We start from the raw sequence: 72089 nt of genomic DNA, 5'->3' as shown, positions 1-72089 counted from the left end.
CTGAAGATGCCCAAATAATGGGTGAAACATGTACCTGATAAGTCTACATATATTCATGTAGATTCAAACCACATTAAACGTGGAAAGTATTGAATAGGTGGTTTTATTAAATTATCCTTGGGATTTTATGCCTAACGTCTTCTTCAATATGGAACAATAATGAGAGTTGTTACTTGTAACTCCAGACAAAACCAATAACTTGCACAATCAACTCATGCTACTCACATATCACCCTGCAAGAAAACATAACTCAACCATGACCACCTGTTTGCAGCGAGCTTACCTTTATATGAAGTTCTAGTGTCTTTGGGGTGTGTCCAGAATAGGAGCGTTCTAGTTTTGCCTTCCAGAAAATCCACGGAGACATCAGATGAAAAGCTTAATAGAAGCAGAGGCCATCGCATACCTTCAGGCTGGCCAGGAGCTCCCCAGCCTGACTCATTCCTTCCAGGAAATGCTGAAGGAGGCTACAACAGGGCTGATAATCACATGCCTATGTAACAATATATATCACTGCTAAATTTCTTTATAAATATAAAATCTTAGACTGTCAGCTGCCTCAGATAAGTTTCCTGGACGTGGAATCTGGGATAGTTGAACATTGCATGTAATCAAAATTGATAGAGTGTAAACGAGATTCATCCTTCTTTGTAGACTAGCCTCTTTTGTGAGCTTAATGTCAATTTTTAGGCTTTTCTTTTAAGTACCTTTAACTCTGCAGCCGCACATCTCTTGCGGCATCATTTCAGTGAAGGCTTCAGAGGTATACTAACGTGATATGCTATACAAGTCTCGAACACTGTACAAACGTGACATGCTAGTCTTAGTCACTAACTCCTTACAGCATGTAACATTCTAATTCCATGCTCTGTTTCTACCACACTGGTGCATCTGACTGAGGTCGTTATAGCATAAAACTTTGAAACTACTCAATCAGACCACATTATTGATATGCTTTGATGTTCTTAATAGACATTGATTAAAATGGAGAACAGCGACTTCACAATGTCAGCATGCTTGTATGGAGTAGACATGAAAGAGAAACATGGGTCCAAAACTTTTGGATGCAGCCTTTGTTAGTGGTGGATAGAATAAGTATCAATCAGTTGCTCCAGTTACCTTTCTTACTTGATTATTTATGAGTCAAAATGGCAGTTGCCAACTGACTTGGAACTTCTTGCATCCTATTAGCTGTCTGCTATGCTATCAGATTTAATCACTAGCAAGTGAAAGTTTCACTCACAGTTTTAAAGTTGAAATAATAGTTATAAATTTGTCTGATTTTTACAGGTAGGTGGAAAGAAATGTTTTGACTTGCTGCCTCACTAAGGATGTTTGTACTACAAGTTTGTCTTTTTGACATGATTGTACTGTAGTTCCTTAATTTATTTTACTTGTGAAAACTGCCAAACCATCTTCTTATGGTTCTCACTTTAAACAGCTTCTGCAGTAATGTAGATTCAACACTCATTAGTAGGGACTGGATTTTTTGAAAATGTGCATATTCAAATGCATGTTTTGTGGATTTACTAGATTTATTTCATATTATAAACATAACAGCATATTTCAGCATATACATTTCAACTTAAGTATAATTTAAAACATCTCAAACAAAATTAGTTTCACTTGCATGTTGGATATACCTTGTAAGCAACTTTCTGAGTAACAGATAACGGGATAATAGTATTTTATATAAGCACGCTGCCTGGCTATTTCGAGAAAGGGATTGGGTGGGACATTCCTGTCACCATCTGGGCAGTATCCCTTGTAAGCAACTTTCTGAGAAATAGATAACAAGATAACACTATTTTATTCAACCATGCTACCTGGCTATTTGAAGAAGAGGGTGGGGTAGGATATTCCTTTCACTATCTCGGCAGCCAGTAGCCGGGGGTTAATTTTGTGAGAAGTTTCATCAGTTAATATGTTGCTTTATTCTTAGCCTGCATACCTTTACTCAAAATGCCTAAAGAGAAGAGCAGTAGAAAGTATTTATTAAAACAGTGGGTGTTAGGTAAAAGTGATTATTCAGCTGATAATGTTGTCATGTATTGTCAAGTATGCTCAAAGGAAGTGAAATGTGAAAATAAATTTCAACTTGAAACAACATGCAAGAACGACTGCACATGTTACGACAAAGGAGGGAAAGAACAACAACATAGTACAACTACTTCTTACGCTTGTAAAACCGAAGCCTTCAGTGAATAAAATTGGCTTATTCTTAAGTGCATATTTTAATTGTTTTTAATGCATAAAGATTCGGTCCCTACTCATTCGATTTTCAGTGTAGTTCATAGTTAAGTCATTATTGACATGCTAGAAACTAAATTAAAGTGAGTTAAATCCACCTTTTCAATACAAATTAAATAGTGTTTATTAAATAAACATTTAATGGGACTAGTTTAGACCTATTTAAAGGTCATCTTCAGTCATATCACGTGGAGGACAACGTATTTGAAACACAGTTGTTTTAAAGATGGTCTTAAAACATAAAAGTTTGACACCATGAAAATTTTTTTTTTAGAATTTCCTTAAAACACTTTTGTTCACTTAGCTGTGGGAATATATGTGAAGAAGAAGTCTTTTAGTATTCTTTGTAGTGTTCAAGAACGTAGATACAAGTCAAAATTCACAATCTTGATGAGGTATGGAATTGGGCATATCTGCATTAATGTTGTAGTAGAGAAGAAGTCTTTTGATATTCTTCGTATCACTGCGAAGTGCAGATACACTTTAAATCATTTATAATCTTGATGAGATATTATTGCAGTGGAAAGGAGATTATATAGAATTTTTTCAACTCATATTTTAATTAGGACATTACTTTGCATATATGCTCAATTCTACATCTCATCATAATTATAAATGATTTAAAGTGTAAAAGTGTATCTACACTTTGCAGTGATACGAAGAATATCAGAAGACTTTTTCTTCTCTACTACAACAACATTAATGCATATATGCCCAATTCCATACCTCATCAAAATTGTGAATTTTGACTTGTAACTACGTTCCTGAATACTACGAAGAATACTAAAAGACTTCTTCACATATATTCTCACAGCTAAGTGAACAAAAGTGTTTTAAGAAAATTCTAAAAACATTTTTTTCATAGTGTCAAACTTTTATGTTTTAAAACCATCTTTACAACAACTGTGTTTCAAATACATTGTCATACACACAATATGGCTGAAAGTGACCTATAAATAGGTAGAAACTAGTCCCATTAAATGTTTATTTAATAAACACTATTTAATTTTTATTGAAAAAGTGATTTAACTCACTTACTTTAATTTGGTTTAATCAAAGTTCAATATGGACCCATAAAATGAAGTTCATTTCTCTAGATGCTAGAAACTGCTGTGTTAATCCTGTAATGTTCACCTTTTGGAGTATACTGAATACTAGTGCTATATTATGAAGGGTTTTACTGAGATACAGTCACCACATAATGTCGAATTAAATTGCAACAGGAAGATCTAAGAGGCACGGGGCAGTATTGTTGGAATTTTCATCTATAGAAAGAATAATTTTGTAAGACACCAAATATTTTGAACATACCATAGTTATTGCCTTGTTCCTGTAACTATTTTAAAGAATTTATATGCATGTTTAAAAAATATTTATTACTCCTTTTAAAGAAAACTTCTGAAAAATGAGTTTACGTGTCTTGTATATTAGGTGAGAGTTTAGTATCCAGAATATGTGGTAGTGAATATATTTATCTCCTGCTTTATGTAAATATCAAAAGGTATAGATTTTATGGGAATATTATGTTTGGTGGTATTGATAAATGGTAGCATATTGTGTGCTTATGATGTTGAGAAGGAAAAAGAAAAGGTACCCAGGGACTTTGCACAAAGTATCGACCTTACTCCAGCAGTTGCTTTCTATAATAATAATAATAATAATAATAATAATAATAATAATAATAATAATAATAATAATAATAATAATAATAATAATAATAATAATCATCCCCATTTAGGATGGTTGGGATTCTAATCATACACTGAATTTCCCTCAGTTGAGCTATGTCATCAGTCTATACTAATGAGTTCTAGTGATATTTTGCATGGCTAGGTCTCAGCAGGTTCCAGTTGAATTAACTGTTATAAAATATAAAGCTGAAAACATTGTATAATTCCAAAATTAAGTTGCTATTTTGTTATTCGTTAAAACTGTAATGAATAAGGATTGCTTTAGGTTCATCACAGATTAACTAATCTTTCATAACTATCAGCAGATTGTAGTTGACATGTACGATGTAATATAAATGTTTTGAAGTTTACAAATTTGTCTCACTAATTACTGTTGGGATTCAGCAGGTAAATTGCCTGTTTTAAAAAAGGACTATTCCCTGTCTCATTGAATATGACAATATTGAAAGCATGTATTTTACGTGCACAGCAAATTACAGCTATTGTTTTCATAGATAAAATCCAAAATGGTTTCAACCATCAGAAAAAGTAACTTTTTTTCAAAATGATGTATTCTGGATACTAAATTATGTGTCTTCTTTGTGTTTTCAGTAACTAATTTATTTGAACTGTACTGTATATACATGGAATGCATTTGATGAAGTGAATAAGGTCATGTTTAAAAATTACCCAAGTACTCATGTTATCCCATCAGAGTCACATTACCTAGATCTCATCTTGTTACCGGTATGAAACATGACATAAAATTGTCCAACCATTTGAATTATTATTAGACCTTAAAGCTCCATGTAGCACATCAAATCAAACTTGAAATATATATATATTTTTAGTGATGTTATAATTGTTTAAATTAATAATTGAAGTTCTTATGTTTCTCCTGAATTGTAAAGAGCACAAACATTAATCACAGTAGCTCTCAAACAGTGATATGACTTGTATCATTCAAAATGTTTGATAGATTTGGAGTTAGTAGTGTATTTTCATCAAGAAGCTGTACACATTTTACTTGAATAAATAAGCAATATTGTTCAAATCTGTACCTGAACCAGGCATTTATATTTCATTCTCCTAATACCTGAAATATTCCTAACTGACAGACAGGAAGTAATAGCAGCAGCATCATTCATATAAAGGACTTGGAACATCTTGCTTAATACCAAAGTATGCCCCATTGGAATGGTAACAACATGCGATGGCAGGTAAGTATGTAGCTGCGCAAACTCCCCTCCTTCGAAGCAATTCACTACACAAAGTTTATTCACTGACTCGAGATGTATTCCAGCAACGAGTATGTGCGCTAGCCATGTGAGCTACTGCGACGCCCACTTCCCAGCTTATATTGGCCACAGACCATCATCTCCACATCCTCGTCCAACCCAGCATCGTACCCAGTGCAACAATGCGTACAGACTTTTACAGGGTCAAATAAACAAATCAGTCTTTGGAAGCTATTAAGTATGTGCAACCTTACCATATCCCAGGCAACTGGTTGTTAAGAAGAATTCTTATGTGTGATTCGAACCTCCTACCTCCACTATCATAAATCTCCCCGCCCGCTTGCCATGTGAGCTACGGTGCCTACTTCCCAGCGTATACAGTACCGTGCTCCCGGTCTGTGCATCCAACTCTTGTTTTAAAGTACGTGTTCTGCGTATCTGTACTCGTTTTACGAGTTCATTCGAGGTACCCATAATGAATTAATTGTGGCGCTCACGATTCCTGCTGTCTTCTAGCCCATACACGCACATATCGTTATATTACCCCGGTTTAGGGAGAGGGACTGATGTCTTTCAGAATTGTAGTAAATGTGAAGGGATGCATAAAACTAGATCGCAAGGGGCTGATGGACCACCCGGTATAAGGGAAAGGGTGATAAACATAAAAGTGGATAATTACAATCCAGTCAGCTTGACATGTGTTGTTTGTAAGCTCTGGAGAAATATTCTTTTTCTTTCAAGCAGCAGAGTGTTCTGTCATGGACTTCAACAAAGGTGGCATTGCTACTGGTATCCTGAACCTTCCACACATCTGGCAATGGGTGCAACATGCTGTAGGAGACTATACTGAAGGATTGCAGAGGTATGGTGGTTCTACAATAAATGGTTTTGTATACATGCTTATGTTGCCAACCCTTTTTCTCCACCTCTCATGTATCGGGGATTTTCAATCTACGGTACCACTACTGGTATGTAAAATATAGGTGGGTGGCACACCGGAAAATTCATAGAAGATAATTATGTTAAAATGTGGTCTGATTTCAAAAGCACACCAAATCTGTAACTAACTTATGCTGAAAATATTTCTGACAATATTACTGTATGTCTGCATAATAATAATAATAATTTCGTGTGGCTATTTCTAGCCGAGTGCAGCCCTTGTAAGGCAGACCCTCCGATGAGGGTGGGCGGCATCTGCCATTTGTAGGTAACTGCGTGTTATTGTGGTGGAGGATAGTGTTATGTGTGGTGTGTGAGTTGCAGGGATGTTGGGGACAGCACAAACACCCAACCCCCGAGCCATTGGAATTAACCAATGAAGGTTAAAATCCCCGACCCGGCCGGGAATCGAACCCAGAACCCTCTGAACCGAAGGCCAGTACGCTGACCATTCGGCCAACGAGTCGGACATGTTTGCATAAATAAACTGATATGAACTAATGGGAGCTAAATATTATCTGATTCAGTAACGTATATTATTGAATCTAATGTACCTTTTCTCCTCACTCTGTCCTCTTTTCTTGAATACTATATATGAGATTCAATTTTTGAGGACAGATTTTTGGATCCAAAGATAGCAATAGCTGAAAAAGCAGTAAAGATTCTTGTGCCTTTTACAACTTATTTGTATGAATGTGAGTTTGTATTCCTTGTGTAATTGAAGAATAAATGTAGCAATTACAATAGGATGAAAAATAATATCCACCTAATCAATACAGATTTTATTGATGTGACTATACAAACATCACTCTTTGTGGGACAAGCTTCGACCTTAAATCTAGGACATCTTTAGCAACGTTATCTAAAATAGGCAAATATATTCAAATATTGCATCCTTACAAGGACCAACCATTTAAACGAGAAAATAATTTCCAACGAAGCTGCTATTATCCATGACCATATACAAGTCTTGGTCCCTTCTGGGAACTTCATTTTTTTATAAAAGAGCCAATGGAAGGTAGAGATTTCTACACGTGAAGGTAGATAATTCCCCTAGTCCACTGTTACAGTATTGTCCTGCAAAGGTGGCTTTGCAATGGTGCCTCAACAGTGCATTATCTGCCAGTGTCTTGGAAAGGTACAGCAATCTAACTAATAGTATGGCTATTTCTAGCCAGGTGCTGCCCTTGTAAAGCAGACCCTCCGACAAGGGTGGGTGGCATTCTGCCTTGTATAGGAAGCTGCGTGTTATTGTGGTGGAGGATAGTGTTTTGTGTGTGGTGTGGAGTACAAGTTGTAGGGGTGTTGGGGACAACACAAACACCCCACCCTTCAACCAAGGGAATTAACTATTTTAAGGTTAAAATCTCTGATCCGACCAGGAATCAAACCCAGGGCCCTCTGAATCGAAGAGCACTATGCTAGCCATTTAGCCAAGGAGCCCTGACCATATACAAGTCTTGGTCCCTTCTGGGAACTTCATTTTTTTTATAAAAGAGCCATTGGAAGGTAGAGATTTCTACACTGATGAACTGGGGTGAAATACTGGTAATTTCATGACTGGAACTTGAATACTAGAAGTCTGAGGGAAAAGGTTTAAGTAGTGTTATCCAGAGTCAACGTTGAAGTCATTAATGGTTCAAATCAAGGTGTTTTGCTTAGTGGAAGCAGAAAGGCTTTCATTAAGAATGTACTGTATAAAGAGGTGCTACAAAAAAAAATATTTAATTACTACAGTTAAAAATATGCTACCAGCAGCTCTCAGAACCTAAATAAGAATCTTTTCTTCAAATTACAAAAAAAAAAAAAAGGTGTTAGTGCTGCTCTATTTTTTTTTTTTTTTTTTACAAAACCATTTGGGAAGAGGTATAATAATATAATCATTTTGTGAGTGAGTGAGTGAATGTGATTTCAAAAGCACACCAAATGTGTAACTAACTTACGCTGAAAATATTTCTGACAATATTACTGTATGTCTGCATAAATAAACTGATATGAACTAATGGGAGCTAAATATTATCTGACTCAGTAATGTATATTATTGAATCTAATGTACAGATAAATATATTTTCATCACCTTTTCTCCTCACTCTGTCCTCTTTTCTTGAATATTATATATGAGATTCAATTTTTGAGGCAAGATTTTTGGATCCAAAGATAGCAATAGCTGAAAAAGCAGTAAAGATTCTTGTGCCTTTTACAACTTATTTGTATGAATGTGAGTTTGTATTCCTTGTGTAATTGAAGAATAAATGTAGCAATTACAATAGGATGAAAAATAATATCCACCTAATCAATACATAACATGGAAATTTCATTTCGGACTGATAATAATAATATTATAGTATTGCACAATGCAACTTCGGTTAATAGGTCGAACCTGTATACTAAATCGGGAGTATACAGATTTAAATGCAATGACTGTGATAGTACATATCTAGGCCAAACAGGACGCAGTTTTAAAATTAGATACACAGAACACGTCAATGCAATAAAATATAACAGATTTTCAGCGGTAGGCCAGCATGTACATGATTTAAAACATAAATTCACTTCTATAGAACAAGACATTGAAATTTTGGAGAGCTTAGGGAAAGGTAATTTGCTGGATGTTACAGAAGGCTGTTATATGCATTTAGATCAGTATTTTAATTCAAATTTTAATTTAAATGAAATTTCTGAAAAACCAAATATTCTTTTTGATTTTCTTATTGAGTTTTTTAAAAATATACATATATCGGACAATAAGACGGTTTTTCATATTATGCGCAGTAGCTTTACATACTGCCTTCCACGATCACGCCCTCCGGAGCTCCAACAGGTTGCCGCCCCTCAGTTGCTCCTCCCTCCTACCCCTAGTTCCTCTCTTTGACCCAAAACCAACCTTGGACACTGGACTGCTAACACAACAAGGTTCACTTAGCTACATGGTGCTTTGCAAGGACAGCGGTCTCACGAGGTGAGTCACATGTTATAAGACGTAAAGTTTCACACTTTTTCAGTTAAAGTGAAGGTTAATATATTCATATTATTTCAGGTCTGCATTGAACTGAGAATGAAATAATTGGTAACTTCATAAAGCACCGGCTTCTGAGTCCGCCTCTTTTCACGATCACCACATTTCAACATTTTGAAGATTCCATAGAATAATTTTAATATGGTTTTAAAAGATTTTGAAATGTCAAACAGTGCCAATGTCATTTAAGAAGATTGTTTAACCTTATTCTGCGACATTATGTTCACTACATGACAATAGCCTGAGGACTTTATTGAACGGTTTTAATATGGTTCTACAAAAACATTAAAAAAAAAAAAAATGTCAAATAAAGTGAATGTTTTTAAGAAGATCGTGATTTTATTATTAGTTTTGTTTAATTTTAATGATTATTTAAACCAAGTTGCATCAGATTTTAGCAATCCAAAGTTTAATAATTGCAAGTCTTGGACAATATGGACTCGGAAATAGTATAGTTACAATATGGTTTTTAAATCTTTATCATAGTTTTTATAATGTGTGTGACGTAGATAAACTTATATATGTTTGCCAATGTTTCCAGTGTATATCAGCTGATGAAGACGCAATATAAAGCGTCGAAACTAGTCCTGATAAAATAAATATACATGTTGTAATTTCATTTTAACAACATTTTTGGTATTGAATAAGGTGGATTCAAATTTTAATAAATTGTAATCTTGGTTCAATACGGACAAATAATGAAATTTATATACTTAACACAGGGAGACAGTTTCTTACAATATTGTAACTTATTTATTACTCTATACAGAATAACATCATCTGCAAAAAGCCTTATCTCTGATTCCACTTCTTTACTCATATAATATATACATATATAAATAAGAAAGCAAAGGCCCAATAATCCTGCCTTGAGGAATTCCCCTCTTAATTACCGGTATTACTGGGCCAGATAAAGCTTTGCCTACTCTAATTCTGAGATCTATTTTCTAGAAATATAGCCACCCATTGTCACTCTTTTATCTAGTTTAATTGCACTAATTTTTGCCCATGATCTATCCTATAACATGACTTAGACTTAGGGCGCCCATGCCCACGGGCAAGGGGGGGGGGGGGCAGCCCCCCTCTAGCTCTCAGGAAAAGGAAAATTGTAATGTAGTCAGGTGTTTTTCTTTCAAGAAGATTATTTAAAAGTCTGTATTATGTAGAAGTGGTAATACCACCCCCCCACCAACAGGCAGGGGATACCATGGGTGTTATTCTACCGCGGAATACAAGTCGCTATTCATCTTCCAAATATTAAAAGGACTACGAACCCCCAGGTCTAGGCCCTCCCCTGCAAACTGTCATATGGGCGCCCATGACTTAAGACAGGTCAGTCGCGATACACTCCATTTGACCTCCTGAATCCAACATACCTGCTATATCTTGCTGGAATCCTACACTTTGAGCTTCAGTGGAATAACCTTTCCTATACACAAACTGCCTTCTATTGATCCAGTTATTAATTTTGCAAACATGTCTAATATAATCAGAAAGAATGCTTTCCCAAAGCTTACATGCAAAGCATGTCAAACTGACTGGTGTGTAATTTTCAGCTTTATGTCTATCAACCTTTCCTTTGTATACAGGGGCTACTATAGCAACTCCCCCTTCATTTGGTATACAGTAGCAAAGAATAATCAAATAAGTACTTCAGGTATGGTACTATATCCCAACCCATTGTCTTTAGTACATCTCCTGAAATCTTATCCCACCTCTGCTTTGTCCAGCACAAATCTCACATGGAGTGACCAGCATTTGGACCATAGAACCCAGTGGTTAGAGGCCGGTGTGCTGCCGCCTGAGCCACGCAGGCTGTTGTTGCTGACATCTTAGCAGGAAATAATGATAATAACAAGACTTGTCTGTCACACTGAGCAAGTGGGTGCACAGTTTGATTTTATGTAGCTATCAGCTTGCATTCGGGAGATAGTGGTTTCGAACCCCACTGTTGGCAGCCCTGAAGATGGTTTTCCGTATTTCCCGATTTTCATACCAGGAAAATGCTGGGCTGTACCTTAATTAAGACCATGGTCGCCAAAGACCTATCTGCGTTGGTGCGATGTAAAAGCAAATTGCAACTTGACGGACGTTATACATTTTGATCCATTCATGCTAGATCCTAGGAATTAACTGTACAAATGGAAGGAATATTTTGAAAAATGTCCTGAATGTAATAAGGAAATCTGTATGTTGATGTCCTGAACTGTATAAAGATGTACACCAGGTCATGTGAGGCGAATGGAGGATGATCGGTTACCTAGGAAGGTAATGGACTCAATCATGGAGGTTAAGATAAATAGTGGAAAACCAAGGTGACAATGGTTAGTCTTGGCTATTAAGAGTGATTTAATAATAAGAGGCGTGGAACTAAACAATGCCACAGAGCTTGTTGTGAATAGATGGTTGTAGAGATCCTCAGTTAGTACACAGAGGCTTGCAGACTAAATGCTGAAAGAGCAGTCCATAATAGAGTATGTATATATATATGTATGTATGTATGTATGTATGTATGAGGGTAATCCCAAAAATAAGGTCTCCTATTGTTTAAAAAAATACAGAGACCTTATTTCTATAATGGTTTACATCATTTTACAGCTTGAACATTTAGCTATTTTTCTACATAATCACCATTGCAGTTGATGCATTTTTGTATGCCCATGTCATACTAGCTCGCTGCCATGCTGTTCAGGGAGTTGTGAACCTCATCTTTCATCTCGTCATCGGTGCTGAATCGTTTTCCAGCCAAATGTTCTTTCAACTTGGGGAACAAGTGACAGTCACTGGGCACCAAGTCGGAACTATAGGATGGGTGGGTGGTAATGTTCCGCTGAAACTGTTGTAGGAGAGCAACAGTTTGCCGGGCAACGTGCGAGCGAGTGTTGTCATGGAGAATGTTTACGCCCTTGCTCAACATTCCTCTTCTCCAGTTCTGAATTGCCTGTCTAGTGTTTTTTTCAGGGTCTCACAGTCCGACTCATTGGCTGAATGGTCAGCGTACTGGCCTTCGGTTCAGAGGGTCCCGGGTTTGATTCCCGGCCGGGTCGGGGATTTTAACCTTAATTGGTTAATTCCAATGGCACGGGGGCTGGATGTATGTGTTGTATTCATCCTCATACGACTCGCAGGTTGTCTACCGGCGTCAAATAGAAAGATCTGCACCTGGCGAGCCGAACCCGTCCTGGGATATCCCGGCACTAAAAGCCATATGACATTTCATTTCAGGGTCTCACAGTACCTGTCAGCATTAATTGTGGTCCCAGCGGGCATAAAGTCAACCAACAATACCCCTTTTCGATCCCAAAATACAATTGTCATGGCTTTACCGGTAGACTGTGTTTCCTTGAATTTCAGCGGCTTTGGCGAAGAGGGATGCCGCCACTGACGTGATTGTTGCTTGGTCTCAGGTGTAAAGTGGAACGCCCAGGTTTCGTCACCCATGACAATTGAGTCCAAAAAGTTGTTCTATTTGGCTGCAAAGCGTTGAAGAAATGCGCAGGAAAAATGAAATCGTTGCCGCATACAGTCTTCATTCAGCATGCGTGGCACCCATCTTGCGCACACCTTCCAGTATGTCAACTTTTCTGTTAAAATTATGTGAGCGGCGCTTCGGGAAACCTCAGGAACCAAAGTGCAGAGATCATCCAGGGTGATCCGCCGATCTTCATGCATGATTTGCTCAACCTTCAAGACTATCTTGACCGAAATTGATGGTCTCCCGCTCCTTTGTTCGTCGAGAATTTCAGTCAGACCGGCTGCAAACTCTCTACACCACTTACGAACATTGTTGACATCCATGCATGCTTAACATACACTTCCGTCAATTGGCGATAGATTTCAATCGGTTCAGTAACTTTTGCATTCAAAAAACGAACACTGTAACTGCATGCACTTTGCAATAACATCCAACGGGAGCTCCATTCTCAACGGCTGCCAAGTCAAGACTGAGTGACTCAGCGTGGCATGCACATGTTTACATGTTTATATGCGAGCGTGGGAAACACTCTTCACAATATTGTAACAAACAGCCACACGAACAGAGTTCTGTATTTATAAAAATATAGGAGAACTTATTTTTGGGATTACCCTCGTATGTATAACAACAATCAGCTTTACAGTATCTTGCTTCCAATAACCACACTGGCCTGTTATTGAAAGTAATAGAAAGGAAGGCAACTTGGAAGCAGAGAGGAGTTTGAAAAAAAAAAAAGAGTCTTACTAAAGTCAGAGGAGGAGGCATACAACAGGGAGTTTTGATGAAAGAAAAATTCAAGTATTTTAAAAGCAACAACAGTCTTTAATTGGAATCTACAAATACGGTACCTATTCTTTATTTGATTGATATTTATCAATTATTGAATTCTTTACACAAATCTACAGTTCATCACAGAGCATACTGTGCATCAGAAAATGTCAGAAGGGATCTTTCATTGTAAAATTCTTCTTTTGACATTCAACTACACACGATATAGTTCTAAAGATGAAATAAAACCTCCATACTTTATTTTGTACATCTAGAAAATTCAGAGAGTAAAGGTCAAACAGCATATGGCTGATCATCATCTGGGAATTCATGATACTTGATATAGCTAGGTTTATGTGTGAAGTCTTTCTTATCTTCTTGCCAGCCTCGTTCAGGGGCATCTTCATAATCAAAACGGCTTTCAGCTTCCCCAAACATCTTGTCAACAGCAGCAATCTGGTCTCTGCAAATGAAGATTCAGTAAATAAAGAAAAATATAGAGAAGATAGTAAACAATATCAGAAGTCACATTTGCAAGATATAACTGAACACTGAAATTGTACACCTCAATTGCACAAAAACTGGCCTGCAAAGAAATATTTAATTTTAAACATTCTCAAAATGCGAGGATCCAGTGGCTGAAGAAATGATACTCTGCACCTGCACAAACAGATACAATCAGGAAATGGCAATTACAATTTTATGGTCACTTATATACAGAATAGATAATAACAGGCTCACAAAGAAAATTTTAAACTTAGCCTTATCAATGAAAAATCACAATAATTGGCTACAAGAAATCAGTGAAGACCTAATGAAATTGGCACTAATGAAGAAACCATTCAAGATAGAACAAAATTCAGAAATTCACAAACACAAATTTCCTGTAAAGCCCACCTAACTAAATACAGGATGGATTGAAAAATGTAGAAAGGAACACAGTGAGAGGATGAAGAGATTTTGGGGGGGGGAAGTGCTAATAAGTTTAAACATGCTCCTTAGTTGGGCATGTCGTGACACAGGCTTTGCCACGACGAGAAATGATGAATAATCAGATTGACTTCCTCCGAGCGGTAATGAGGGGTTGTTCAATGGGCCTGGGAGATTTGCTACGTGTGAAGAGACGAAGTCCTCTGTTTCCCAAAACCTTCCTTTAATAATAGACTCATGAGTATGTATAATTATATACAGTATTTACAATCTCCTTCCTAACTTCAAATGACGCTGACATAGAAGACTTGGCGTGGTCGAAGTATTGAAGTGAATACTCTAAGTCCACACTTGGACCTTATTATTATTATTATCGGAGACCTGACTGACAGGGCTTCCGCCCGCACTCCTAGTCGACTTGTTCCAAAAAAGCCTCGATCAGGGTGTGTACCCCTGTTTTATACCTTCACTAACTTTCGCCTCCCTTCGAGAAGGCCATCGAAGTTTCCATCCTATGGAGAATGTCCTCAGACACACGAAAACGGAATTGCCTCTTCCGTTCACTCGCTACCCACCTTTTCTGAAGATATACTACGCACCTTTAGCAGGGTGCAGCTTATGATTCACCTACTTCGACCAAGCCTTACTTCTAATTACACAACTTGTGGCTCACAGCTTTTGGTGTGCCTTCAACTCTTAAATCTTGTATGATTCTTAATTTACTTATATCAGCATTATAATTATGATTCCTTGGCCTTGTTGCCATTACATAGTCATTACTATTAACTTATAATTTCCCTTATAATATTAACGTATACCTCAGCGACACCATTCCTCCTACGTCCCGGTCATGGGTTCGATCCTCGGAAGAATGAGTCCTGAGCTCCAATCTGGGGCTGACACGACACCTCCCCCCTTTGGGGAAAAAATGAATGCAATACCTCTGCATTCATTTTTTTTTTTTAAATCTTACTCTTACATCCTGTTAGAGTCTCCATGCTCTTGTTCGTGGGTGCGCTGTGCCAAGTTATCTCTGATACTTGCTCTACCTGTAGTAGGGCGTTCGTGTAACTCTAATCCCGACAGCGATCCTGAGTGGCTGAGGGCCCTTTCAGCCAGTCGAGGATGCTGAAAATGGACAGTAATGTCCTCATCAGAGACCTTAGCTCTGTGGTCATTAGCGATCACATTCTGAAAAATACATAAGTTGGGACAGCGCTCTCTACTATCTTCTATGTATTTACTTAAAGGTCTACACCTTCTACAGCAACCACAACAGTAACAACAACAGCAACAGACTATTATAAGTACTGCAAACAAAATAATACCAGTTACAATTTGATATACACTTGTATACTGTTGGGTCATTTGCATTTTAAATTCCTTTTCTTTCTGCATTACCAGTGCTTCTACATCTTCAGTCTTATGACTGGCTAACCTTAGGTCGCTTATATGATTCAGTAAGCTTCCTACTGTAACCCTATTTAATTCTGGTACATCTTCTAATTTGATATCACTGTCTAATTGTTCACAACAATCATATATTAGCATTACTTCTGGCACTAAGTCCTTCTTTGTTGTCGTATTCACTGAACCTGCACTCTGAATTTTACTTGTGGGACTGTAAACTGTACACAAGTCTGTGAATTGTATTATTCCCACACCATTTAAACTTATATCACTGGTAATATCCTGACAAACACTGGTGACCTTAGTTTCATGAGGCGATACAAAAATATACATGTTATCATCAATAGGTATCCATAAGAGTTCATAAATCGACATCACACTTTTCTTGCAGTCTTCTGGAATAAAGCTAACACCAGTTAACAACTTGACAATGCAACTACCCTTTGACATTACATTATTAATAGGAAAAATTGCCTTGCATAATCTCTGTCCATTGTCAGTCCACTTGCATTGTTTCACTTGTTCATCACTTAATTCTACATATGTCTGTCTTTCTTGATCAACTAATACATACTGTTTTTCATTAGATATATACACAAAATGGTTTGGATTACTCTTCATGGGAGAGGGGAAAGGTATACAATGGTACAAATTGTACTTTATTTTGTTAGTAAGAGGGGTGCGTAAAATATACACCAAGGTATCTCGAGTTATATATACACTCACTGATGATATTTTTAGAATCAAGTACCCATAAGTGACTTGCAAATCATATGGCAGATCATAACCCTTAGGGAAATCTCTTTGGGCCTTCTTATATGCCCTTACTAGATCATCGGGGCTTAACACTTGGACACTCACCGTGCCTGTCTGAGAACTTACAATACTATCTAATAAGATCTGATAATGCTCGTGCAATTGCATCAGAAATCCTTGCAATTCAATTAAGTGTTTATTTAATGATATTTGCATTTCTGATTGTCTAAAAGCCTCATTTATACCCGTTGTTTCATTCTGAATGTAACTCTTAAGTTGCTCAAAGTTTTCACTTAGCTTGAGTTCATTTGCTGTGATGTCATACAGGGTATTATTGACAGATTGCAAAGTTGACTTTACAACTAACATTTGACTTTTTGCTACTTGTATCATGGACAATTGTTCCTGTTCTAGTTCCTTAATTTTGCCCTCGTAATACATTGCATCACTGTCATCGAGCGTACCAAATAACGTCTTTGCGATGGTACCGATTGCATTAATTAACCCGCGCTTACTTCGTTTCCCGTTGCCTTCCGGTGTTTCGATCCTAGTAATTTTCCTAATTAAGTCCTTAATCCCTTGAATCCTTTGAAATTGTTGCTCTACTAACATTATCTCATGTTCGCACTTAATATGTACTTCCTTTTCTATTTGAATACAGAGGGTTTTAGTCTTCTGTAAATTTCTACGGGCTATCACAAATAGATCTGCCAAACGTGTAAGGTTAATATAAGTAACCAGTTTCCATTCTACAGTGTATAATTGTACCTCTCCTTGATAATCAAAATAGATTCCGGGTGTATTCTCGTACCGTTTCATCTTGAAATCCAATTGACTGGTGGTTATGGACACCCCTAGCAACATAACTGCGACGACCAGCATTCTCCAGGTCGTGCGGTTTGTCATCCCTTTCATTCTGCCTGGTTCGTTCACCTCCCTGCAAGGTAAACACGACTTTCACTTTCTTGTCACTCTCCCTTACACACTATACTGTTAGGTGTTGTGGAACCTACCCTCAACTGTTTATCTGTACCTGAATACACACTTAATGTGACTGACTGTCTTACTGTAACGTTTGTCTTCTCATAATTATACTCTGTACTAGTCTACTAGTATACTCGCGAGCAATTTAAATAAATCTACGAATTCTCTTTCGTAACTGATATCTTCACTCTTGGGCAGCTCTAACAAAATTTTAGAGCCATCATTAGCCCCTTTCAAAAATTCTCTCCTTGTTTGACGTACCTGCGTCACTTCTCCTTATCCTTACGGATAGATGAAAGACATCATTAGCAATTAAGAATTTGAATAGCGTCTGTTAAAGACTGCAGAGGATTTACCTCCAGGAATGGTTACAGAAGTTAAAGTTAAATGCAGGTATGAATCTACCGAAGTGATCTTTATGGGATTGTACTCCGTACCCTTGGAGTCACATCTCACGGGATGGTTCTCAATGTGGTGAGAAATTCCCTTCAGTGGATTCTGTTCCCACGAGAATCACACTGTTGTGGAAATTCACCGGCCTAATGGTAATATTTCCCAGGCAGGACCCGCCTCACTGGGTTCCATGCCTCACTCAGGGCGCCCGTATTCGTGCATAAAGGACTAAATACAAGGCCATTCCCTAAGTGGAACCTTTAGTCGCCTCCTACGACAGACAGGTTCGAATCGTGGTGTTATTCTGGCTGTGTAACTGTATGGGAAGAAGAGTACCAAGTGTAGAGTGTTGTTTGCGTAAATCCCCGACACCACACGGGTTATCCTCATGATAACGACCTTCAATTAGATATCATATGGATTACGTAAAACATTTATCTGTGAAATTTTTCTGTACCATGAATGAATTTCGTTTCAGTGGAACTAAGCTTCGCTTCACGCCCTTTCTGATTTTAATAATTACAAGCAGATCTCATTTATTTTACATACGACGCTACCTAATTTACTCATTTAATTTCTAGTGATAGTAAGTGAAGGCTTTTCAGAACGTGTATATAGCAAGTGTAGATAATTTTAATCCTCATTATGAACTCGAATTCTCTCCATATTCAGTTTGAACCCTGCGGTTCATTTTTGACGAGTTGATATCTGGACATACAGTCTCGTCACCTGTAGTCTTTCTGACGGGTACTTAGGACGTACTCACCATGGTACTCCCGTACCAAAATTCCTAGGTTCCTCTCTTACATAGGTTAAAATTTCTAGTACTTTCCTGATTTCGACGCGACCTGACAGAGTATTTCAACTAACTCTATCAGCGGTACACGATAATCCACAATGCCGTTGGAGTGAGGGAAGTGTAACTCACTGCGACCTAAATAGGAACCATTACCTTACATTCTTCTCTAATTAATGTACATTTTTAATCTATTCTGGTGCACGATAATTTGTCTACCACGCTTGTTTACCTGTAACGTGCAATTCACTCCCGATACCTTAGTAATCTTATAAGGACCTTGATACGGTGGAGAAAGTTTCTTTGAACGTCCCCTTCGTAGGGCATCGTTACGTAACAACACGAGATCTCCTACTTTGAATGAAACTTCATTCTTAGCCTTATCATAGTATTCCTTATCTCGTTCTTTGGTTTTAATTAACGTCTTTCTAGCTATTTCATGGCTCTCTTGCAGTTGTCTGGTTAACTGCTCCAAGACATTCTGGCATTCATTATAATTTGGCTCTGGTTTCCTTTGAAGAACACCAGGGATATTTGCCTTTCGCCCAAATATTAACTCAAATGGTGTATAACCTGTGCTAGTGTGCTTGGTCGTATTATACACAAACATTGCCATAGGAAGATAACTATCCCAGTCATCTTGTGAACTGCATACATAATGTCTTAAATATTCTGAGAGCACCCTATGAGAGCGTTCCAAACTACCGTTAGATTGCGGTCGAAATGCCGCTGTATGGACCTTCTTGATTCGCAATATTCTACATAACTTCTTAAAAACATCTGACATAAAATTTGCACCTTGATCTGTCAGTATAATATTTGGTATACCGAATATACTAATTACTCTATTAATCAGAGTTCGTGCTATGGTTTCTGCACTTTGGTCCGGCATAGCACTCGCAATTAAATACTTAGACAGCTGGTCTTGACAGGTGAGTATGTACCTGTTTCCTGCTTCCGTTACATTTAAAGGTCCTACCACATCTAGTGCTATTTTCTCAAAGACTGCTTTCGGAGTATCTGTGATCTCCATTTTTGCTCTTACTTCAGGCCCGGTAATCTTATTCTTTTGACATGATGGGCATGAGCGTATATACCTTTCTACATCCTTTTGCATCCCTTCCCATTGATAATGGTCTTTTATCCGGGCATACGTTCTGGATATGCCCTGATGGCCTGATACTAATGACTCATGACATTCCTTAATAATCTCTAATTTATCTTGTTCTGTTAGCTCCGGGCTAGTGTTCCTAGCCTCTTCGGTTACATCCTCACTATCACTACTACCTTCTTCGCTTCCACTCTCAGGCTCTGTCACCTCTGCCGTGGCGTCCTCGGATTCAGAGCTGAGTCTCCGTGGTTGCACATTTTTATCTGAGCTAACAGGTGCTCCTAAGGGGTCATTAGCTTCACGCTCTTCATTACTAGTCTCTTGGTTATTATCACTAGATTTAACTACTCGCACTTTCTGATCAGGCTCTTCGTTTCTAATTGGAATTCTACTTAAGGCATCTGCGTTGCAGTTACGCTTGCCTTCCTTGTACACTATCTCAAAGTCGTACTCTGCTAATTTCAATCGGAATTTAATTAATCTAGAAGATGGGTCTTGGACATTAAATACCCATTTCAAAGGCTTATGATCTGTTACTACCGTAAAATGCCTGCCGAACAAATACGGCCTAAAATACTTCACACTCCAAACAATTGCTAGTAATTCTTTCTCTGTCACAGAATAATTTCTTTCGGCCTTATTTAAAGTCCTGCTAGCGTAAGCTATCGGCAAATCCTTACCTATCTGTCCTTGTGACAGCACTGCTCCTAAGGCCTCATTACTAGCGTCTGTGGTCAATATGAAAGGTTTCTCAAAGTCTGGGTACTGCAATATCGGTTTCTCTGTTAACTTTTTCTTTAAGATCTGAAATGCCTGCTCTTGCTTATCCGTCCATTCGTACGGTACTTCCTTCTTAAGCAGCTCGTACAGTGGTTTCGCTATCTTACTATAGTTCGGAATAAACCTACGATAATAGCCTGACAAGCCTAGAAATCCTTTCAGCTGTTTCGTAGTGGTAGGCTGAGGATATTCTCTTACTGCTTGAACCTTTCGATCATCAGGTTGAACACCGCCCTTAGTAATTACATGTCCTAAGAAAGCTACCTCCGTTCTTAGAAATTCGCATTTATCTGGACCTAGTTTGAGATTTACCTCTCTCAATCTCTGAAAAACATCACGTAATCTCTGATTGTGGTCCTCTACAGAGTTAGCATACACAATCAAATCATCCATATACGCCAAACATTTAATGCCTTCTAAGCCTGCTAGTGCTGTTTTCATCAAACGCGTAAAAGTTGCTGGCGCGTCTCGAAGTCCCATAGCTAATCTCTTGTATTCATAGTGCCTTCCTAAGGCAGAAAATGCTGTCTTTTCTCTGTCCTCAGGCTTCAGCAATACCTGATGGTATCCACTGGCCAGATCCATAGTGGAAAAATACTTCGCTTTTCCTAGGGCATCTAATATTTCAGAAATTAATGGAATAGGATACGTAGTTCCTATGGTGACGTCGTTCAAAAGTCTGTAGTCCACTACGACCCTCCACTTCTGCTTACCAGAAGCATCTAATTTCTTTGGGACTAAAAGGATGGGACTAGACCATGGGGAAGTCGAAGGAGTAATAATATCATCCTGTAACATCTGATTTATCTGACGACCTATCTCTTCTTTCTGAGCCTCGGGTAACCTATATTGCCTCACATGAATTGGAGGTTGATCTACGCGTGTGGGGATAGCATGTTGAAGTATATTCGTATGCGTTAATTTATCCCCTTCTAGGTGAAAAATATCCTGATAAGCCGTGCAGATAGCGTAAATTTTCTCCCTGTCTTGGGGAGCTAAGTGATTTACTCTAAGCAGCTCCCGTATTCGCTGTGTTCGAGATTTACCTTCCTGATTATGATTATTATTATCATTCCTCTGCGCGATCGGCCTCTTGGCCTGACCATCGCCCTTTACAGCTATGGTTTCTTCAACCTTGTGTACCTCCGCTGTATTTTCGCTTTCTACATCCAGTAACTTAACTACTGGGCTTTTTAATCGCCACTCCCTGTCAGTAGTGTTCAACATACTAACGAGTGCGACATAATCCTTGGCTTTCGTTAAACACTCAGCTAGGTATACACCTGGCTTTACTTCCTGCCGCTCTATCAAGCCTTCGGCTGACGGTTTGTCTACTTCTATGGCTACGATTTTCTCCACTCTTGGTTCGAGCACCACCCACATATCCTCTTTCGCCCCTAGTGGGTATCTTTTTCCTGCTATCACAGCATAGCCTTCCTTATAATTTAAGACGCTGTCTCTTAACACGTCCTTTCCAATTATACCGTCTTGTTTCAAATTAAAGTCGTTGTCCACTACATGGAAGTCTGGACATCTACCACCAACGGGAATTCGAACTTTTCCTTTGGTTTGCTTCGAACCTTTCGTTATGCCTCTTAACTTCAGAATTTCCTTGCGGTTAACCCAAGCACCGTAAGGAACACTACCTTCCTTAATAAGAGAGACATCACTTCCTGTGTCGATTAAAAATCTTAAGGCATCCTTACGCCCGGTTACCGTTATTAATACGGTACCCTCTTCATGCTGTCCGACCTTACTGGGACTGATGGTCTTATGGGAGATCTCAAGCGTCCCTGACTTGTCTCCCTTATCTAGTTTAAAGCCTCTCTCTCGGTTTTAAACCAGCATTCTTTAGCTGAATGCGACCATCGCCTACAAACTCTACATCGCGTCTTTTCGCGTGTTCTATCACGGGAAGTATTATTATTATTACCGTTACAACTCTGAACATTCCTAGTCTGTCTTCTAGGCAAGAACTCTGTTCTACCTTTGGGCTCGCTATCGCATCTGGTGCGACACTGCCACTGTAGGTGGCCAACCTTGCCGCAAGCGTAACAACGCCTGAATTCCGGCTTCGAATTTCTACGTGGGCACTCTGCCTTTTTGTGCCCTCTTTCATTACACTTAAAGCATTTCGGTCCCACCTTATTCGCGCTCTGTTGGTAACCAGAGGTGCGCACTATGTTCACCTCGTTACCGGTCTTACCGGTCTCTCTATTTCTGTTTTGGTTAGCTAATTTCTTTCTACACTGCCGTGCCCAATGGCCTGGCTTTCCGCAATAATTACATTTTATCTCTCCTGCGGCGTTTCTTCGAGGAGTAAGGGATTCCTTTGTCTTAGAACTCTGATTCTTCTGCTTACAATCTCTAGCTATATGTCCCTCCTTATTACAATTAAAGCATATTAGCAGCACCTTGTTATAATGGGGAGATTTACTAGGTTTTTGCGCCCCTTGCGTGGCCTTGCCTTGCCACCGACCCTTCGTGTAGCTTACCGGCTGGGTGTGCGCGCCTTCTTTTCTAGAAGCCGTACTATTCCTGAGGAGTGCCTCTCTCTCCTTCTGGGAATTAATCATGGCTTCTTCTTGTCTAGCAATAGCTACAGCCGCCTCAAAAGTTTGAGGGCTACGATCCTGTAGCTTACCCTGTATTCGCGCTGTATGAATCCCCTGAGTGAAAGCCGCTATCGCGATTTTCACTAGCATTCTGCGCTGCCCTGTACGATATTCTATTGGTTCATTCTCCAGGATAGCGTTTCGAAACATCAACGCCATTTCTTCAATTCTATGGGCCCACTCGGCCACGGTTTCTTTCGGTCCCTGGCCTTTTTGGAACAATTGACACAAATACAAGTCAAAAGTGCCCTGTTTTCCATAATATTCCCAAAGAGCTTCCTTAGCTCTTTCCCAGTTGATTATGTCACATCTAGATAATAACTTTTCGCGAGCAGAACCCGTAATCTTTGTCAAAATATATTTAAAGAATAACGGTTGGTCCCTATCCTTGATCATACTCTGTGCGGCATCCACATTAGCAATAAACTCACGTAATTGCTCTGGTTTAGCACCACTAAATTCATGACCTATTAACCGATATCCCTCAGTAACTGACACGTATAAATGTCCATCCTGTGCATCCCCAGCACTATCATAGTCAGAAACATTATCTGGCACATCATTGGGTACATTGGAATCTGCCATATTTACAACACTTGTGGGTACTTACCACTGCCCGAATATCTGCTGTCTTCTCTCGGTGTCTCGGCGTTGAGCTCCTCCAGGTGCCTCCTGCTGCTCTCCTGTCCTGATGTCCGCTTCCTTCTGCGTAGGCTGGAACGGTAGGCCTCTCGTCTGCTGCTCTGGACCGGATCTGCGAATCTTCTTTCTTGAGCTAGCCTCTTCTGCGTGGCTCTTAAAAAATCTGTCTCTTCACTGAGGCGGAATCGAACCCAGTACCCCACAGCTGCACACCAGTTTTGTTTTTCCTGTCGTGACACAGGCTTTGCCACGACGAGAAATGATGAATAATCAGATTGACTTCCTCCGAGCGGTAATGAGGGGTTGTTCAATGGGCCTGGGAGATTTGCTACGTGTGAAGAGACGAAGTCCTCTGTTTCCCAAAACCTTCCTTTAATAATAGACTCATGAGTATGTATAATTATATACAGTATTTACAATCTCCTTCCTAACTTCAAATGACGCTGACATAGAAGACTTGGCGTGGTCGAAGTATTGAAGTGAATACTCTAAGTCCACACTTGGACCTTATTATTATTATTATTATCGGAGACCTGACTGACAGGGCTTCCGCCCGCACTCCTAGTCGACTTGTTCCAAAAAAGCCTCGATCAGGGTGTGTACCCCTGTTTTATACCTTCACTAACTTTCGCCTCCCTTCGAGAAGGCCATCGAAGTTTCCATCCTATGGAGAATGTCCTCAGACACACGAAAACGGAATTGCCTCTTCCGTTCACTCGCTACCCACCTTTTCTGAAGATATACTACGCACCTTTAGCAGGGTGCAGCTTATGATTCACCTACTTCGACCAAGCCTTACTTCTAATTACACAACTTGTGGCTCACAGCTTTTGGTGTGCCTTCAACTCTTAAATCTTGTATGATTCTTAATTTACTTATATCAGCATTATAATTATGATTCCTTGGCCTTGTTGCCATTACATAGTCATTACTATTAACTTATAATTTCCCTTATAATATTAACGTATACCTCAGCGACACCATTCCTCCTACGTCCCGGTCATGGGTTCGATCCTCGGAAGAATGAGTCCTGAACTCCAATCTGGGGCTGACACGACAGGCATAACAAATCAAAAAGAAAAAAGTAACAAGTTAAGATATACCAGGTGTTCAAAAGAGGATATTTTTGTCTTTTGAATTACAGCTCAGGCAATATTTGAAATTTCCACAGTAATCATGATGTGTTTTAGCACAAAGGAGGTACGCTAGAAAGAAATTGCGACCCCCTTGGATTCCTCTAACCAAAACTCACGAGATTTTTATCTCCAAGTGAAACTCGCACATTTATGACAAATTGAAATACTTATCAGTGAGGAAATCATTGCCATTTCTCAACAGGAACTGTATTGAGAAATGGAGAGTATCAATAAATATAAAAGGTTAAAGCCTCATACGTTAACTTTTATTTCTTGAATTCTACCAGGCCGATTTTAGTAAGTTCATGTTTATTTAATCTGAAAGTTCTGACGAAGATGATTAAAATAATAAATGTGATCTGCTCTGTGGCAGAACTTCACTAAACATGTAAAACAAAAAAATCTTAAAGTGACAGATCTCTCACAAAAAAAACCCACCAAATAACTGGGAATAAATGGAAAAACTTCAAACTCCTTAACCATGAAAGATATTGAATAGGGGGCCTTCTTTTACTCAACTGTCTGACCCAGAAAACTAGGGACATTTTGAGTCAAAACATAAATCCCGAAAACTTTACTGCATATTAAAAAAAAGTATCTTTAACCAATAATGGCCGATTTTAAAGTAAAATACTAGAAGTGCCCTCCTTCCTTTTGCCAGTTGTCAGCAGAACTGAGCATTACGAAGGCCATACCAAGTGACTTAACACAAGATAGGATAACATACCATCATGTGATTGTACAAACATGAGGCATTAAGGGCTTTATCCGGTCAGTATGGATTGAGTTGTGCTGAGAAGAGGATACGAATTGCATACATTTAATTTACAGAGCTATGAAAGAATAAAATGCTAAAAGGTCATGAAAATCATGTAAATTGCTTTAAATTGGAATTCTGGATTAGGAAAATCTACAGACACTTTGCACGTTTTCAATTAAGTAATTTGCCAAAAACCCTTTTTCCAGAGCTTATAGTACTTTTTCATGCAATGGTATTTATTGCTTATCTTTTATAAAAAAAAAACTAAAATACATGCAGCACTTGGTGTGCACAAGTTTGGATTTGGATTATCCACTCTGATCATCTTTTTCAGTTTCTCTTTCCAGTTGTCACCCGAGGTGGGTTATAAATCAAGGACCTGCATCATTGCTTGTCTCTGCACCACTCATTTCCTGCATCCAATATTTCTTCTATCTTTTCTCTTCTCTGTACCCTTTTAAGGGCCAATGATCTTCGATGTTAGGCCCCTTTAAACAACAAGCATCATCATCATCATCATCATCTACCCTTTTCCAATGTATTCATCCACCTCTTTCAAGGCCTTCCTCATGGTCTCTTTTCTATTGGTTTGTCTGTAAATTCTTTAGAACTCTGTTTTCTCTCATTCACATCAGGTGTTCGTATGATTTCAACTAGGTTGTTTCTATCCTGTCCTTTAGTTTTGAAACTCCATTCCTCTTTCTAATTTCTTCACTTCTGCTTCTATCATTTCTTGTCTTCTCTTCTTTTTCGTGGATTTTTTGATGATACAGACCACTATCTGATCTGTAGTGAACTAATATCTCTAGGCCTAGGGTAGAGAAAGTGATATCTGTCTGCAAACGAATAAGGGTAGAAAATCTCCAGGACGAGGAAATTAAACAGAAGTACATGGATATGATTAGTGAGAAGTTTCGAACAGTAGACAGTAAGCAGGTTCAGGATATAGAAAGTGAATGGGTGGCATACAGGGATGCTGTAGTAGAAACAGCAAGGCGAACATCCTGGTGGAATGATGAAGTGAGAGCAGCCTGTAAACGTAAAAAGAAGGCCTATCAGAAATGGCTCCAAACAGGGCCGAGGCAGACAGGGATTTGCATGTAGATGAAAGAAACAGAGCGAAACAAATGGTTGTTGAATCCAAAAGAAGTCATGGGAAGATTTTGGTAATAACCTGGAAAGGCTAGCTCAAGCAGCAGTGAAACCTTTCTGGACAGTAATAAAGAATCTTAGGAAGGGAGGGAAAAAGGAAATGTACAGCGTTTTGAGTAATTCAGGTGAACTCATAATAGATAGGTGGAGGGAATATTTTGAACATCTTCTCAATGTAAAAGGAAATCATCCTGGTGGTGTTGCAAACAGCCAAGCTCAAGGGGAGGAGGAAAATGATGTTGGTGAAATTATGCTTGAGGAAGTGGGAAAAGATGGTAAAAAAAAACTCCATTGTCATAAGGCAGCAGGAATAGATGAAATTAGACCTGAAATGGTGGGAAGGCAGGGATGAAATGGCTTCATAGAGTAGTAAAATGAGCATGGAGTGCTGGTAAGGTACCTTCAGATTGGACAAAAGCAGTAACTGCACCTATCTATAAGCAAGGGAACAGGAAGGATTGCAACAACTATCGAGGTATCTCATTGATTACTATACCAGGCAAAGTATTCACTGGCATCTTGGAAGGGAGGGTGCGATCTGTCGTTGAGAGGAAGTTGGATGAAAACCAGTGTGGTTTTAGACCACAGAGAGGCTGTCAGGATCAGATTTTCAGTATGCGCCAGGTAAGTGAAAAATGCTACGAGAGGAATAGGCAGTTGTATTTATGTTTCGTAGATCTAGAGAAAGCATATGACAGGGTACCGAGGGAAAAGATGTTCACTATACTGGGGGACTATGGAATTAAAGGTAGATTATTAAAATCAATCAAAGACATTTATTTTGACAATTGGGCTTCGGTGAGAATTGATGGTAGAATGAGTTCTTGGTTCAGGGTACTTACAGGGGTTAGACAAGGCTGTAAGCTTTCACCTTTGCTGTTCGTAGTTTACATGGATCATCTGCTGAAAGGTATAAAATGGCAGGTAGGGATTCAGTTAGGTGGAAATGTAGTAAGCAGTTTGGCATATGCTGATGACTTGGTCTTAATGGCAGACTGTGCCGAAAGCCTGCAGTCTAATATCTTGGAACTTGAAAATAGGTGCAATGAGTATGGTATGAAAATTAGCCTCTCGAAGACTAAATTGATGCCAGTAGGTAAGAAATTCAACAGAACTGAATGTCAGATTGGTGATACAAAGCTAGAACAGGTTGATAATTTCAAGTATTTACGTTGTGTGTTCTCCCAGGATGGTAATATAGTAAGTGGGATTGAATCAAGGTGTAGTAAAGCTAATGCAGTGAGCTCACAGTTGCGATCAGCAGTATTCTGTAAGAAGGAAGTCAGCTCCCAGACAAAACTATCTTTACATCGGTCTGTTTTCAGACCAACTTTGCTTTACGGGAGCGAAAGCTGGGTGGACTCAGGATATCTTATTAATAAGTTAGAAGTAACAGACATGAAAGTAGCAAGAATGATTGCTGGTACAAACAGGTGGGAACAATGGCAGGGGGGTACTTGGAATGAGGAGATAAAGGCTAATTTAGGAATGAACTCGATGGATGAAGCTGTACGCATAAACTGGCTTCGGTGGTGGGGTCATGTGAGGCGAATGGAGGAGGATAGGTTACCTAGGAGAATAATGGACTCTGCTATGGAGGGTAAGAGAAGTAGAGGGAGACCAAGACGATGATGGTTAGACTCAGTTTCTAACGATTTAAAGATAAGAGGTATAGAACTAAATGAGGCCACAACACTAGTTGCAAATCGAGGATTGTGGCGACGTTTAGTAAATTCTCAGAGGCTTGCAGACTGAACGCTGAAAGGCATAACAGTCTATAATGATAATGTATGTATGTATGTCTAAAACACCTTTAACATGTTCACTGCGTATTAGCAGAGCGTGACATACCCCCCAACCTGAGCAAAATATTTGTGTGGGACTCTTTAAGAGTTGTAATTATCGAAGTTTTGTACGTTGGTGGATTTATCCCACTCACACGCCTGGTGCGTGACTCGCACAGTGGTTGAAATCGAGAAGTAATACTGGTCACCAGACGGATCACGCGCCACGCGCATTGGTAGATTACTGTGCATTATTTACCGCGGAGAGCAAACAAATGCATAAAGTATATTACAGACATAAATATATTCATATTTACACTTCTCTATTACAGAATTTGACAAACAAAAATGAAATATTTTGGCTAATTGGGTAGGTCTCGTGATGTTGAAGGAACCACATTGTTGGCCATCAGAAAAAAATATAAATAAAATGATAACATAAGCATCACGACGCAGTCAAAAATGATTACTGCACGTTCTTTCAAGTTACATATAAACGTGATGAGGAATAAATGACAATTAGAAGTTCTTTCGTGTTATACACATATATGATGCAAGAATAAATGACAATTACAAGTTCAGTTCTTTTACTGAACATATTGCAGTAGTGGAATTTATTTATTTCAAAAGCGGAACCACTCGTAATTCTCCTGAAGAATTGATAAACAGAAAATGCAGTGTCTTAGCTCGCATTGAAGTGGTCTTGCTGCTCAAAGATCCCACGAATGAATGATAACATATGACGACAACTCTGGAGGGGAAATACGCGGGAAACGGAATACGCATGTGCAAATACGTCTATGGATGAATCTGCTAGTAGACTGGACTTACACGATGTGCAGGATGACAATTAGAGCCTTTCTTACCATGCGGGAAACCTGTGATTTACATTTCCTAGCAACCGTCCCATGACGCGGTAGGCGCGTGCTCCGCACCTGCTTATAAAGTAGCGTCATGCGCTCAGTACGTGATCCGCATTGAACGTGTTAAGGAATTTCATCTCAGCCATCTGAACTCTATTGTAATTTCTTTCTTTCTTTCTTTTTTTTTTTTTTTGCTGTCCACGTAACTGCTGCATATATCTGTACATTACAGGTTGAGAACAGAACTTCTGTGGACTTGGAACATCTTGGTTCCACAGTATATCCGTCACACTCTGGTAAAAGCCTTTTGGTCTTGTACTCTCTTTCCAATCATCCTTCCTTCCTTTGGCATCACTATTGTATACTCTTCTCTATGCTGATCTTTCTATAGCATATAATTCCATACATTAACTTGGTATCCCTTTCAGACCGTGTACGCACAACTGTGCGGGTTCGTATTTTATTTACATCTGAGCTTATTTGACGTTTTCTTGGCGCTAGACCGGACTGCAGTGATTGTGTGGGACACGCAGCATGTACTTCAGTGGTTTTTATTTAGCGCTTGGCCACCAGGAGGCAGGAAGAAGAGTTTTAAAATGCAGTTCATTGACAAGGTGGCAGGAAGCAGTAGAGCCTAAAGTAAATATTTATTTATTGCATTAATATTACTGTAGTAGCTTCACTGAATATCAGAATGTAATCTATGAAGTGTGTCAATTGTTTAGCAAACGTAAAATTGTGAACTTATTAACATCGTACATAATATCATGAGGTTTTGAATGTTGATGTGCGGGCTAGGTTTTCCTACAGGCAATGCATGCAGGAGTGCTGGGTGCTGCCACAAAAAGCACTGTGAAAGTAGAATTTGTTTTCTACGTGAGAAATGTAATGTATAAGAATTTAATTGTTTTGAATCGTTCCACACTGTAAAGTACAACATATGATCATGTACATATGTATATTCACATGCAATGAGGTAATTTTTCTTTTTTGTAAGTAGTGAATGAAGTCCTGACATGCACAATTGTGTGGGTGCTTTTTCTCAGCTGTTAATTTTCATTTTGTAGAATAAACTAAAAATACATGTATTTAAGAGCATTTTAGTCAGTTTTTGACAAATAAACAAAAATTCACACCGCCAGTTTTCTTTCAGATCTGAAAGGGGTATGGCCTTTGTCCTCTTTCCACATTAAACCACTTTGTTCCACCTATCTTGGTGTTTACACTACCCTCTACTTTTTTTTTTTGCAAAGAATTTATCATTTGCACTCCCACTCTGTCCTACTTGTTTTCTTCTCAGTGTATCCCAAAGCAACTGCCTTGGTACACTGTCACAGGCCTTCTCGATGTCCATAAATTTTCTGATTTTTTTTTTTACAACTGGCTTTACGTCGCACCAACACAGATAGGTCTTATTGCGATAATTGGATAGGAAAGGACTACGAATGGGAAGTGACCATGGCCTTAATTATGGTACAGCCCCAGCATTTTCCTGGTGTGAAAATGGGAAACCATGGAAAACCATCTTCAGGGCTGCTGATCTTTCCAGAACTCCCATCTTTTCTCCACCATGTGCCTTACTGCGAAGTCTTCCTTACAATATCCTCTCAGATATCTTCAGAACATGTGAAATAAGGATAGTTCCTCTGTAGTTATTACATTCCTTATCACCCTTCTTCAATAACAGGGTTATTAGACCCTTATCCCAATCTTCCGGGACTTCTTTCTTCTTCCATATACCTCTAAATAATCTACACAACCACTATACTCCTACTGGGCCCACTACCTTTACCATACCTGTAAGCTACCTGACCTACTGCTGGTAGATTTCACTTTTTGTACAGCTTCTTCTATTTCTAGCATGGCTATGTCTTTTGCAAGGTGTCTGTGAAACTTTCCCAGCATTTCTTTTTCTCTTCCTGCACAACCTTTAGATAAACTTTCTTGGCTTTTGATTTCTTTTTCTATTCTCTGCAATTCTACTTCCTTCAAGCCATTTTCTTCTCAAATGGCTTCCCTTTCCCCGTCATTCCCCAGGGTACCTCCTTTCCCTTCTTTTTACCCGACATTCTTCCATGGATATCTTATGCACACTCCGTATTTTTTATAACTAGCACAGGAGGTATTTTTAGACCTAGTTGCTCATTTCCCACTGATCTACATTTAGGGCTGTTGCTCAGATGGCAGCTTCCCTATCAGCAGTTTACCTAGTCTTTTCTTAAATTACTTCAAAGAAGTTTGAAATTTATCGAACATCTCCCATGGTAAATTGTTCCACTCCCTGTGTATCCCCAGTGCCCCCCCCCCATTTGTCCTCTTGAATTTCAACTTTATCTTTGTACTACCAGTTTCCTGCAATGTACCACGTGGTTCATTAATATTGCCACAGATGTACTGGCAATGTTTTAAGTTAATAAAATAATACACATGAACATCAACAAACACTTGAAAATACATCACAAGCAGAAACTAAATTACATTTGTTTTTCTGCAGTTTGGCAACCATTTGAACTTACTGGGAATTCAACAATCACTGTAAACAATAATTTGTTTCTTTTTGAGGTTGAGGTTGGCATACACAGTGAGGAATTGTTGGTTGATTTTTTTTCTTATCTTTGACACCAATGTGACAGTAATTTTTTTCTTTTTGCTTTACGTCGCACCGACACAGATATGTCTTATGGCGACGATGGGATAGTAAAGGCCTAGGAATGGGAAGGAAGCGGCCGTGGCCTTAATTAAGGTACAACCCCAGCATTTCCCTGGTGTGAAAATGGGAAACCATGGAAAACCATCTTCAGGGCTGCCGACAGTGGGGTTCGAATGTGGCAGTAAATTTGGAAGTCATTTGCATAAAGGTGATATCTATTATTTTATTGCTGAGGAGATGCCATTAATGCAGAAGAGGCCGAAGGAAAGAACCCTGTGGGGTTCCCACCTTCCCGAGTCACCACTATGAAGCAGTATCCTGTGCTATAACACACTGCATACAATCTGTAAGATACGCGGCGAAAAACTGCCTCAGTAGTGAAAAGGAATTTTTCCTTTTTGCATTTGGTTTATGTCACACCGACACAGCTGGGTCTTATGGTGATGATGGGATAGGAACGGGCTAGGAGTAGGAAGGAACTGTCCGTGGCCTTAATTAGGGTACAGCACATTTGAGTGGTGTGAAAATGGGAAAGTATGGAAAACCATCTTCAGGTCTGTCAACAGTCGGGTTCAAGCCCACTGTCTCCCGAATGCAAACTCACAACTGCGCAACCCTAACTGCATGACCACTTGCTCAGTATTAAAGTAGCTATTTTTTTTTTTTTTTTTTTTTTAGTAATGTCTGGATATACAGTATGTCATGTCAAAAGCACTGCTGAAGTCAAGCAGTGTGAGTATTGTCATTTATCTTTTATCCACTGCTTGTCTGATGTCCTCACTAAGGACTCTGTAAGGCAGTTGCTGTGCTATGGTCCTTCTTGAAGCCAGACAGCAGTGGGTCCACATGAGAGTATGTGTGTAGATATTCCAGTATGTGAGAGCATGTACCAACTGTTCTAGTACTTTAAAAAGAGTAGGGAGAATGGAAATAAGATGATAATTGGAAATGAGTTTTGAACCAGTGTTCCTAGGAAGTGGAATTATATTAACATACTTCCAAAATTTAATGGTAGAGGAAACAAACCTAATGATTAGCAAGTTTTGATGACTAAGCATTAAGTAGATCAAGCTGGCTTAATGAATGGGTGGACACAACATCAGACAAAATGAGAAAATTTCTCGGTTTACGCTTGTGGATGGGACTTGTCCAACTGCCATCCTTTGCATGTAACTGGAGTGGACTGTTTTCTATACGAGCGTCGGAGACATTAACTACTTTATAAGTGCAACACCACATGGGGGCGTGTGTATGTGTACAATTCATAATGACCAATACGACCCCATTCGGGGTCGCACTATTTGACCAATTTTAGATAATAAATTAACCTAATATATCATAAATATATCCTCATTTTGGTGATCAACTGAGTGGTTAAGCCCGTGAATGTTTTGGTACTAAGGAGTAACTCGGTCCTATTAGTTCACAGCACTAGACGGCAGTCCCAGGAATTTTGGTCCGACACTCAACGTGTTGATAATAGAGTACAAGACTTAAACTTCATTAGTGCTGATGGTACAAAAGACACAGCAGGGGCGATTTTGTGAGACAAATGATGGATCATTATCTACATGTGGTCTGTAAAGGGGATTAGACTGGGCTCTCTCTTCCATGAAATACACATTTAAATCATCTAGTGCAATGTTAGGTACCTGGAGTTGCTCCCATGTTTTACCTATGCCTATGGCTCGGAGATGCCTTCAGGCACGAAGCATATTTAGATTACTGATGTGTGAACATATTTAGATATAATGTATGATTTGTTTAATTTTATTCCTAACTATTCTATAATTTTCACAGTCAGCTGGAATCTTCTTTGTAGTGAGTTTTTACGACCCGATGTTCTTCCTGACGTCAACCTCATCAGAGGAATTAATGAAATAAAATGGAGAGGGTGAAACCCGGTATGGCATTTGGCCTACTCCTGTCGAATAGCACTAAAGGGTCTGCTCAAGGCTTAATGCCCCCATCTGACAGATGAATCATCATCAGCAGTGTCATATATCCTCGCTCCACATGAATACTGCAGAGAGGTTTGGAACTGCATCCAGGCTTTTGGACGCAATCTAGTAATTGAAGATTGTATACCACCACCTTTCCTACCCTGCAGGCCAACATTCCGAATCCTGGACGCACTTAAGTGAATGCAATGGCAGATTGATGCATGTATCCATGTCAACGAAGGGCATTTTGAACACTTCATGTAAGAAAGAGTTTCATGTGGCATGCTGGTACGTTCTGTTCCTGTGTGTTTCCAATGGTTAATGTACTATGTAGAAAATGACTTCTAACATGGAAATAAAGCATCTCCTGTCCCATGTCCATATAACATATTTTCTTCAACGTGTGAGGAATGTGTCCTGAAAATTTAGCCATACCTTTTAACATAGCAATATTTACAAAGTTGTGATTCCTTTTTACCTAACTTTTTATTTATCTAGAGAAATTATTTTATTTGGTTTAATTTTTTATTGTTATAACGGACTCTTTATTGAAAAAGAATGACAGTGGTAACAATGAAAGTAAACTTTGCGAACTTAACAATGAAATATAAGCCGCTCAAAAGTTCCTATTTTAAAATCCTGAGTAATCTCGTGATATTTTTATGGGTTCTTCTTTTCTTTTTGCTAGTTGCTTTACGCCGCACCGACACAGATAGGTCTTATGGCGACGATGAGAGAGGGAAGGGCTAGGAGTGGGAAGGAAGCGGCCATGGCCTTAATTAAGGTACAGCCCCAGCATTTGCCTGGTGTGAAAATGGGAAACCACGGAACACCATTTTCAGGGCTGCCGACAGTGGGGTTCGAACCTACTATCTCCTGAATACTGGCTACTGGCCGCACTTAAGCGACTGCAGCTATCGAGCTCGGTGGTTCTTCTTTTAACTCACATATAAAATAAATAACACAGCACTAAACAGATGGCAAGTAAGATAACACGACACTCAATACTGTACAAAAAATGCAATGTTCATATGTTCGTGGCTGTGTGAAATGCCCTAAAACAAGGATCAACACACAATGCTACATCGCACTCCTTACACATGTATCTGGATTCCCATCGTACCTTCTTCCCTCTAGCATTGCGCACACAGAACTATCAGACTCACTAAACTCAATGTCAAACTCTTCTTCACTCTCCATTTTCACCTAACAGACAAAGTACACTTAGATAGCAATAATACGGAAAAGCCGCAAAAACAAGCTGTCTGAGTCACCGATACACACTACGGTTGAGTCAGAGACATCTTTTGGCAAAAATAGGAGCCTGAAGTAATAATTTTATAAATATGTGGCGGAAATACTGAAAACCAACAAGAAACGAGTATATTCGGGCCTTTAAATTAGGTACCAATCAGTGAGTGACATTCCCGAGTATACTCAGGTTTTTATTTTATATAAATATTTAAATCCTGTATATACTTGGGCTTTTATGCTAAGAGGTTAAACCATGTGTATCAAATATTTCAAGAACAGTATAATAAAAGCTCTTGAATGTAATGATGAAATTTGGTGCTAATATCAAAATCATACCAATAGGGAATGAGCATAGCGATACCAAGATAGGTTCAATACATAGCTTCTACACTAACTGATCAAAAGGATCCGGACACAGCTCTGTACATGTAAACTAGATAGCCTAGATGCCACTATGACTTCCACTACAGCTATAAAAGACGAATGACGGCTTGATGTTGTTCGGGGCTGACTGGGCTTGTACACTTATAAATGGAAAATGAAAATATATCAAAATATTAGTCCTAAAATCTTGATTAGAGTCACCTGAGAAGAAGCCTGCAGATCCCTGCAGAATGGGTGGAGCAAGGGAGTTTAATCACTTTGAACGTGGAATGGTTATTGTCTGCCCTACCAGTAAGCAATCAATCAGGGCCATTTCTGCCATTCTCAAGTTGCCCAAGTTGATTGTCGGGAATGTGATTGTGAATGAAGTGGAAACAGGAAGACACGAACACAACAAAACCACTGCTGGGAATGCTTCAACAGCACTCAAGAAGTGGTACAGGAATATCCAATGATATTGTGTGATATCACCACCTATGAATTCTACAGTGCCACTAGTCATGCAGTTAGCACCATGGCTGTGCACTGGGATATACATGAGGAGTGGAGTTCAAAGTTCAAGTGTCCGCCCATAGACTGCAAATTTCACCTGCGAAGGCTATATTCATGGAACACTTACAGAATAGTTCCAAGTAGGTGTCTGAGTACTTTCGATCATATAAATACATACAATAAACTGAAAGTATTATTTAGTCTTTGAGAGAAACATACTCTTGAATTGATCAGTCAACAATTACAAGAAGAAAAATCAACAGTCTTCAATGATACTTTACCTGTATTGTCCAACCACAACTTTCTTCCCAGTAATTGGATCAGTTATGTCCCCAAGTGGATACACAACTTGTAATACTTTGTGGGTAATGAGTGTGGTTAGCTTTTCTGGAAGTTCTTGAATTAGTACAATATCTCCAGACTTGCATTTTTTCTCTGGATCGTGAGCATAGAAGAAGTCATCTTTCTTGAAATACTAAAATGAAAATGCACCAGATAATACATAAATATTACAACACATTATAAGCACAATTTGCAAAATGAGGAAATTAGTACAGACAGTTCGGTTCTGACTCCATGCGAGACCGAGAGAACAATCTTTCCTCAAGTCAACAGCACTTAGGGTTATATTAGAAACCAGATTTTAAAGGGAAAGACTGAGCTATGGTGCTGGTGAAGAATTTTACATATACCATGGACAGCCAAGAAGATAAACAAATGGGTAATCAGAAGATCAATCCAGATATATCTCTTGAGGCATTTATTACAAGGTTACAGCCATCATACGATGGGCATATTACGAGAGAGTTTGATTCTTTGGAAAAAATTATTATGCTTGGAAACGTGGAAGGAACTCTCAAGACAAGGGCAGCAGGCACTGCAATGGACAGACTTCATCACAGTTACAATGAATATGTCAAAGAACTGAAAAGGATTCATGAGAAAGAGAAAAATCGGGAGACACTCCATCCATGCAGTCGCCAGAATTGTCTTGATGGCACCTAATATATATGTACCTAGTCTAGCCAAAAATACTGTCACATTATTTTTTTGAATAATTGGAATATGGTTTGAGATTTCTGATAGAGGATGGCTGCTCAGTTGTACTTTCTCTTAACCACCACCACCAGAAACACACATTACACACCATTTTCACCAACTAGTCTTCAAAATGTCAATAATGTTTTACAGGCCAAAATTCTGGCACCTCGCCGTCTCTAAAAACATAAAAATGTACACTGCCCTCAAAAAAAGCAGTAACACTTGATATTTTTGTAGAAAGCTCCGTTAAATTCTACAATGAATATGATTTCCATACTTTTTCCAATATGTATCGACTGGCTCATGCCTATGAACATTACTGAAGGAGAATCAACAGTGAATAACAACAGAAGGCTTTTTGATACAATATTGTAACTCATTCAAACAATGTTGAGTGCCCCTACACATTTCTTATTAACCCTCGAGCGCTCGCGTTCTTTTTCATCACACGAGCACTCCATTAAGTATGTTAATGTTTTCATCGAAGTTAAGTAAATTCAGAGCCTATATTCTATGTTTTATCGTTTATCAATTAATTCTTGAAATATTTTTCATAATACTAGTCTTTATTTTACCTCCCTAATTACATTACAATATAATATTGTTATCCCAACCTGATAGCTATGTACAAATTTGTGAAGTTTACAATATTGTCAATCATATTTACATCAATAATTTTGTGAAAAGGAGACAGTTCACTTGTTACACCCCGAGCTTCACCCTTTGGTCCTGCAAATATTCTGACAATATTTTTTTCTTTAGTCTTAGAGGATCCACTAGAACATTGTTTCTTCCATACACAAACTTTGTCTCTTCCTATGAATCAAGCACTTTTGACTAACACAACTTCACCAGAACTTTCATCACTTGTCCCCAAGTCATAATCCTGTTCACTTTCTGAGTTATGCTCACTGAAAATTACTTCCTCATTTTCAATTTCAGAATTGCCTTCCTCATTTTCATAGTCATCTGCTTAGTCGAAATCAGGATCATCATTCAATAACCAGTTCAGCTGTGGACTTGACAGATATCTTGCAGCCCTAAATAAACTAAACGATTATTGGAGACTCACGTAGAAATCAACTAACAGTCCACAGAAAACTAATGCAAGACAATTCTAGTGAATACAGAAGTAATCTGTAAATAAAAATATACTTACATGATGACGCGCGTGGCGCACTGAGTGCACCAGTTGTGACACGGTGAACTTAAAACGCAGTTTAATTCGCTTCTGTTGGAGAAATATTTATTTGACTTTACACAGATAGCTAAAACTGTACTGTAGGAATACCTAACAACACAGGTCAGCAGATTGTTGGTGCGACAGTGGACATCTGTTTATTTAAACGTGGCGCACTCAGTGCACCAGCGCGAGTGCTCGAGGGTTAATGTTGTGCCTTTTATGAAAACCATTATTTCAGCATTAGGCCCTATAGTCACTCTTGTACCCTTTGATGCTAATTGACCAGTATCTGAGCATTACCTGAAGGGTTTTTGAATCTTGTGGACTCTGCAACAGCAGTAGCATCGATGAATGCTATGTAACAGACATTTTGAATATCCCTCTAAAAAACATTCATCGGACTGTGAAATGTTTTCAGAATCATCATACCTACCACAGAAAGCCTGGTTCAGGCTATTCTAGGCGCACTTCTGCCTTGCAAGACCATGTTTTGAGGCTATAAGTGTTCAGGAACTTTTTTTTTTCCAATTGGCTTTACATCACACCGACACAGATAGTTCTTATGGCAACGATGGGATAGGAAAGGGCTAGGAGTGGGAAGGAAGTGGCCATAGCCTTAATTATTGAGGAACCAACACCTCACAGTAGATGGCGGCCCCGGTCTAGAAAGCCAAGAATAACGGCCGAGAGGAGTCGTCGTGCTGACCACACGACACCTCGTAATCTGCAGGCCTTCGGGCTGAGCAGCGGTCGCTTGGTAGGCCAAGGCCCTTCAAGGGCTGTAGTGCCCTGGGGTTTTAACATCTCACAGTGGTTCAGGTTCGGAGTAGTATAATGCAGGTCCACAACGTAGCTGTGAGTTAGAACAAAATCAGGAGTCTCCATGAGGCAAACTGAGCCTCTAGAAAACCAATCAGAGGACCAGTAATTCTACTACTACTACTACTACTACTACTACTACTACTACTACTACTACTACAACACTGGGGAGACAGGCTTCCATTTCATGCAGGTCCATGAATATTGGACTGAGGATCAGTGGTACACGTACTCTTCAGTGACGAGTCCAGGTTCTACCTGAGATCACCTGATATAAGAGTTAGGATGTGGAGAAGGGCACGAGAATGCTTTGCTCTCTGTACCTTTGATGAGATCACTTCAGATAACCACACCAATTTTGTACTTTTTGAGAACAGCTTCCCCACGGCATACAGGTACATTAGGAGATTGTCATCAATCAATTAAAGACATTTGCATTCACTTTCGATGAAAACTTTGTGCTTTGCATGATAATGCCAGAGACCCATGCTGCTCAGTGTATCATAGAGTTTCTTCGGGAGGTCAACATTCCCACTCTGGACTGGCCAGCTAGGAGTCCAGATCTCAACCCTATTGAGCATGTGTGGCACATGACTGGTCGTTGCCTTTGGCTCTGACTTTTCAACAGGCTGACTGAACTCAAGGTGGGGGTACAAGAAGAATGGGAAAAGTACCACAAGAAGAAATCTGGGGCTTGATCAAGAAGATGATAGAAGACTTGCAGTGGTAACTGCAGCCAGTAGTAGTTGATACGTCCTATTATTTGCTTGTCATTAGCTACATGTAACAAAATCTATGTCAGTGTCAACCACTGTCCAACATAGAATGTAGCACCATCACCCTACGGAATGCTATAGGCCTAACAGTTGTTTCATCTCAGTCCAATGGTTTCGTCACTGACCGGACCTAATCCAGACCAATGGCTGTCACTAGCCAGCATGATAAATTAATTCAGCTTTTTGCCACTGTTCAACAGAGAATGTGCTGCTAATGCTCTATGTAATGCTAGAGGTCTAACAGCCACTTCGCAGTTATGCCCCCAGACCCCTTTTGCTTGATCACAGTCCAATGGTTTTGTCACTAACTGGACCTAACCAATCCAGACCAATCATTTTGCCACTAGCCGGACCTAACCAATCCAGACCAATGGCTTTGTCATTAGTAAGCATGATCAATTCAGCTTTTCACCACTGTCCAACATAGAATGCACCGCTATCGCCCTATGGAATGCTAGAGGTGTTACAGCGGCCTTGCGGCCCTACCCTGGGGCTTATGCCCCCAGACCGCCACTCACCCCTTCCCTTTCTACCACTAGTTTGTAAGTTCAAAAATTGTGCCGCTGCATCTAACAATGTACCACTAACTTAGTTCTTAAGTTCACAAGCTGGTAGCCTTGTGCACTGCACGATCGCGTTGACCGCGAAAAGTCCACAAGAAAGGAACAAAGGACCGTGAAATTGTGCCTAGATGCCTGCGCTGAAAAATGGCTACAGATACTAAACTTATGCCTATTGTGATCTCTCTACCTTTAAAAGCTCCACTAAAGCTTATTCGCCTACTAATGTAACTCCACGCATCTCCCACTGACAGCTTGGAACATACTGCTTAGGAGAGCTTGTCTCCTCACACCCAAATCTTCCCAACCCAAAGTATGCAACATTTTCATAACACTACTCTTTTGTTGGAAGTCACACATGAAAAATTGTGCTGCTTTTCTTTGGATTTTTTTTTCAGTTCTTGAATCAAGGAATCCTGGTGAGGGTTCCATACACTGGAACCATATTCTAATTGTGGTCTTACCAGTGACTTACATGCCTCTCTCCTTAACATCCTTATTACAACCCCTAAATACCATCAAAAACCATGTGATGAGGTCTGTAAACTTTATTTAGAATTCCATTTATGTGATCACCCCAAAAGATATTTCCTTAGATTTTTTTTTCCTAGTTGCTTCACGTCGCAACGAGACTGATAGGTCTTATGGCGACGATGGGACAGGAACCAGCTAGGAGTGGGAAGGAAGTGGCCATGCTATCGAGCTCGGTTTTCCTTAGATTAACACCAAAGTACTTTCAGTGATCCTTATGAGGTAATTTCACCCCATCAACACAGTCATTAAAACCGAGCGGACTTTTCCTCTTTGTGAAACCTACAACCTGACTTTTCACTCCATTTACCATTGTCTGTTGTCCATTTCACAACATTGTTGAGGTCCTTTTGCAGTTACGCACACTCCTGTAACTTATCATTCAAAAGAAGCATTATCTCTGATTCCAATTATTTACCCACATTATTTATCCATATATAAGAAAACATGAAGGTACAATAATACTGCCCTCAGGAACTCCCCCTCTCAAGCATTACAGGATCAGATTCACCTAATCTCGATTTCTCCGAGTTCTTTTTTTAATACATATTTAGCCACCCATTCCGTAATTCTTTTGTCTAGCCCAACTGTCTTCAATTTTGTCAGTAGTCTCCCATGACCTATTCTATCAAAAACCTTGGATAGGTCAACAGTGACTCCCTGAATGTAAAATAATGTACCGTATCTGCTATGTAATTCAACACAATTTTGCCTTGCAAAGAAAAATTTAATTCATAAAATGGCATGTAATGCCAGCAAAAACGGCAAGGTCGGCAACCTATAGTGCTATTAAAACAATGTGCGTGTTCTGACAGCTCTCAGCATGGTAGTTACTATGGCAACCAGTAAACACCTCCTGTTCCAGCCAATCCCAGCTCGACATTCACTCTCCCTTTTCCTACCCCCGCTGTCTTAAAGCTTCGTGAGGCGGTCGGTCCGAGTTCCACGTTGCCAATATAGTATACCGTAGCACATGTGGCTGGGCTATATAACAATGTCTACTTTGAGTGATATCATTGTCTGTACAGTGTGTCTTTGAAATCAGCCAAATATTATAGTGCTATTGTGTTCGTGTTAATAAGTGTATCGTTATCGAGGCCGGCATTCTAATGTAGTGTATATTTTAGTACTGTATAGTATAGTGTAATTTTAACGCTGTCTCATTTACTGAACTCAAAATGTTGCAACCCGTTCAGAGCGCCGCTAAACGACGAGGGCGACCTAGAATTCATTCACCTAGAAAAAAGGCAAGGGTAATGGGGGAGCATGGCTTCGCTATTTGTGGTCAAGCTCGCGATATGGTATGTGCCTTACGGGAATACTGTGAGGCTGAAAGGGAAAATGGAGGCCCACTGATAGACGTTAACAAAGTTGTAGAAAGAACAGCAGCAGCTTTAAATTTCTCAAGTTACAGTAATTAGAATAGGGAAAGACAAAGAAAAGAAAGAAAAGTAGCCTTGGGAAAAAGGTGAAGGGGACTGAGAGGGAGTGGATGTATCTGGACCATCACATGACGGGTTATCAATACCGGGCAAAACCCGACTGATTAAAGCCTATGAGAAAGGGGAATGAGGAGATTGTCTTATGATATTTGAGCTGATAAAATTACTGCTGAGCCACCTTGGAATAATAGCAACTATATTTAACGTTTTTCTAACTCTCTTTCATGATCGCTGTTAATGGATATTATTTTCCACAGAGCCTAATAATAATAATAATGTTATTTGCTTTACGTCCCCCTAACTACTATTTTAAGGTCTTTGGAGACGCTGAGGTGCCGGAATTTAGTCCCGCAGGAGTTCTTTTACGTGCCAGTAAATCTACCGACACGAGGCTGATGTATTTGAGCACCTTCAAATACCACCGGACTGAGCCAGCATCGAACCTGCCAAGTTGGGGTCAGAAGGCCAGCGCCTCAACCGTCTGAGCCACTCAGCCTGGCTCCGCAGAGCCTAGCGCAGAACGAGAGATGTGAACTGTGATGTAGTAACTCCTGCCAGATCATGTGGCAATACAGCGCTCTCACGCCTTTGATCAGCGTCACGTGCTGCGAACTGTCAGAACACGCACATTGTTTTAAAAGCACTATAAAAGCTGATTCTGCTGCTGTGATAGCCAGAGTTCATGTTGTACTACCCAGTTTATGGATCTCAGATTGGGAGTCAGCTGAGCAAGATTAGTAAACTGGCACAAGTTAGCATACATATATTTTTAATAAGAAGTAGCAATGTTTGAATGCACTATTTGTGAAACACTGAGAAAGTAGCTATCGGTATTCAGTAGATATTTTACAACTCACCAGCTTATCGTCTACATAAGTGGCAGAATTATGATTGTTACATGAACTGAGCTTTAAGTACTGTAGCTTTAAGTGCATTACACATAATACAGCAAATAATTTGGATAAGCTGCTGATTATTGTAAGTCTGTGTATTTCAGCAGAAAAGTTATGTTTATGCATGGTTTAAAATATTCAAATGAAACACAAAAAATATTGGTTAAACTCCCAGATGAATTCAGGGTAATTCAGGTAACACAGACAAATTCATGCAGAAAGTCCAATTACTGGTCAATTTTGTGAAAAGGGGTTAAACTTCATTACTTATTGAAATTGATTCATTCATGTGTGTGTGTGTATTAATTTATCACCATTCACTCGACAAAAGAGGTCAGACTTCATTCAGGAACGTGTTTACATTTAAATATCACCGTAGTGGAGAAGGATAGTTTGCTGTAGAGCCTATACGAAAAGGGAGCAATGTACTCTATGCCCATCGTGAAACTACAGGGGCACTGCCTTATGAACATATAGGCCTACCTAAAGTGAAGAAACATTATCTGATATTGTAATGATTAAGATGGAGAGGTGTCCCACAGAGCAGTATTATTGGACCATTATGTTTTCTTATATTCATTAATGATATGAGTAAAAAACTGAAATTACAGACAAGGTTATTTGCAGATGATGTTATACTGTTAGAATAGTAAATGAGTTGCAGGACTGTAGGTGACGGTAAGGGAACCCAGACAATGTTGTAAGATGGACAGTAGACAGTGGTATACTGTTAAATGGGATGAAAAGCCAGGTTGTAAATATCACCAAGACAAAGTCCTCTGTTATAATTACTGTATTGTTGGGGTGATAGTACCTCATGGGAATCACTGTAAATATTTAGGTGTTAATCTAAAGGAATAATCATTGGGATAATCATACTAACGAGTTTGTTAAGAAAGGTTACAGATCTCTTCACATGGTTGAGTATTTAGGGATTGTAGTAAGCATGAAAGGAGAGGGTGTTTAAGTATCCAGTAAGACCCCAATTAGAGAATGGTTTCAGTGTATGGGATCCACACCAGGACTACTTGATACGAGAACTGGAAAAGATCCAAAGAAAAGTAGCACAATTTGTTCTGGATGATTTCCAACAAAGGAATAGCATTCCGAAAATGTTGCAAACTTCGGGCTGGGAAAACTTGGGAGTAAGGAGACGAGATGCTCAACTAAGTGGTACGTTCCGAGCAATCAGTGGAGAGATGGCGTGGAATGACATAATTAGACGAATAAGTTTAAAAGTAGAAAAACATCATAATATGACGATAAAGTTGGAATTCAAGAGGACAAATTGGGGCAAATAAACATTTATAGAACGAGGGGTAAGGAATAATAATAAGGAGACAGCCGTTAGTACAGATCATTGATGATTGGACTTTAATGCCACTGACGTAGATGTAGGTTAGGATAAAACTGTTTCTTACCATCAACAAATTTTTATCGAGTTCCAATCGTTTTACTCTTATTTTTGATGCATTTTGTTTCAGGCTAGGCACACATTGTCCCAATAACAAGAATGATCGTCTAACTGCAGTTCCAGCCATTTAAACAAATTTGCACTTAGGTTGTTGAGGCAATAACACTGTTTCTTACACTTTTCAATTCAAACCAACTAACTAAATACAATTATATTTTTACTATTCTGAGAATATACCACACGTTTATCACATCAATGTACTGATTAAATGTAGCTATAAGAACTATTCGTAAAATGAGTGAAACATAACCCTAAAATAATTATGCGAATAGTAAATAGCAAACATTTTGTTCTGTTCAAGGATCATATAAGTTCTGTTCTGTTCGTGAAGTTGATTTGGGCTCGTTATTTCACCCAGACACAATACTGTATTAAATTTGTACTAGTTCTACACACGCACACAATTTCAATAAAGTAGTATACCAATGCATTTGACAATGTTTTCTGAGTACGAAGTACTTGAAGATTGAGTGAAGTAGACCATGCAGCAGACTCACAAAATGGGTTCAAAGCACTTGAAGTAGTTCAGGAAAAGACGTATCACCTAGACAATTGAGAGTGAGGAAATACGTATACAAGACTAGGAGATATAGGGAAAGCACAGGGACACAAGGTATACTAATCTTCACGCTAGAGTGGCCGTCTCAGCGACTTCTACAAAACATACACACCGGGCCAACATATAAGGGACAAGCAGCAGAGGGCAGGGGAACGACGGAGGGGTGGGTATATGTGAGAGTGTAGGACTTTGGACTAGGGATGGGCCACTCGATCGCCTGCTCGAGCAGGCTCGAGTGCTGACGTCACGAACTGGTGTGTCGAGCGTGGTCGAGCCAGATCGAGCAACACGGAATCCCCTCATGACGTAGGCTTGCGTGTGCGCTAAGCAGGAGTGTGTGTTAGGGCTCGAGCCACAATTCCGTCTGCACTCATTCTCGTTGATATTCACCTTCCGGCACTACGCGTAGAGTAGAAGTAGAGTCATTAGCGATAGCGTCCATTCTACAGAAATACATACGTACCGTAAGTTATAGTGGACGCATCAGTTTATTAAATCCATATATGCCCAGAATTACTTTTCTTTAGCAAATGGAAGTGACTGCTCGACATGGCGATGAGTTCTGCATAGTGATAGTATTTGTGTGGTTTTCCTTTCGTTACTTGGTCGCTACTTTCATTTTTGGTTCTTCTGAACATTGTATGTATCATTTTAATAATATATTCTGTTCAGTTTTATTATAATGCTATATGTACTATTTCTCCTACATAATATATAATTTCGTGTGGCTATTTCTAGCCGAGTGCAGCCCTTGTAAGGCAGACCCTCCGATGAGGGTGGGCGGCATCTGCCATGTGTAGGTAACTGCGTGTTATTGTGGTGGAGGATAGTGTTATGTGTGGTGTGTGAGATGCAGGAATGTTGGGGACATCACAAACACCCAGCCCCCGGGCCACTGGAATTAACCAATTAAGGTTAAAATCCCCGACCCGGCCGGGAATCGAACCCGGGACCCTCTGAACCGAAGGCCAGTACGCTGACCATTCAGCCAACGAGTCGGACTCCTACATAATAAAAAAATGTGAACAGACCTGAAGTCCTGCGTCCGATATAATATAACTGGGTTTTTTGCTATTGGTTTTACGTCGCACCGACACAGATAGGTGTTATGGCGACGATGGGATAGGAAAGGTGTTAGGAGTGGGAAGGAAGCGGCCGTAGCCTTAATTAAGCTACAGCCCCAGCATTTGCCTGGTGTGAAAATGGGAAACCACGGAAAACCACTTCGAGGATGGCTGAGGTGGGAATCGAACCCACCTCTACTCAGTTGACCTCCAGAGGCTGAGTGGACCCCGTTCCAGCCCTCGTACCACTTTTCAAATTGCGTGGCAGAGCCGGGAATCGAACCCGGACCTCCGGGGGTGGCGGCTAATCACGCTAACCACTACACCACAGAGGCGGACTTACTTACATATTACGCCGTATCATTTCTCAGGCGATAATATTACTCTAGGATAACAACCATATAATCCATATACTCCTATGTTGTGTAAGGGATTCAATGTATTCCGTTAATAATGTTAAGGCGTTATCATTATACATATTATTTTCATGGTACGAAATGTAATAAGCTATTTCTGAAATTGCCGGGTGAGGATATTGTTTGTTCAGTTGTGTTCCTGTACACACACTGGTTTCATTTCATTAGCATTAAAAGAGCAAAGAAGATTGCCACTCATCTGATTTAGTACAAGGTAATCACTCATAGATGGCAGGCCATACTCCTGCTCGAGTACTGCTCGACCTAGATCGAGCAGTGACGTCATCAGCTCGAGCCGCTCGAGCTGCGCTCATGCCCATCCCTACTTTGGACAGATGGAAAGAAATATCTGAGCAACGTATATGGGGGGATGTGTTGCCTACGCTATTGACGTCCGAAACGGGGGAGGAGCTTACCGTCAGCTGTTTCCAATATGGTGGCGAGATAGTGACGGGATGTAAACACGACAGTGATCGGGTGTGCGTCTGTAGGATTTATTAAGTGTTCAAAATGTCTTTGGTGTCGTATGCGCAACTGTTGAGAGTTGTCGGAGATTTCATGCGTCCATTAGTGGAAGGGGAAGAAATATTCAAGCGTAATTACTTGATATGTGTAGGTAAAAAGTTTGAAACAGAAGATGAAACTGGTTGTGTTTACAATCATCCCACATCGATTCAAAACAGCACAAAGTTAATGTTGTCTTGAACAAGGGGGTGAAAATGTGAAGTGCAACTGTATATGTAAAGCGGGTTTGTCAGAGAAATGTTACCGCTGACACGCTAATTCACCTTAAAAGTTAAGCTACTGTAATTTTCCACTATTAGAGGTTATGGAGTAATTTCTTAGCCAGGTGACGGGGGAGTTACCTGTTTTGTAAACTGTAATCTTGGGGAAGAAAGAAAATAATAATTCTACTAAGTAAATGTTGTAAAGCAAATAAATCTAGGCTTTATACAGGCTTGTGTTGGAACAGCCCACATAAACTTAAAAGTTCTTCCATTTTTTCCATCAGCACAAAAGTTAGAACTTAGAACCGACAATAATAAGTATAAAAAAATTATAAGTACCTACAGAATATGCAGAGCAAAGTTGGAAAATTATAATTTAAGAGTACTATAACCTCTACAGTCACAGCTGTTTGGGGTTGAAGAATACTTGCTTTGTCCAATTCTACCAAATAATTAGGTTATGGCTTCTAATTTATGATGACCGGGCGAGTTGGCCGTGCGGTTAGGAGCGTGCAGCTGTGAGCTCGCATCCGGGAGATAGTGGGTTCGAACCCCACTGTCGGCAGCCCTGAAGATGGTTTTCCGTGGTATCCCATTTTCTCACCAGGCAAATGCTGGGGCTGTACCTTAATTAAGGCCACGGCCGCTTCCTTCCCATTCCTAGACCTTTCCTGTCACATCGTCGCCATAAGACCTCTCTGTGTCGGAGTAACGTAAAACAAATAGCAAAAAAAAAAAGCTAATTTATGACGGCAAAATACTACATATTTTCTTTCATTAATAGAAGTATTATATAGGCAATTTAAATTCAGTGCTTAATTACTATCAGTTAAAGATATTACTCACATGTAGATAGTTAATTTATGTCTGCTGTTACACATATGAAGAAGTTTACAAAGAGCGGATAACATTCTATGTGCGGCACAGAAGTATTAGGCTACAAGTTTATCAGTATTTTTGATGTAGCTAAATCTTTGTGAATACAAATTAGAGATAATAACTATCAATGAGTACAATAAACAGTACCGGTACCTACGCTGTGGAAAGAAGTCGTCTTCACGAGAATGCAGACTGCGCACTGTCATGTACCGCGCAACGCGTTTTCCAATTGACAGCGCGGAAACCTATCTTTCTCTCTGAACTTTTTGTACAGGAAAGTAGTGACCAGATTTCGCATCCGTTTTATACGATTTGCAACCTTATACAGAGCAGTACCTCCTCAAATTTGACAATTTTCTTTCTGTTTCCATCACGACGTCAATGCTTCGCCATGTAAATATACCTCACCAGTCACTATGTTGCAGCTTCAACATTCTACCGCGTGGCTGCGCCAGCCAACTTTTCTGACGTCAATAATACAAGGCCTGGAACTACTCATTCTCTTTGGCCTGGAAACAGAGCCCGTAAAACGCTATAGAAGTAGTCACACTGCAGTTCATTGGCGGGCCGCTAGGATCGCTACCTTGCCCCCTGTTTACCAGGTTTGCGCCTTTAAACGTGTGTATTGAGTTGGTTGTGAATGTGTGTATTCTTGTGATAATAAGCACTTGCAGGTTCAATCATGGTTTATTGCTGTGTTCCTTATTGTCATTCACGACAAATTAAAGGAAGTGGAATTTCATTTCACAAGTTTCCAGTGAATAGTGCTTTAAGAGAACGGTGGCTTGTTGCTATATCTCGCAGAGGAGACAAGCCGGAATCTCTCTGGGTTCCTACAGAAAAATCCAGGGTGTGCAGTAAACACTTCAGGGTAGAAGACTTTAGTATAAGTACATCTAAAAAGACGCTCCCGCCTAATAAAGTCCCTTCAGTTTTTACAGAGTTCCCCAAACACAAATAAGTCACTTTAAAATGTAGGAAAGCTCCTAAGAAAAGACAGCTTGAAAAAACGGACAGTGAAAATGAGTATATAAGAAATAAGAGAAAATGTGTGGAACAATCGGATTCTCCTGTGCCTGATAATACCGGAGAATCTGACCTGATAAATGTAGGCACCACAACAGTAGGTACACAGTTCTCTCCTGTCCTAAAATCAACAGTACCAAAATACATTACCAGGAAATTAAGGAAGGAGATCAGAAGAAATAGAAAGCACGTGACAATTATTAAGAAGTTGCGCGTAAAAATTCGTAACTTGGAAGCAGAACTTAGTAAGGTAAAGAAGGATCCCGGAAATCTTGCAAGTCGTGTTTCTAAAATTCAGAAGGAAGCTGAGGGAGGTAATATGAAAGCAAACTTTTTGTTAGAACAACTTCAGAGCTTTGGAAAAAAGAAAGGTAAATACCAAGAGACTACAGTTAAAATTTGTGTGCTATTATCTTCAAGGTCGCCAACTGGTTATCGGCTTCTCAGAACACTCGATATTTTGCATCTTCCTCATCCAAGAACGTTGAAATCGTATGATGGATACTCAAAAGGGGAGACCGGCATAACTTCGCTAACTAAAGCCCGATTACTGGTAGAAAAACTGTCGTTAGTGAACGATAACGAAAAGGTTGGTTCCCTTATAACAGATGAAATGTCCATAAAGCCGAAACTTATGTATGACAGGAAATCAGATATGTTTATTGGACTGAATGACATTGACATTGACGCTCTTGGAATCGAAGATAGGTTGGCCAATAAACTACTCTATACTTTGTTCAAGGGACTCTCTACATATTACAGAATACCGGTATCTTTCTATTTCACTTCATCCATTACGGGCTCACAACTTGCAAAATTAACCTTGGATGCGTTAAATGCTGTTGAAGAGTGTGGTTTCAGAGTGATCAGAATTGTGACCGACAATTCTCAGGTAAATGTTTCGATGTTCGAAACATTATGTGGAGGAAGCATTACGCATGAGATACAACATCCAGCTGATAAAACTAGGCCTCTGTTCCTAAGTTTCGATCCTAGTCACGTCATAAAAAACGTGCGATCCCAACATTTGTCACGAGACTTTTTTGTAAACAATGCTATCGTGACCGGCGATCATTTGAGAGGTCTTTTCAAACTCCAGAAATCTTCAATTATGAAGCCGGTGAGGAAACTAACCAGAAAAGTAGTTTACCCTACAAATTTGGAGAAAATGAATGTAGCAAGGGCCAAAATTGTATTTTCCCCTGAAACAATCGCTGGTTTGAAGAGTATGGAGGTGGTTTGTCCCGAGAGCATTAAAGACAGGAACAGTTTAAAAGAAACAATTTCTTTCATGGAGCATTTTATGAAGTGGTTCGATGCCCATGATGTCTGCAACACCTCGTATGGGACATATTCCAGGAATGAGAACAAACTGGCATTTTTCAGCATTGAAGATGAACGCCTCAGTTGGTTAATAAATGATTTCCTGTCATATATCAAGAACATTCAAATGCATCCAGAGAAAGAGAAAAGATTCACGAGGGAAACGTATCAGGCGTTGGTCTTGACTACCCAATCCACTGTGGCCTGCGTAAAATACCTCATACGTATAAATTTTCATTATGTCTTGACGAGGAATCTAACAAGCGATGATATCGAGCTTTTCTTTAGCCACCTACGACGCAAAGCGGGATACAATGACACAATGGACGCAAGGTCATGCCTTAACGCAATCGAAACAACGCTCCATACAGGAATTATTGCGGCATCAAAACATGGCAATGTTGAGCTGAGGGATGAAAATAAGATCCGCAATGTACGAACCAGTTTACTACAACCAAGAATGTGCCAGATGGATGAAAGATATAGAAGGAATGAAAGTCGCGATGATGTGCAAATTCCGCAGCTTCCTGAACACGTAATGTCTATCATTGCAAAACCCTTGCAAGGTAAATTACATCAGATCTGTGTGAACAATACTTTTTTATTTAAGTGTTATTTAAGTTCAGATTCAACAGCTACAATACCTGGTATTTCTCTAGCTATGGTAGCTGGATACGTAGTGCGTGTGGCAGAAGAACAAACAGACTGTGAAGGCTGTTTAGAACACATCACTTCTCCACCTAGTGAAAGTCCAACAATGTGCCTTATTCGCTTTCAAGGGGGACCACTGTTGCTCATGTCCGTAGGTTTAACCTTAAATTACCCTATTCATGTCCCCCGGGTGGTGCTAAGTGAGCAACATCAGAATAAGATGAGACCGAACTGTCGTATACGACCTCCCGGTCAAGGAAAATGGAGAAGAATCATACCTAGAGGCCCTTCTCAGGGCCCTCAAGTTCGTAACATTGGCCCTTCAATGAAAATATGCCAGCTTAACATCGAGGGCATAAGCAGAGCAAAGTGTGAACACCTAGCAAAGATTCTCAAAGAACACCAGACTCATATCATCCTGCTTCAAGAAACCCACACGGAAAATGATCTCCAGCTGCAATCCAGAGGGAGAATTCCAGGATTTAAATTAGTGTCCGCAGTTAATCACGCAAAGTATGGGATTGCCACCTATGTGAGGAGTGATATTACCCACTATCAAGTCTTGCCATCCTTCTCAGATAATGAAATATTTACTACCTCAATCAAAGTTTGTGATTTGACAGTAGTTAACGTATATAAACCTCCTGGAACTCCCTGGCCGTCTCCACCAATTCCATCTCTGCAAAATCCAAGTATAATTGCAGGCGACTTCAACAGCCATCACACACTATGGGGATAAAAAGAGAATGACAGTAATGGGGAAAAGCTCACTGACTGGATGGAAACTGAAAACCTTAAGCTTATCTATGATGCCAAGGATAAGGCTTCCTTCTCTTCTGCACGATGGAACAAAGAATACACCCCGGATCTCTGTTTTGTAACGCAGTCACAACACCCACTCAGCAACATACGACGCACAGTGCTCAACAAATTTCCTCACAGTCAGCACAGACCAATAATTATCCAGTCTGGATTGCTTGTGCCCATCGTTCACTCCTGCCCGAAACAGAGATGGAATTTTAAAAAAGCCAATTGGGAAGAATTTTCTAAACAGATTGACTCCAACCTGCGATGGATAAGACCTATCCATAGTAACTACAGCAGATTCATCGGTGTGGTTAAAAGTGCAGCAAAACGATGTATCCCAAGAGGATATCGTAAACAATACATCCCCGGCTGGAACGAGGAGAGTGAAAGGCTCTTCAAAGAATTTGAGGCCAATGGTGATCCAGATACAGCTTCGGAACTGTTACAATCCCTAGATGAAAATAGGAAGAGAATTTGGCAAGAAACAGTAGAGTCCCTAGACTTCACTCACTCCAGCAGAGAAGCTTGGAGCCTGATCAGGAAATTGGACACACCAAATAGCAAAATTAGACCGAAAACAAGCATCAGTCTAGACGACATGGCCAAGCATATGATCTGTACCTCAAAGGTCTCAGTTGAAAAGCATCATAGAAGGCACGTAAAGCACCTCCTGAAGGAAAAGAAACGTTCGGCTCAACGATCCTCTGAATTCTCTGCCCCATTTCAACTACAAGAAACTAAGCAGGCCTTAGAAAGTCTAAAACCTGGCAAAGCGGCAGGCGCTGATGGTATATATCCAGAGTTCCTTCTTCATCTTGGACCATCTGCTGCTAAATGGCTTACTAACTTCTTCACAAACATACTAGAGACAGGTAACATACCTTCAGTCTTCAAGAAAACAAAAATAATAGCTGTATTGAAAACATCTAAGGACCCAACAAAAGTTGAGAGTGACTTTACTTATAGATAGTGTTACAATGAAGCTTATGGAAAGGCTGATATATAACAGGATTTTTGCGACAATAAACCAGCATATTCCAGTCGAGCAAGCTGGATTTAGACCTGGACGAGGATGTGAAGAACAGGTTTTAGCACTAGTTACCCATATTGAAAATGGATTTGAGAACAAAATGGTAAGCACGGCCGTCTTCTTAGATCTGACAGCTGCATATGACACCGTGTGGCAAGATAAGCTCCTTCTCAAATTTATCAGCATCATCCCTTGTCTGAAACTCTCCACATTACTCAGTAACATGCTGAGTAATAGGTACTTCCAGATTTTTTCCGAAGACTCCAGAAGTAAAGTACATAAGATAAATGGCGGACTCCCTCAGTGCTCTGTATTGGCCCCTCTTCTATTCAACCTGTACACACATGACCTTCCTGTAACTAAATCCAGAAAATTCATCTACGCAGATGACATCGCATTGGTTGCCCAACATCAACGCTTCGATGAGTCTGAGTCGACGCTTACATCAGACTTAAAGATTCTAGACAGTTACTTTTATCACAACAACCTTAGACCAAACCCCAAGAAAACTGTTGTGTCTACCTTCCACTTGCGGAATAGAAGTGCTGGGTACAAACCAACCATACCATTCAAAGAAGAGAATCTACAGTATTGTAGTAACCCAAAATACCTGGGAATCACCCTGGACAGGTCCTTGACCTACAAGAATCACCTCTATAATGTGTCAGCCAAGATCAAGACCAGAAATAACATCCTACAAAAGCTGGCAGGTACATCCTGGGGTGCTAATGCTCAAGTCCTGAGATCCACTGCTCTTGCACTCTCTTATTCCGTCGCTGAATATTGCTGCTCTACCTGGCTTAACAGTGCTCACACTGGATTAGTAGACACCCAGCTGAACCAAGCAATGCGTATCATTACAGGATGCATCCGACCAACTAACACACACTGGCTTCCCACCCTAAGCCACATACCACCTCCATCCCTAAGAAGATCACAGTCACTGCTTAACTTGTGGAAGAAAATTGAAAACAATCCTCACCTCCCTATTCATTCTGACATAGCAGCTTCGCCAGCTAAACGACTGAAATCCAGACACCCTTCTTGGCGTACTGCAATGAATTTACAGGACACCTCCTTTAATGTATCGGACGCCTGGAAAGAACAATGGCAACAGCAATCCGCATTACCACATCACCACATCATTGAGAACCCATGCAAGTGCCCAGATGGTTTTTCTCTTCCCAGACGGCAGTGGAGGATGCTAAATCGAATTAGGACCGGCCAAGGTAGATGTGGAGCCACTCTCTTCAAATGGGGATGGAAGACATCACCGCAATGTGACTGCGGACAAGGGGAACAGACAGTGGAACACCTTGCATTTGAGTGTCCTTTGCGTAGTTACAGAGGCTCTATTGAGGACTTAAACTGTGTCTCAAACGAAGCTCTTCTCTGGCTATTAAATTTTGACATGGAACTTTAGTTATGAACTTGAGATGGTAGTTGTATATATTGTAAATAATATTGTATTCATCATACGCTAAATAAATAAATAAATAATTAGCTTTCAAGATCGAGGAGCCCTCAGATACCCGAAATCATCGTTTGTGGCTCTTCTACAGCTCATGACGGAATTCGACACCTCTGCTGTGCAGTATTTACCCCGACGACAGTTACTAAAAATGTGTACGTTTTTTCTGAAAACCAGGTTCATCAGTGAAATTAAGTGTAGAGAGTGTAAAGACGACAAACTACCTCTTTTTCTACTCCAAAAATTTCTGAGACCGCTATTAGACAACATTGCTTCGAGCCACTCAAGTAGAAGTGAGAAAGTTTTGAAAATCGATAAGAAGCCCCTGAGTAGGAAAGTTTTAAACCTGTAGACACCTACAACATTCAGCTCTCTTTATTTAGGATATAATTTACTTATAGACATACACGGCCATGCGAACACAAGAGGGCAACAGCGCGATCCTAGTGGCTGAACGGTGAACTAAGGTGGCACCCGTTTTCATTAGTGCATTTCAAGGCCTTGTATTATAGCGTAGGCAACGAGTAGGGCCCACGCAACGAGCTAGAATAGAGATCTACTGAAACACTACCGATAGATGTCTCACGTGTAGTACGCGGTATGCGCTTGTCGATCGTCATTTGTTTGTATGTGTTTTTAATGGAAGTTACCTAGTTAAATGCTGAAATTAAAGATTTAAAATATCGTTACGACAACAAAGATGACAAGAAAATTGTGATGCCTGACTATTGCTGTGTCCCAATGTCCCAAAATCAAGGTCGACCGTATTCAAACCATCAATTTCTTAAGCAAGATGCTTTCCGTAAAAAGTGGTTGCATGCGATTCGTAGGCAGGACCTACGAATTAAAAATATGACTCCTAATATCAAAGTCTGCACGAAACATCTTACAGTTGAAGATTATGTCATTACTGAAAGTGGTAAGTAAGCTAATTAGTACTAATTAAGAAATAATTTTATAATAAGGTAGTACATTCTGAAAAGTTAATATGACCTATTTCAATAATTTTAGACGAAAGACGAAGACTTAAGGAGAACGCTGTACCTTCGATATTGTCATGGTATGGCACCGGTACCTTGGAAACAACTCCGAGAGCAAGAAGATATAGAAGTAGAAAAACAGCCATAACACCATGTGCGGTACGGTACCCTGAATCACACAGTGACCTATAATTTGACACTGGAGCACCATCATTTTAAGACTTCCTGAACATTACTTCCAAATTTGAAATTTTTATACCGGTATTTGTCTTATGGTCCGAAACAATATCCTGAAACTCGTGCGCTACACGGAAATGAAACTCAGTCGTACAGGATGTACCCCCAGGCACTGCTGTCACACCACTGTCGTGTCTTATGTACGCCTATAACCGGCAAAGAAAAGAAAAAAATGCCGTATTAGGAATGTTTTCAAAATGCTATTTGTACTTTAAAAATTCAATCTTAACAAAAACGTTAAAAGAAGGAGTTGCTGCATTTATTCCTTACTGGTACCTTTCAATCAACTCTTGGATTTTTCCGGATATTTTTTCGCTCCTTTTCTTCAATTCTGCTTCCAAATCCGCAATCGTCATTTCACCTATACCATTTTCCGTCTTGATGAAAACATTAGCAGAATATGGTAACTCCATTTTAATGCATTTAAAGCAAAAGTTTCGTTTCGATGATCGCAATTGTAGGAATACTCCATATAAGTCTCATACAAAACAATCGAGCAGCGGAAAGCGCATACCGGGTAATACCATTACGCTGCCTAGCGGACAAGTTTTGCGTGATACATCCCTAAAACATAGAGGGGCTGTATGCCCGACATCAGCGCTCCCTGCGGAAGCAAGTTGATAAAGGGCAGCCATGTAAACGGTTGTCAAAACAAAGCGAGTTGGCGCGATAACATGTGTTGAGATGACAGCGAAATGTGTATGGCAATTTAATTTCGTAAGTTCTGGTAAGTTTTGAAGAAGTGAAAAGATAAATTCTCGCTTTCAAGAATGCCAGCCGTATGCTCAGTGTACGGTTGTACTAATCGGAGTAATAAAACCAAGGATATATCGTATATTAAATAAGTATTACTGAATAATAGCCGAGATCACTTTTTGTAATTTCTGTTTGTAATTAAATCCATTTTAATGCTTACACAGCGGAAGTACTGACAGCCACGGCAATTATTTATCGGGATTATATTTCAGATTTTCTTTAAAGAACAGGGGATTGACGGAACAATGGGGTGTGAGGACGAAAAGATATAAATGGTATTCCAACAAATACAGTCGCTTACGCTTTGTATATTTCGAAGATAAGTACACGTATGAAACAAATGACCAACGGCGGTTACTGGCAAATGCCGTTCTAACCCTATTCAATTTTCCTTGACATTTACAAACAAAGAAAATGGAGCGCCTACCGCCAAGGAAACGTAACTACGAAAAGTCACCTATTTCGGTCAAATGCATAATGCATGGTAAATACAGCATTTTACTGCTATATTGTAGATGTCAGTTGCATTAGTATTTAAAACTAGGCTACACTTCATAATGGACAACTTTCAAGGTTAGCTTTCAGCTAGTAATGCCAGTATGATATGGTTATCGGAAAAAAATGATATGCCCCCTATATGGTAATAAATAATTACATAAAACAATTATAGTGGTACAGTACTCAATGGACCGCCTCTGTAGTGTAGTGATTAGCGTGAGTATAGCTGCCACCCCCGGAGGCCTGGGTTCGATTCCCGGCTCTGCCACGAAATTTGAAAAGTGGTACGAAGGCTGGAACGGGCTCCACTCCGCTTCGGGAGGTCAACTGAGTAGAGGTGGGTTCGACTCCCACCTCAGCCGTCCTCGAAATGGTTTTCCGTGGTTTACCACTTCTCCTCCAGGCAAATGCCGGAATGGTACCTAACTTAAGGCCACCGCGGCTTCGTTGCCTCTTCCTTGTCTGTCCCTTCCAAACTTCCCATCCCCCCACAAGGCCCCTGTTCAGCATCGCAGTTGCGGCCGGCTGGACGAGTTAGTGGTCGTCCCTCCGGTTGTATCCCCAGATCCAAAGTCTCACGCTCCAGGGCACTGTAGAAGTGGGATCCCTCACTGACTCCGAGGAAAAACCAACCCTGGAGGGTAAATAAATAAATAAATAAATAAATAAATAAATAAATAAATAAATAAATAAATAAAATACTCGTAGGGAAGCAATACCTTTTAAAATATGATCAGAATGAGGTTGTAAACTATTGTAGGCCCCTTTCATTTTAACAATATCTGTCATAAATATTTATGCCCACGGTTTTTATTGTAATTTACGCTTAACTACAACAACCAAGCAGGGTAACGCTCTTGTTCCGATTTCGAGGCCTATTCGTATGTCAAAGTGCAAACGATTTCGAACTACCCTACAATCAGTTGATCGTGATGTTGGCCTCGTGCCGCATTGTGATAAAGTGGCGGTATTCGCAGTCTATGATTTTTAATGCTTTAAAGCTTTCGGCTAACGGTCTTTAATTCAGCCCAAGTGATTCTAAAATGCGTATTTTCTACACTTTTCTCCATTCAAGAGCCATTCTCCCTTGCTTGTGAGACCACAGGAAACATGGCGGACGTTCGTTCTATTAGCTTCACCCAGGCAGCGCTTCCGCCTCTCTATGTTATTGTAGCTCGTTGGGCCCACGAGAGTTGAAGTCTGATGTTTAGCGCCACCGGCGAGAAAAAGTTGACTAACGCTGCTCGAAAAAGGCCTGTTGCTATGGCAACGATAACAGAGTTGCAACTTTTTGGGTGTGGTGAGGCATTGAGGGGTATGAGGGAGGAGTTGGAAAGTTTGAGGGAGATAATTAGGATTCTCACAGAAGACAGGAAGGAAGATAGGACTCCCTCAAACAATATACAGGTTACAGTAGGTGTACAAGAGGGAGGGGAAGGAAAGGGAGGAGTTGTAGAAGACAGGTGGGGAAGGAGGAAGGAGATTGCAGGCTAAGGGCTCTATTCAGGACCAGAATTCAGGACAGGTGTCTGTGCGAAATCGGTACGAGTCACTCCAGGTAGAACAACAGAGGGAAGATGAGGGACAGGGAACTGTTGCTGAGATGCGTGGAAGTAGGAGGAAGGGAAAAGGTAGGAAAGGGAAATGTAGAGTAGAGGATAGGAAAAGACCGGTGGAACAGGGTCATGGGAAGGAGAAAAGGGAGGAGGAAGTAGCTTCTGCAGCAGTGAGAGAAGATAGGGCTGACCAGGAGGGGAGGGGATCAGATGAAGTGGGGAGGGTTGAGGCTCTGGTCATGGGGGATTCCATGGTTAGACACGTGGGGAAAGTGTGTGGAGGAAAAGGAACCAGGGTAAATGTTATCCAGGAATTAGGTTGAGGCAGATGTTGAGGAAAGTAGAAGAGAGGGAGGAGGGGAAGGAGAAGGTGGTAGTGTTTCACGTTGGTACCAACAACGTAAGGCAAGCTGATATAAATACCAACATAGTTGGAGAAGTGTGGGATCTGGTAAATGCAGCACGGGTGAAGTTTTAGAAAGCGGAGATTGTTATTAGTGGAATACTGTGTAGCAGGGATACTGACTGGAGGGTGATTGGGGATTTAAATGAGACTATGGAGTGGGTATGTGGGAAACAGTGAGTGAAATTTCTAGATCCTAATGGGTGGGTAGGAGATAGGGATCTGCGCTCAGATGGCCTTCATTTAAACCGCAGTGGTACATATAAGTTAGGAAATTTGTTTGGAAGGGTAATAGGGAGGTACATTCAGGGAAACGGGATGGCCTAGGGAGCGGTGATAAGGGAACAGGGAACTGGAAATCAAGTAGGGATGACATAAAATTGTTAGTGTTGAACTGTAGAAGTATTGTAAAGAAAGGAATAGAATTAAGTAATTTAATAGATACATATTTACCAGATATTGTAATAGGAGTTGAATCATGGCTGAGAAATGATATAATGGATGAAGAAATTCTCTCACAGCACTGGAGTGTGTATCGTAGAGATAGGATAGGAATGGTGGGAGGGGGAGTGTTCATTCTGGTGAAAGAAGAATTTGTAAGCTACGAGAAAGTTAAAGATGAGACACATGGAATTCTAGGTGTAAGGCTCATTTCTGAAGATAATAGGGAACTCGATATATTTGGAGTGTACAGATCGGGAAAGGGTAGCACTGACGGGGATTAGGAATTATTTGATAGGATAGTCAGCTATGTGGGAAACGACATGGTAAGAAATGTGATTGTAGCGGGAGATCTGAATTTGCCAGATGTAACTTGGGAAGGAAATGCGAACGACAGGAAGCATGACCAACAAATGGCAAATAAGTTCATATGGGAAGGACAGCTGATTCAGAAAGTGATGGAACCAACCAGAGGGAAAAATATCTTGGATGTGGTGCTGATAAAACCAGATGAGCTCTATAGGGAAACTGAAGTAATAGATGGTATTAGTGATCATGAAGCTGTTTTGTGGTAGTTAAAAATAAATGTGATAGAAAGGAAGGTCTTAAAAGTAGGACTGTTAGGCAGTACCATATGGCTATATGGCTGATAAAGCAGGCATGAGGCAGTTTCTAAAAAGTAACTATGATAGGTGGAAAACGGTAAATAAAAATGTAAACAGACTCTGGGATGGATTTAAAGAAATTGTTGAGGAATGCGCAAACAGGTTTGTACCTTTAAGGGTGGTAAGGAATGGTAAAGACCCACCTTTTTATAATAGAGAAATAAAGAGACTAAGAAGGAGGTGCAGACTGGAAAGAAATAGAGTTAGAAATGGCTGTGGAAGTAAGGAGAAATTAAAGGAACTTATTAGAAAATTGAATCTAGCAAAGAAGGCAGTTAAGGATAACATGATGGCAAGCATAATTGGCAGTCATACAAATTTTAGTGAAAAATGGAAGGGTATGTATAGGTATTTTAAGGCAGAAACAGGTTCCAAGAAGGACATTCCAGGAATAATTAATGAACAAGGGGAGTGTGTATGTGAAGATCTTCAAAAGGCAGAAGTATTCAGTCAGCAGTATGTAAAGATTGTTGGTTTCAAGGATAATGTCGAGATAGAGGAGGAGACTAAGGCCAAAGAAGTAATAAAATTTACATATGATAACAATGATATTTACAATAAGATACAAAAGTTGAAAACTAGAAAAGCGGCTGGAATTGATCAGATTTCTGGGGATATACCAAAGACAATGGGTTGGGATATAGTACCATATCTGAAGTACTTATTTGATTATTGTTTGGTCGGAGGAGCTATACCAGATGAATGGAGAGTTGCTTTAGTAGCCCCTGTGTATAAAGGAAAGGGTGAGAGACATAAAGCAGAAAATTACAGGCCAGTAAGTTTGACATGCATTGTATGTAAGCTTTGGGAAGGCATTCTTTCTGATTATATTAGACATGTTTTTGAAATTAATAACTGGTTCGATAGAAGGCAATTCGGTTTTAGGAAAGATTATTCCACTGAAGCTCAACTTGTAAGATTCCAGCAAGATATAGCAGATATCTTGGATTCTGGAGGTCAAATGGACTATATCGCGATTGACCTGTCTAAAGCATTTGATAGGGTGGATAATGGGAGACTACTGGCAAAAATGAGTGCAATTGGACTAGACAAAAGAGTGACTGAATGGGTTGCTATATTTCTAGAAAATAGATCTCAGAGAGTTAGAGTAGGTGAAGTTTTGTCTGACCCTGTAATATTTCAGAGGGGAGTTCCTCAGGGCAGTGTTATCGGACCTTTATGTTTTCTTATGTATATAAATGATATGAGTAAAGGAGTGGAATCTGAGGTAAGGCTTTTTGCGGATGATATTATTCTCTATAGAGTGATAAATAAGTTACAAGATTGTGAGCAACTTCAAAATGACCTTGATAATGTTCTGAGATGGACAGTAGGCAATGGTATGTTGATAAACGGGGTTAAAAGTCAGATTGTGAGTTTCACAAATAGGAAAAGTCCTCTCAGTTTTAATTACTGCGTTGATGGGGTGAAAGTTCCTTTTGGGGATCATTGTAAGTATCTAGGTGTTTATATAAGTAAAGATCTTCATTGGGGTAATCACATAAATGGGATTGTAAATAAAGGGTACCGATCTCTGCACATGGTTATGAGGGTGCTTAGGGGTTGTAGTAAGGATGTAAAGGAGAGGGCATATAAGTCTCTGGTAAGACCCCAACTGGAGTATGGTTCCAGTGTATGGGACCCTCACCAGGATTACCTGATTCAAGAACTGGAAAAATCCAAAGAAAAGCAGCTCGATTTGTTCTGAGTTATTTCCGACAAAAGAGTAGTGTTACAAAAATGTTGCAAAGTTTGGGTTGGGAAGAACTGAGAGAAAGAAGAATAGCTGCTCGACTAAGTGGTATGTTCCGAGCTGTCAGCGGAGAGATGGCGTGGAATGACATTAGTAGACGAATAAGTTTGAATGGCGTTTATAAAAGTAGGAAAGGTCACAATATGAAGATAAAGTTGGAATTCAAGAGGACAAACTGGGGCAAATATTCATTTATAGGAAGGGGAGTTAGGGATTGGAATAACTTACCAAGGGAGATGTTCAATAAATTTCCAATTTCTTTGAAATCATTTAGGAAAAGGCTAGGAAAGCAACAGATAGGGAATCTGCCACCTGGGCGACTGCCCTAAATGCAGATCAGTATTGATTGATTGATTGATTGATTTTAGGACCCTATCACCACGTGAGTTGGCTTGCTCTCAGTCGCTTTTGTCATTCATATTCTGACTGATTTCTTTTCTCGATGAAGTATCATCTTCCTATTGTGTTTATTATACCGTAGTTTATTCCCGAATTGTACAGGTGCCGTTAACAATCGGAGTTACTGATGATTTTGTTAGCGATTATGAAATCTTTTATATATATCGATAATGTCGTTTTCTGTCTTAAATGTTGGAATTATTAACACGAGCTTAGGAACCCGTCAAGGGTAAATGAATTGCATTAGGCCTAGGCCTAGGTTCATGTTCTATTAAACACTCAGCTTGTCTGAAAGGGTGGTAGGCCGCAAATGGAGGTAACTATGACAACGCAACGTACTTCGTAGTTACAGCTTTCGCCGCTCACCTGTCAGACTTCAACTCTCGTGGGCCCTACTATAAACACTCACACTATTAACCATAATATTCGATGGTGTATAGAATACAGTACAAAAAAATTCCGTATGTTACAATACATGTGAACGTCTGGCTATAGGATGTATTAGGGACACTTCATTAGTATGTAGGATATATACTACTACCCGGAATTTATTATGGCCCAATAACCTCTAATAGTAGTGAGAAATAACACATAGTCATAATGGTAAATAAACATAGGAAAAAAGCACATGGACACAAGGTTCTAATCTTCACTCCGAAGTGATCCATCTTGGCGTCTTATTATCAGTCGAACAGTACCGGATCAACATTGGGAAGAAAGGTAAGATATGTATCAACTACATTAAAGGAGTTCATTTTGGGGATTTGAGAACACCTTTGGGAGGGATCACATTGAAGGAGTGATAAAGGAGTATGTGAAAAATACCCGAAGAGTTTGTTATTAAGGTCGGCGTCATAACCTAAACCCGTAACGGGGATGTTTAGATGGACTGTAGAGATGGGGAGATTCTGAACGAGTGATTGATAATGAACGAATCATTGCACTGATCGACTGAATCATGATTCAGTGAACGAAATGAATCGACTCGTTTTTCAATTTAAATCGAGAGATGGCAGCCACAACTCGTTCCTTGGTTCCTCCAAGACCTGGTTCCTCGTTCCTCGTTCGTTCTGATTCATATCACCAAATCGGGTATCCACCATTTTTGAATCAATGAAAACATGTGAAGGACTCTGTTAATTTTTATTTAACCTGCACTAAAAGTCTGATTCACAAGTTAAACACTCCTAACCTAACCATACAGGATTCCTTTAAAATAAGAAATTATGACGTCGTTTGAAGTCACACACTTCACGGAACTGTAATATACACTCAACTTCCATGTCGTTGCGAAATGTTAGATTAAGTTTTCTTCAAGGTTCCCGTTCACGTTCTCGTTCTCGTTCTCGTGAACTACTGTGAACTAACTTGTGGAACTCGGAAGCCTCCCCGTTCTCGTTCTCAGCCCGTAGTAAGAATCGATCATTTTTAAAAATCTTGTCATGTCATGAAGTGTATATGCAAGTTGAAGTGAAATAGCTAGCCATGATTTCTTTGTAGTATGTAGGTAATACAAGACTATTAAGGTATATTGCTTATAGGATTTTCATCATGTTGACGAAGGGAGTAAATAAAAACAAGGCATAAATCCTCCAAGTGATAAATTGTGAATGTGATATGTACACCAGTTACTATCTGACACGTAAACTCAAGTATTTTTTAGGCATTCTCGTAAATTGTTCCACATTTCCTCCTTTGGCGTTCGCCTTTCTGGTTTCTATGGTTACTCTGAGGAGAGGCAGTATATTAGGGGGCAACCGCACTAAAAAGGAGATAAGTCACCGAGCAAGTGGTTCCGCGGTTTGATTCACGTACCCTGTGAGCTTGCATTCGGGAGATAGTGAGTTTAACTCCACTGTCGGCAGCCCTGCATCCTTCCTACTCCTAGCCCTTTCCTGTCCCATTGTCGCCATAAGACCTATCTGTTTCGGTGCGACGTAAAGAAGATTGGTTTTTTAAAAGACAGATGCTTTACTGCGATAACGCATTGTCTTATTGGCGGTAATGCACTATTTAATAATCATAATGGTGTTATTGGCTTTACGTCCTACAAACTACTCTTTCGGATTTTGGAGACGCCGAGGTGCACAAATTTTGTCCTGCAGAAGTTCTTTTACGAGCCAGTAAATCTACCGACACGTAGCTGATGTATTTGAGCACCTTCAAATTCCACCGGACTGAGCAGGATCGAACCTGCCACGTTGGGGTCAGAAGGCCAGCGCCTCTACCGTCTGACCCATTCAGCCCGCCGTAATCTTCTGATATGTACTGTTTATGAACCGTTAATCTTGCCAAATAGACCATGATCCATTCGAGGATGACGTTACATCCATAGTCTTTCATGTGGGCAGAGATTTCTTTCCTATTATTTCACTGCCTACCAGTGGCGGCTCGTGGGGTGTAAGTTTTTTGCAGCCCAACACACGCCCGTGTGCAGTAAACGTGTACATTTTGAATAGGTGTGTTGGATAATCTAGCTAGGAAGAAATCATGTATCGGGGTGATGCTTTGGGAAGATAATTTTATTATGGTATCATCCACTGTATCATTTTCAAGCACTTACTTTAACAAGCAAAATATAACTATATAATTAACTAAAAAAGCAAATATTACTCACATTCAGTAACGTCTATTGCTTGTATGTAAAATCTATTCTTCGGTCATTTGAAGCAGAAAACTTGGCAATGATGTCATCTTAAAAGGGCATTGTATCCATCAAGTCGTTGAGCAGTGACTTCTCCTGGGATATGGTTGCCAGCGCCGTCAGCCTCTCCGGGGATGTTGAATTCCTTAAGTAGGTTTTTATCCTCTTAAAGCACGAAAAGATTTTTTCTATTAAGGAGTTGGTAGACGGTATAGTATATAATGCACATGCTTCTTTGAACAGGTCCTTGAGTTCATTCTTACTGAGCGACAGAATTATTTCCTCCAAACTGGTATTCTTTTAGGTAGAATCAGAATACATACATTGAAGTTCGCTTTTTAACATGTGTGTTTCATACAGTATATTGTGGAATAAGAGATTTTTAAGTTCTCTAGAGCAGCAAGATGGAGGATTTTAGAAAATTCTTCAAACTTAGAGATTCAAATGAATCGGTTCTTCAGAATGAATCAGATTCCCCATCTCTAACGGACTGGTTGACAAAAGAAGTACGCACATAAACATTAGTAGTAGGAGTGAACAAATTTGAGCTTCTGCATATCTTGAAATCTTGTATCTATTTCTAGGGAGACTAAATCCAATATCCGAAAATAAAGCACTCGATACATAAGAAAATTTCATGTTCTGTTTTTAAACCAGAATGTATTTTTACTTCAATTTTGGTTTTCTTCTCAGTCATATGAAAATAGGTTTTAAACGTTTCCTCATTCCTTTATTTACAGTTCATTCACAATTAATCCGCCGCACGGCCACGATTCACATGATAACAGTGGACATTTATTTTCGCTATAAAAGAATACTCCGTACACCACAACTTCAAATTTATAACAAGCTTCTTCTTACAGCTGTTGAAACAGTAGCCACAACTCTCGCGACAAAACATGCTAGTAAATTTGTCTTTGTTCGATTGTGTTTTAGCGTTTTTTAGCGTTTCTTAAACGAATAGATTTTAAAGAGAAATTATAGGGATGCAGAAAATAATAGACAATTATTTTGAGAAATATTAGTGTAGCCGGGCTGTACCTGATGCACTTAATAAGCCGCTACTGCTGCCTACTACAGAGAGTGAGTGACCTGCCAAAAGTTGCTATCTAGCGAGTATGGCTTGCGAACATAATGAAAATCGTGAGGAATGTTGTTAAGAACAATGGAAGTTCAAAAAACCGTAACGCAGTATTTTCTTTGTCACGGTTGATTATTTCATAGTCAGGTGATCACGTTTACATTTGGTTTCATATATTTTACAAATATTCCTTCAGTAAATAATAATTAAATGTAAAGAACTGATGGTGAGCTGCTGTCAATATTCACTTTCGAATTGCCACAAAAATGTTCATATATACTATAAATTTCAAATTCGATTGTCGTCTAATTTCAGACGGTAGCTTCTTAAGGATTAGTCGGACAGTGGTGTAGCACTTTTTCTGCTGTAACCTCTAAAAAGGATATTACTCTAGTTAAAATGCTAGCGATTACCTACAACCTTTCATTTCTTGTAACTTGTAAACTTGTAAAGCAGTAGCAGTTATAAATAACATAACGGAAAGGTTCATCTGAGTCCATAGTTTCACTTTCGGCTCTCCGTCACGTGGTAGTGGAATGAACGAATCATTTTGGTGAATCGATGCAAATGAATCGGTTCTTCAGAATGAATCAGATTCCCCATCTCTAACGGACTGGTTGACAAAAGAAGTACGCACATAAACACTAGTAGTAGGAGTGACAAAAGACAGTAGTAATGCCAAATGAGGTGCAGTATCTGCAGTAGCTACCGCGAAAAACAAAAACTATTGTCGGGTGCAAGCCAAGTTTCTTGCAGAATGATTATGTACGGTGATGTTTCTGTTAGGAAGATTTTCAGTTCATGTTATTTTTTTCATATAACTCTAGCATTCCATTGTAGAATTCTCATTGTCTTGAGTGAAAAGTAGTTGGAGGCTTTGACGTAATTGGCCAATCACAGGCAAGATATTGGGTTGATCTTTAAGTAAGTGTGTAATGTGTAACATGAGCGTATGAATGATATGTGGGACTTGTTCCTTTTGTATAGTGGGGGGGGGGGACCAGCAATACGGTTTGTTGTGCCGGTTGCAAGGGTATGAGTTGTCTCGACATAGATGGGAGGGACTGAGCAGGGAAAATGGGGGATTGCTGATTCTGAGTCGGTACTTGCCGTGGTAGATGATATGTCTGAAGAAGGTTCAAATGTCCGATTCTATCATATCCTGGGTTTGGTTTAGGAGGCAAATCCATAACAATAACTTGAGTAAACTTCCGCTTACACGGAGCTTCAACTGTAAGTGGAGATGCATGTGCAGGGAGGGTAGGGAAATTCTGAAGATTATCATTTGGAGCAGTCTATGTGGTATATAAACGGGAAGCAGCCTCAGAAAGTGAGATATTCTTTAAACACATTAATTTCTTAACGCCGACTTGTCGCTTATGTACTTCACACTCGATGGAACCCGTGACATGATTTAGGTTGCAATGTAAACATTGTAGTACATTAGACATACCGTCAGCTGTGGCGTGGTTCAATGCACAGTTCCGACATCTAAATGTGAAAGACTGGCAATTGCGAAGAGTATGGCCATATCTTTGGCATTTAGAACAAATAATTGTATAAAAAATGAAGGGAGTAACCACTAATATCACTTGCTAAATATTTTGGGAGGTTTTTCACACAAAAAACTATTTTCACCGATCCTGTAGGCACATATACTATGTTGCCATCTTGTAGGGTCTTTCTAGTTAGTCTCTGTACAGATTGTATCTTTATGTCACTTTTGATGAGGGCTAATATGTCAGCTTCAGCAAGATCTTTATCTACACCTCTAATGATGCCAATACGAAAGATGTTTGAATGCGGTATGAATGACTGGAGCTTATGTGATTTAAGAAAAGTGTTTTGCAAAAATGTTTTGGCATGCGTAGCAGATTGAAAAGTTCGCTGTATTCTGTTTCTACCTTTAGGCCCAATAGATAGTACCGGAAATTTACTTTCATACATGAGTCTACCTACCTTCAGATTTTTTATTATGGACACTCGGGTTTAGGCTTTAATTACAAACGAGCCAATAGGCCTGTTGTAATGCGAGTTATACCAATACTTTCCTTGTTTAATTCTACATTAGCGTATATAAGACACATTGTTTTCGACGTTCGTTAAATATTTTTTATTAGTGGTTGTAATAAATATTTCCCGGGTTTTAGGCTTCTTCTCTAGGAAGCGCTCACTTAGGAATATATACAAGTAAAACTACTTGTCAGATGGTAATGAAATTTTTATATGTTATAACCACATATATATTCGTAGTGTAATACTCAAGTTACAATTTTTTCAACCAACCGGAAAAAAATTCTTATCATTTTTCTAAAGCAACTCTTTCTCAGCCCAGGATAAACGTACAGCAGCAACCTTGGGCTTGTTTTGAAGCACTCAGTCATGGATATCAGAAACTACAACAACTGTAACCGTAAAGTGTGGTACCGGATTATGAAGAGTAATATTGAAAGGAGGTTTTGTGTACGCCGGACCGTGCGATTAACAGCAAGCCGGGTATTGAAATCGGGCGCAGTGTCGCCGCGTTCAGTAGTAATCACGCGCGCAAGGAACACAGTACACTCGCCCCGGCAGTTGGGAAACGGAATGCCCGTGACCTTGGTTTGTCCGCAAGCTATTTTCAGTTGTTCTATATTCTGCATGTTGTCCACGTCACTTCAAGATGAATCCGAGACCGCCGTTATCAGAGGGTGAACTTGCAATGATTTTGAGTACTATTTGTTTCTTTCAATGTGAGGGAGAAAAGTAGGGGACAAGAGGTTCCTTGTGTACCAGAAGGTGGCAGATTGTCTTGGATTATCGCTGTAGTCAGTGGAGAGAATAGGAGCCGCTTCAAAAGAAAATGATGGAAATACATCATCCAGGTCAAGAAAGAAGCGGTGTGTGAGACCGGGGAGTCCGAAAACCCATCTCGATGATTTTACTTTGGGCACAATACGAATAAATATGTACGATTTTTGTATGAATAAGATATTTCCCACAATTAAAAACCTCCGGGTGAAACTGTTAGAAAATATGGCGGATTTTCCTGATATGTCAATTTCTACGCATTTTAAAGTCGTTCTAAGCTTGGGCTTCCGATTCGTAAAACTAAACAGGAAACAAGTGTTAATGGAATATGTGACAGTTGCTGCATCCCGACATACCATCCTTAGACAAATTAGAGACTCAAGAGAACAGGGCTACAAGATCTTCTTTACATACGAGACCTGGTGCGGACAGAGCCATACTATGAAATATGGGTGGCAAGAAAACGTGGTTGAAGATTCAGAAAACAACTTTGACGACTATAATCTGTACAGAGGGTACATTCAGGAAATTTATGGATGGTGTGGAGGGTTCAAAACACCGTCTGGAGTTGGGAAACGCATCATAATTTTACACATTCGAAGTGAAGAAGGATATCTTGACGGTGCAGAACTTTGTTTTATTGACAAGAAAGGAAGTGGTGAATACCACAATGAGATTCTCGACTCATTATGAAGAATGGTTCACGAAAGTCCTGAGTTTATTGCCTCAAATGTCGACTGTCGTTATACTGTAGATCAAGCTCCATATGATGCGATGGTCCATCCTTCATCTATAAACGCGAACATGTCATGGCTGAAACCTGAAATTTCATCTGGGATAACATTATAGAATATATCACTACCGCCTGGAGTTGACGATTATAACAAATGAACTAAATCAGAGCTGATTGTCCATGCCAGGACTTATTTTCAAACACCGGTAAAGAAGCTGGAACAACTGACTACTCTACTCTACAAATACATGTGGTTATAACATATGAAAATTGCATTACCACCAGAGAAGTATTTTTCCTTGTATATATTCCTAAGTGAGCGCTTCCTAGAAAAGAAGCAAAAAATCCGGGCAATATTTATTACAACCACAAATAAAAAATATTTAATGAACGTCGAAAACAATGTGTTTTATATACGCCAATATAGAATTAAACAAGGAAAGTATTAGTATAACTCGCATTGCAATAGGCCTATTGGCTCGTTTGTAATTAAAGCCTAAACCCGAGTGTCCATAATAAAAAATCTGACAGTACACAGAATCATTCTTTCTCAACTACCACAGTGAAGGAACTAATCCATTTTCCTCCTTTTGTGTTGAGCTAAAGTTTTTTTTGTGAGAGTTTATCATTAACATCACTTATAAAATTATTAATCAGGATATTGCTAACAGTACCTAGGAGAGTTTTCTTCATGAATGTTGATGGATATAGCTGGCAATCATGTCCAGAGAACAGTCCAAGTGGCAAACACTTCAATGTTACCAAAATTAACACAGCCTTCTGGTTCTGATGATGCAAAAATTCTTCTTTGAAGTTGGTAATAAGTTTATTCATCACTATAAATGCAAATGCTGAACATTTGACAACAACGGTCCGTCAATGATATTTCCCTTATTAATCCTCGTATCAAAATGATGAATATGAGAAAAAAAGGTTTTGAAATTGATTTCAATTAAGGCAGGTAGATTTCCATTAAGTTTGGTTGTGTATATTTCATAGGGGTGCAAATTCCCGGTTTCGGTTTCGTATAACCCTCCAGTTTATTCAGTGATTTAGAAACAATATTGGCTCTAAAATCTACCAAGGACAGGTGGATTCTAAGTATGAAGTTTGGTAGAAATATATCCAGTAGTTTTCAAGTTATAGACACACAGACAAACAGACAAACAGACAATCACACGAGCAAACTAACAAACAGACACCAAAGCTAAAAAGTATGTAGATGGTCATTATTACACCTGAAACAGATAACTGTACGGAAATTTCTCCAAAATAATCAATGTACAGACACATGGTCAGTACGATTTTATTTATATAGATTTTAAGTTTTGTGCTCTTATTTGCCTCCTTAATCGTCATATACAACATTTTGACAACTAATTATCCTGAAATGTGAGTATTTGAATTTACTGGAGTTGTTAAACATTTGCCTTCCATCCATAAGAAGTGCATTAACTTTTCGAATTGGAGCCAGTTTTCCGGGTCCTATCACGAAGAGCGCAAACCGTCAATGTGTCCACCATTTGTCTGTGGTAACAGCAGTGACTGTCCCTTATTATCTCTAGTGTATTTGGCTGGAAGTAACTCGCTATTTCAGTCGCTTTGATCCCTTAGGGTGCAACATAATTGTATATTATACTAGCTGATATACCCGTGCTTCGCTACGGGATTCTCAGAAAGACTGACTTCGTAGACTTCCTAACTAAAGTCAACATAGGTCATTGCAAACACGTCAGTAGGAATGTAGGGATTAAAAGCAATGTTATCATACAAAATACTCGATCAAGTGAAAAACAGCACGTTTTCTCACTTTTAACGGACAGTACTACGGTGCCCATCTAACAGTCCAAAGTTCCAGAGCTGGAATGGCCAGGCCGCAGACTGCCGTGAACACTCCTGTGCTATTGTTCCGTGAAATATGCAAACTGTTCATTCCAATCAGTGCCTCAGAGTAGGGATTGAATAGCTCGAATGCTATTATGAACCAGTGTGTTATGTACCAGTAGTATCAGAAAATTTATGAACCAGAGGAATGGCATGCTAAAGAAGAAAGTTACCTAACTCCTCAGCTACTTCCCGCCAATATTCAGGCAGGCTGTTACACTCGGTACGACCGGGCGAGTTGGCTGTGTGGTTAGGGGCACGCAGCTGTGAGCTTGTATCCAGGAGATAGTGAATTCGAACTCCACTCTCGGCAGCCCTGAAGATGGTATTCCTTGTTTTCCCATTTTCGCACCAGGCAAATGCTAGGGCTGTACCATATTTAAGGCCAAGGCCGCTTCCTTCACA

At 39.7% G+C, this 72089-nt stretch overlaps 1 protein-coding gene across 1 annotated transcript; it reads right to left on the bottom strand.

The window, feature by feature from the left end:
- Positions 1-13387: 13387 nt before the first annotated feature.
- Positions 13388-45192, bottom strand: mRpS17 (mitochondrial ribosomal protein S17). Its single transcript, XM_067146571.2, has 3 exons — positions 44858-45192; positions 36473-36666; positions 13388-13819 (listed from the first exon to the last, which is right to left on the bottom strand). The coding sequence occupies exons 1-3, from the start codon at positions 44975-44977 to the stop codon at positions 13651-13653; spliced, it is 483 nt and encodes a 160-aa protein (XP_067002672.1). The 5' UTR covers positions 44978-45192; the 3' UTR covers positions 13388-13650.
- Between the last annotated feature and the right edge of the window lie 26897 nt (positions 45193-72089).

This window comes from Anabrus simplex, chromosome 4, assembly GCF_040414725.1.
Source record: "Anabrus simplex isolate iqAnaSimp1 chromosome 4, ASM4041472v1, whole genome shotgun sequence".
Classification (NCBI taxonomy): Eukaryota; Metazoa; Arthropoda; class Insecta; order Orthoptera; family Tettigoniidae; genus Anabrus; species Anabrus simplex.
The sequence above is the reverse complement of the archived record's forward strand: the minus strand, read 5'-3'. Positions and strand labels throughout refer to the sequence as shown.

Coding starts and splice junctions, on each gene's coding strand:
- mRpS17 (XM_067146571.2), bottom strand. CDS start 44,977: ATGGCTGGAACTGCAGTTAGACGATCATTCTTGTTATTGGGACAATGT. Junction 36,667..44,857: donor TCGATAAAAATTTGTTGATG/GTAAGAAACAGT, acceptor TTTTCATTTTAG/TATTTCAAGAAAGATGACTT. Junction 13,820..36,472: donor GTTGTGGTTGGACAATACAG/GTAAAGTATCAT, acceptor CTTCATTTGCAG/AGACCAGATTGCTGCTGTTG.